Source organism: Saccopteryx leptura, chromosome 6, assembly GCF_036850995.1.
Source record: "Saccopteryx leptura isolate mSacLep1 chromosome 6, mSacLep1_pri_phased_curated, whole genome shotgun sequence".
In the NCBI taxonomy this organism is placed as follows: Eukaryota; Metazoa; Chordata; class Mammalia; order Chiroptera; family Emballonuridae; genus Saccopteryx; species Saccopteryx leptura.
In genome coordinates, this window is record NC_089508.1 from 20,564,633 (window position 1) to 20,625,580 (window position 60,948).

The following is a 60,948-nucleotide window of genomic DNA, read 5'->3' on the forward strand; positions in this document are numbered from 1 at the left end:
ATCTCCACAACAAGGGACCCTCATTGTGGGTAGGCAGCTAGATGTTCACCTAGTCCAGGGGTCTCAAACTCAACTCAGCATGTGGGCCGCAGAGCAAGATCACAGCCGTTCAGCGGGGCCGCACTAGGTCTACAAAAGGCAACTGTTACGCAACACTTTTCTCACTGCAGTTGAAAACAAAAAAAAATCAGTACAACAAGCACAATCGTACAAGCAGTTTACTCAGTGTCACAAAACGACCAGAAACTGTAGTTCGCATCACAACTGCTGTTAACTAAGCTAATATCTAGCTAGGATGCTAGAGAAATGAAAAATACAAGTAGGCCCCTAGGCTTACTTAATTTTATCCAAAATATTTTGAACTTTGTGGATTAGTCTGCGGGCCGCACAGAATTGTTCGGCAGGCCGCATGCAGCCCGTGGGCCGCGAGTTTGAGACCCCTGACCTAGTCTGTGACTGCAATGTGTTTGAGATCGCTTTGCTGAAGTGGATGCCCCTTTGGAATAGATGCTAGCTTTGAAGAGGATACTTCAGCAATCAGAGCTTATATCAGACACTTGCATTACAAAACGGAAAGCCCACAGTCAGGGTTTGCACTACAATTACTCGTGTGTGTAAACAAACCTACTGTGCTGTCAGTCCTACAAAAGTACAAGTATAGTAGTAGCCTGTACCATCTAGGTTTGTGTGAGTGCATTCTATGATGTGCATGCGCACAACAACGAAGTCGCCTAACGACCCATTTCTCAGCACAGGTCCCTGCCTTTAAGCTGCGCATGACTGTATAATGTTCCTAACCCAAGCTTCACTCGTTAAATACATCACCATGTGCTAGGAGTTAAGTATTTGAATTCAGATAGGAGCTCCAAGCAGTTTATTTCCACCTGTTAAAGTTCATATAATCAAATTCTTGTTGGAATTTAGTTGTTTTTTAATTAGTTTAATCTAGACTCTCTCCAGAACCAGTAGTAAACAAGTCTATGAAAAAATTAAGCCAAAAGATGCCTGTCCATTTATTCAGGGTATAAAGGTATCCTGGTTTTTCCCTTACGTGCTATGAGTCAACACTGCTCAGAAGGAATACATGTCTCCAAAGTAAATGTCACTTCAGGATGAAAGTTGGTTAAGAGGAGCCTGAAAACACACACACCCACTTCATTCATTCTCTCAGCTTGAAAACTTAGGCATTTTGAATGAACTGCTCTACAATCTGGGTTCTATACCCTGACCTTTATGACACTTGATAAGCACAGAAGGTGACATGAACATTTAAAGCTTATTTATTTTTATTACTAAGTATGTATCCATTTATTTATTCAAGGAGCTCAGAATGGCCTGACTAGGCAGTGGCACAATGGATAGAGTGTCGGACAGGAATGCTGAGGACCCAGGTTCGAAACCCCAAGGTCACCAGCTTGAGTGTGGGCTCACCAGCTTGAGCGCAGGGTCACAGGCTTGAGTGTGGGATCATATCATGACTTCATGGTCGCTGGCTTGAGCCCAAAGGTCACTGGCTTGAAGCCCAAGGTTGCTGACTTGAGCAAGGGGTTACTTGCTCTGCTGTAGCCCTCTGGTCAAGGCACATATGAGAAAGCAATCAATGAATAACTAAGATGCCACAACAAAGAATTGATGCTTCTCATCTCTCTCCCTTCCTGTCTATCTCCCCCCACCCAGCCAGCCTCTCTCTCTCTCTTGCTAAAAAAAAAAAACAAAAAAAAAAACAAAACTCAGAATGTACATGAGGAGATGCCAGGTTCTATCTCATGATATGATGCAGAGTTTTATACTTTTTATACTTTCATTTATCCATGAAAAAGAAACAAAAATAATGACTTTAGTTCATCTCATATATCAAAGAAAGTATATTCTTCTTCAAGCTCTGAGGGAAAAATATTTTGCTCCTTGCCTCTCCCTAATCCTACCCTGTCAGATATGTTGATACAAGCCCTGGCAGCCTACCCACACTGCCAACTCAAATAGATCCCCAAGAATAGCATAGGGAAGGATCTAGTGGACTAGAGGACTAGAGTTAGTGACAATCAGTCAATTCTCAGGAATAGTCTCTCAGCACTGTCTCACCATCCTTATGTGAAGAGCAAGCTGGATTTATGTCCTCACACTTTTAGGAGGGTCTCATTATTTACCGATTGCTTAATTGATTTCAGTGGAATAAGGTCACATCAGTGCCATCTGCTTAAAAAAGCATTTATTATCTACCTTCATTGGGCCTTATGCTGTGTTGTAATGCAGAGAGAACAGGTTTTCTGCAACGTGGTAATCTATGACAATGACTCAGAACACTGATATGGACTAGTTAAACAGAGTACAGACAGCTGAGCAAATACTAAAGAAGCCTATGAATGAGTAAATAATATTATATTCTGTACCAGTAGAGTGAATACATAACTTTAACTGAAAACGTTGACAGGAAACGTTGAGGAGTGTATGCTCAGACTAGATAAAGGCTATGGAGAATTCACAGCCTTTTCACAAATTAATCATCCTGCAATGTAGCAAGCTGATAAAATAAATCTAACTTTCCCACAATGTATTCTAGACCTGCTTTGGAGACTTGAAATTTCCTCCAGAAGTCAAGGTCCTATGAGCATTCTCAGAATATGTGTATTACTCATTGCTGGCTAAAACCAATAGCTTTAGAAGCTCTAAATCCTTTTCAAATTAAAGGAATAAAACTGACATTATTGTTCTTTTATTTTAAATTAAATTTAATGGGGTGATATTGATTAATAAGAGTACATAGGTTTCAGGTAAACATTTCTGTAGCATTTGAACTGTTGATTATGTTGTGTACCCATCACCCTAAGTCAAATCATTTTCCGTCACCGTATATTTGTCCCTCTTTTCTCCCCTCCCCCACAATCCCCACATTATTGTTCTTAAAAAAACTTTTTAGTTTGCTTTGTTCCTTTGCTTCAACCAGGTAAAGAATAAGAAATAATACTCGTACAACATTCTATAATGAACAAAGAACTGTTCCTGCATACAGTATCTCTACTGAACCTCACAAGAGACCTGTAGTATTAATATACCCACTTTACAGATGAGTGACATAGATTTTCTGTATAATTGGGGCAAAAATGCTCCTCAATATTTCCCTGTAAGACATTTTAAGATTAAACTTATAGTGAATAACAAGTACTTTAAAAATCTTATGAAAACCCTTTATAGGTAAGGCGTATCTATCCATCAATAAATAATTATCTAGTCCTAGTAGGCGGCTGTCTACCTATCCAATGCTATATACCTGTACACAGAATAATATAATTGTCTCTGGGTTCAGCTAGCATAAATCCCATTTAAAAAGCAAGTCTGTGAGTGTTCTGCAGGCACTTAGAACAATGAAGATTCATGAGGACTGGCCTGGTTAGAGAAGGCTCAGCCAAGATTAAATGCAAGAGAACCTGGGAAGATGCCAACGTTGTGACTAAGAAGTAGCAAGGGCAGTGGGGAAAGGGTAGGGGAGCCCCTGGGAAGGCAAGAGTGTGTTAGCTGTGGATATCTGGGGAAGGGAAGCTGAGTTTGCCACCCCAACGTATGCCTTCTTGGAATAGTGATTATTTTAAGCTGGCTGTTTTTAAGAAACAAAAGGTCTCAGAAAGGACCTTTGACCTCCCCATTTACTTGCCTACTGAAACTCAGAAACACCGGCTTACAGGAAAGGAGTGATCACCCTGACATCATAATCCGACCGAAGTGCGGCAGACAGGGAGAAGCCAAGCCAAGTCTGTTTGTTAGATTGCCCTCTGTGTCCAATCATTTCTGGGTAGCCAGCAAGACTTCATCTAATTTTTGCTCTTTCTCACTTACCTGTGGATTACCTACTTTCCCTTTGAAATCCAGACCCCTTCCTCCCTTTCGGTAGTCCAGAATGGCGTATAACTTTCAATTATCTAATGTTCCCTGGGGTCCCTCATTCCTAGGGAACCCTCATATGTACAAATGTAATAAATTTAGTAATTTTCTCTGTTCTTCTATTTCATGTTAGATTATTAGGCCAGCCAAACCTAGAAGGTAAGAAAATTCTTCTTCTCCTACACTAGAAAATAGAATAGACTTGGAAAATTTGCCCACACAGCATCTCACGTGGGGCCTTAAATATAAGAAGCACTCACTTAAGAAAAGGATGAAAAAAAAGTTGGGTCTTAACTAAGCAGTGAACGTTCCCTAATCTTATTTATCAGGTAGTTGCTGCTTCTCCTGGGGAAGGCGGAAATTACTTCCCTAAGAAAGTAAATCTGTCAGCATAAACTCTTATTTTGTCAGGAGAGATTCTACATTTTATATAACAAAGGCAGCTAGTCACAAATTGAATAGAAATATAAAAGCACTGGTTAAGGAATATTAATCTGGCCATGGTACGTGGTATAGGCTAGAATAAAGAGAATAAGGTTGGTGAACATGCCTAGAACTCAGGTGCACCAGGCAGGTAAGAGAAAATGAAGGCTAACAGGAGAGTTTTTCAGTGAGAAAGAAAAATGGCTGCCTTAAGGAATAATTGCACAGGGTAGGGCAAAAGTAGGTTTACAGTTGTTCATCTGGTGAATAATACAATAATAAATAATGATACGCAAATACACTGTTTCATGTACTTAAAACTGTGAACCTACTTTTGTTCCACCCTCTAAGGTTCATTTTCTAGAAATCAATGGTCAGTGGGACGAACAAGAGAGGAAAATATACTAGATTTTTCTCTATGATTTAAACTCAGAGGAACTCTGAGGAAACATTATTAGTGACAGATACACAGACAAGAGGTGGCACTGGAAGTGGGACCCTGGGCAAGGTCAGGTTCTGTGGTCACAAAGAGAAGCAAGGGAAGGCTCATCCTGTCCGTTCTCTGCCATTCAGGGCATAGGCAGAAGAGCTACGCCTGTTTTAACCAGGTGGTGGCTGCACTGCCAACTCCAATTGTTGACATCATTTTGATGTGCATCTATATGGCCAGTAGTCGCTGCCGTCGTGGCCATGCGCATGCAGGTTCTCACTGAATTCGGGCAGATAGTAAAGAAACAGTGGAGCCAAAAAGCGGTGGGCCATTCCTTTATTAAAGTCTTGCACCGGCCGACAACAAACACACAGGACTCCCAAAGCCACTGATGCATTCTCCGGTTCCACAAGCAGGAGAATCTTCTCCAGTTCCTCCTAGAATCAAAGGCCCCACCAGTCTTAGCGGAGCTCACAAAGCCCCTCAGCTCTGGTTCCCCATATGGACACCTTCTCTCTCTCTGCCAAAATGGCTTCTCCTTCAGCACTCTGCATTCTCTCTGCTCTTCTCTGCAAACATGGCTTCTTTCTTCTCTCTCTTTTCAAAACTATCTGGCCCAAAAACCTCTCCTCCAGCAAACATTAGCAAAGCAATGCCCCCCCCCCCCCCACCTAAGCAGGAAGGTAATTTGCAGTTTCACAGAGCACATATACCTGGCGCTGCCCAGCACCATTTTGTAACAATAAAAGTGAGCATACTCAAAAAACACAAGTTTTACAAACTCATTTGCCCAACAGCATCTCTTTGTCAAAGCCAAGACACAAACACAATACCAGTTTTGGAGGTTGATCATTCCAATTTCAAGTACGTTTTTCAAAAGCCTTTGGGAACAAGGAACTACCATCCAACCACTGCCAGGAGTACCCGTGTAACAAAAATGATGGTACTAGTTTATCAGGGAAAACAGTTCTGCCAGTTGACCCTATGGTTGGCAGCATCATAGGACCTTTTTCTCTAAATCAGTAACAGGAGGGCTTCATTCATTCCCTGTTGCTGTGTATTCTTTATTTCCTTTGCTGCTGCATTTCAAAAGCTTTATATTTCCCAACTGGATCCTGCTGGGAAAGACTAAAACTAGCTTGAGCAGCTTAGATAAGAGAGCCTCAGAAACTTTGAAGACCAGTCCTATTAGTGAAGAAGGACTCTCTATCAAAGAAAATGGAAGATAAATGCCCAGAGGCATCAAGATATGTCACAAGGGTGACTTTACCAGAAGCCTGAACTCAGACTAAGTTCCTGGCCTAAAAGCTGTAGCAGGATCCTAGGAAAAGCGAAATGATACAACCTGATGAGGGGCAGGAACGCAAGCCATTGCCCTGCTACCCAGTGGGAGCATGCCTGGAGTTGTTACTTAATACACGAGGTTACTTCCATTTCTGCAGTGCACTGTCACCCTTATTTCCAAAAACATCCACCTAGCTCTCTACCCCTAGGCAATGAAGAAGAGAACCATGTAACTTACAGAGAGAGATGAGAACAAGTGTTTGAAAGGGTTTTGCAAAGGCTGTTGGTATATTTTTTTTAGATGATTATCTAATGGCCCTGGCAAAAATGAAAACCGGCATTGAAATTAAGTTACCAGAACAATCTGGGATTAGTCTTGTCTGTCAGCCTCTTTTGCCAATTTCATGAGAGACATCGACCAAATAGTTATGAGAGTCTTTAATTCAAATTGCAGCAACTTGATAAAGCAAGGGACTCCTGTCCAAAAGAACTGCCTTAACCCTCTCCTGGTGCTGCTGATTTTTATAGGGTTCAGGGGGTGTTGGTAAGGGGCAAAAAAAAAGTACGTGCAGTTAGTCACGTAACAATATGCAGCAAGTGGGGGTTCCGTTGCAGGAATGTCTCCTCTGCAAGTTCTTCTGATAAAACACAGGCCCAATTTGCATGGTCCTATCTGGTGTCCTTGGTAAATCTTGAAGACAGCCGGGGTCAGGTGTCTCCCAGGAACAGCTGGGACCTGACGTCTCTGGGACCACCTGCTCTGGGAATTGTCTGTGAGAAGACTCCCTGTTTTCTTAGGAGACAAAGTAAAGATTTAAGATTGGTAAACTAAATTTCCAATTAATTTATAGGCTTTAACTTTTCACAGTAAATCATGTGGCTAGGCTTTTACAAACAACTATTGTGATTTTAAACTCCCCTAATTGTCAGGTCCTTTCCCAGTGTAAACTTTTCCTGACATTCCTACAAAGGTAAACTTTTGCCTACATTTCAAAGTAAAAGCCAGGGAGCCATTAAGAGAGAATAGTAAGCAAATTAACTATTTCCTAACCCTTACACATCTCCTATTCATTACAACTAAAAAGCTACTATTACCAAAGGCAAATTTCTCATTTTGAAATTCCCCTACAAAAATGATCTGCACGGGGTGAGGTTTATTTCCTTTTATTTTGTTGGGAAAAGGAGAGAAAGTGGTGCGTTCTGTCCTTATTTCTATATACATGGTACTGTTTAAGTAAAAAATAATAATACTTGGAATTCAGTCTGCCTGTTGTGTTTTTATCCTCAGTGCTGATACCACTATTCCAATTCAGATTTTCTAAATAAAGAGCTTAACACATTAAAAGCTCTTAATCTTATAATGAGTGTTTCTTGATATTTATTTTAGCTAAAAATAAAAAATAAATAAATCCTTGAGGTTATAGGTCGTGAGGTAGTGTCCAGCTCAAGTGTTAGGTAAATCCTCTTACATTCAATAGTCACCTGCACTTTGAAAGACTACCCCTCCGACGGACTATGCTTCCCAAGAGCACACAACAGAAAGCAGTCCATAAAGTGCATTGTGGGACTTGTAGTCTTTGGTGACTTCCCAGCCCTGGAATCACACTCTGATTCTGGGATGGTTGAACTCAGGAGCTACCAATTAACTGGGCCCATGTCGGTGACGCCGTGGTCCAACCAGAAAAGCCGATGTGGAAGTCTCGCATAATGATTGGCGTATGCATGACCCTGTGGGCGGGGCAGCGAGGTAGGCGGGAAGACCGCGACGATTGGGCGAAGAGACCGCAAGGGCAGGCGGGGATTGGCTGCACGCTGGGGCAGGCCTAGGAAGGGGCGGAGGAAGGAGACCAGAGCAGGAAGAGCAGCGGCGAGGCGGCGGCGGCGGCTGAGTTGGTGGCAGCCGAGGCGAAGGCGACAGCTCCAGGGGGCGGCAGGGCCCCGAGAACAGGATGCGGGGCCGGGTCGGACTGACGCTGCTGCTCTGTGCTGTGCTTCTAGGCACAGCCTCGGCGTCCTCGGGTTAGTACCCGCCCCCTCGGACTGGAGGCCGGGAACCACCGCCTCCCCCGCCCCGGCCTCCATCCCGGGGCAGGGCCTTGGGGGCTCCCCCTGGAGATGCACTCTCTCGGGTCACACCTCGCACCTGCCTGTCACTCGCTGTCATTCCTGGGTTTTCGGGTGATCTGAGCTAGAGGGGGTGTTTAGGAAGCTGGAGAGGGGAGGGCAGGGGAAGGAAGGCGCGGTCACCGGGTCCACACCTCTTCTCACCGAACAAACTTTGCACGACTTCTGGTCACGAATGAGGAATGGACTCCGTGGGGGTGAATTCCGCAGCTGATGAGACCCACGGTGACCCGGGGCGCCGACCGGAGCTTCCCGGCCCGTGCGGGCTCTGTGCCCCGTCGGGTCTGAGGCTCCGGCTGTGGGATTTGCAGGTTAGGGAATGGACACTCCTGGGGCTGTCACTGGGCAGAGCCAGGTCCGCCGGGACCGGGATGTTGACGGTGGTTTGCTGAGCACCGGAGACGGTCCCGGGTCTCTCTGGCTTTTTAAGAATGGAAACCTTTGATCTAATTGTGTCCCTTCCCTCCCCCTTTTGAAGAAGCATTCCTTAAAAAGTGGTTTTTAACTCTTGCCACAGTGTTTCTGAGTTGCCCCATGTTTGTTGACAGTAGTTTTATGATTTGTGAGAAAATCATGTTCCTAACTCTTGCCACAGTGTTTCTGAGTTGCCCCATGTTTGTTGACAGTAGTTTTATGATTTGTGAGAAAATCATGGTTCCTATATACATACTTAAAAAGAATAGCAGCTAGTTTTTAACTTTATGGAGATACAGAAATCTGTGTGCTGTTGAATTGATCTTTTAATTAGCTGATTTATACGCAGGCCCTAAAAATAATTATTTTTCTTTTTTTTTAATACTTAAAAAAAAAGACTCAGATTAGTCTCCCTACATCTGAGAACTCCTGTTTCTGAGAGTTTGGGGTAAGAAGCCCTCAGTGTTTGTAAGTATTGGTAAAGAAACAGTGCAAAAAAGCTTTGGAATTTTAACCAGTTTTCATGAACAAGACAGCTGTTCTGTGACTTTAATTTTTTTTTGTTTTTTTAGAACAGGGCAGAGTATAAATATCATCTCTCATTTTTCCCCAACGGAAAATTTCCCAGATGGTTATTTGAATCCCCAAATTATCTGTCCTAGTTGTAAGTCAACGTCATAACGTCATTCTGCTTCTAAAATAAGAGGTCTAAGCCTAAAATTCTATCCGTGATGTGGCTTGATATACCATTTCAAAAGCAACAAGCATATGCTAGTTACCTTACTGAACATCATGCTTTGAGGTTCGACTCCCCGTCCTCCCCTTTTAGAGATAGTTTGCATTCGTGACCAAATCTTTAAAACTTGACATAACTCTTGAAGCAGTGCTAGCAGTCATTTGATCAAAGGAAGTATGAGAAGAAACTGTTGAGTGTACAAGGTAGAGTGCTGAGTGGACCATGGGCCACCTGCATCAGATTAGAATTACTCTTAGAGGTTTGCTTAAAAAGCAGTTTTATGTCTAGAACAGATCAGGGTGTCTAGTTTTAACGGCCTCAGAAGTAATTTTTTACACTCAACTGTGAGAACTACTAGTTAAAGGACATGGTGTAGTCCCTCTGAATTCAGTTTGCAGAATACAAATAAAATTAAAGCATACATTTTCCTGCATCTTCTTCTGACTAGATTTTATATACTTAAAGAGCTTTGTGTCCATTGAAATGATACTTGAAGTCATTTAATCAACAGTTGGGATTCTCAGTGTGTTACCATAGAAGACTGTTAATACTGAAGTGTTAAATCTTTGGGTTGTGTTGATGTAAGCAGAGGACTAGCTTCAAGAAATATCTGCTGTGATTTCCATCATAGTTAAATTGTGCCAAACATTTCTCGGGTAGAGGCAAAAACCTTACTTAGCCAGAACTAAACATCATCGATGTGCATACTGACGGGTAATAAAGGCAGTACTGCGCTCACAGGGAGTACGATTATCGTAAAACATTTATATAAGATCAAGTTTTATAAAATGAGGATGTGGGTTTTCAGTTGATATTTTTTATTCATTAAATTGCATATTTATAGGGTATGTCAGCCTCGTTTTTAGTTTCGATTTTAAAAATCTTGTCTTAGAGGCATATAAAAAATGATAATTTTGTTGGAACTGTTTTCTTTGTGAATAATAAATTTAAAGAAGATCAAAAGATATATCTTAGAATAATATTCTCAAGGTCTATCCATGTTTTTGCAAATGGCAGTATTTCATCCTTTCTATGGCTGAGTAGTATTACTCAGAATTGAGAATATTATACTAAGAAATGAGTCAGTAAAAGCTAAGAGCCACATGATTTCACTCATATGTGGGATATAAAACTGAAATTCATAAACATAACAGGAAGGCGGTTACCAGCGAGAAGGGATGGGGAGAGCTGGTACAGGGTAAAGGTCTGGACAGATGGTGACAGAAGATGATTTGACTCTGGGTGGTGGGCACAGGCTGCAGTATAGAAATCCTGTATCATAAAAATGTAAACATAGTATATATTTCTCCATTTTCTGAAGATAGTAGTGAAAAATACTATGACTTCTCACTTAGAAATACATGTTTTCTTATTTTTGGCAAGAAGAGGCAAATGGTTTACTTTTCTCTTTGTGCCAAACAGTCTTTTGAATTAGGTCCACTGCTAGATATGTCAAGTAGTAGTTCTGTTAATACCATGTAGTCAAAGAGAAGATTTCATATTGCAGAGGATGTTTCATTTCATTGTTCTTTTGTTCCTCAAAACAAGAGTCCAGGCCCTGGCCGGTTGGCTCAGCGGTAGAGCGTCGGCCTAGCGTGCGGAGGACCCGGGTTCGATTCCCGGCCAGGGCACACAGGAGAAGCGCCCATTTGCTTCTCCACCCCTCCGCCGCACTTTCCTCTCTGTCTCTCTCTTCCCCTCCTGCAGCCAAGGCTCCATTGGAGCAAAGATGGCCCGGGCGCTGGGGATGGCTCTGTGGCCTCTGCCCCAGGCGCTAGAGTGGCTCTGGTCGCAATATGGCGACGCCCAGGATGGGCAGAGCATCGTCCCCTGGTGGGCAGAGCGTCGCCCCATGGTGGGCGTGCCGGGTGGATCCCGGTCGGGCACTTGCGGGAGTCTGTCTGACTGTCTCTCCCCGTTTCCAGCTTCAGAAAAATGAAAAAAAAAAACAAAAAACAAGAGTCCACAGGGCAGATGGTATTGTTCCTTTTGGACACTCTGGGGAAAAGAGGCTGAGCAAGGTGCCATATGGAACCACATCACATATCTGTATATAACAATATGTAACGAAACCACATCTTGCATGCAGTTCTCCAAACCTCGGATTTGGAGTCAATAGGAATCACGGGAGTATCCCAGGATCCGCACAGTTTCAATGGCAAAGCAAAAGACAGGATGTCTCTGCACCAGACTCTTAAGACTTTGAAGGTGTAGCAGTGTCATTTACATGACAAGTTGGAAAATGAATGTGTAATAATTAGTTTTCCCTGAAATAGTATCCCTGGTACCTTGCAGTTTTGTTAGCTGATAAAATAAAATCAAAATTGATCTTTTTCAAAGGAAAGGATACAGTTGCTAAAGTAATGCAAACCATTATATTTTGGATGTGATACAGTTGAGTGCAATATCCCTAACTCCTCATTTGAATCCTTTTGCATTTTTCTTGTTGCTTGAAGTCTGTGTTCTGATTAAAGCATTGCTGTTTTCTTTTTATTCGTGCACAACTTCAGTGTCTTTAATCCTTACCTGACTTCTGTGTGTCAGAAGTTTCTAGGTTATAAGGAACTACTTTAAATGTGTTATATGACTAGATGTATTAGTTTGAAAGAGAAATAGCTTATGCTTTAAGACTGTACCATCTGGAGTAACTTCTCCCACTTTAGTAAATGAGAAAGAATTCTCGTATTTACCAGTATCCTTAGTATCTATTCATAGTTTAAGAAAGAAGAGAAAGAGAGAGAAGCATGATGCAATTCACATGAAATAACCCTGGTGTCACAGGTTTCCAGTCTCTTAGAGTTCAGAAACACATTAATGCCTAACAGCTTGTAGTGTCTGAAATGTACATGTTTTAAAGTTTATTTATAAGTATCTATATTATTTACCAATTAGCTACATACATGACCTGTTGTGACAGGTATTAGATTTAGTGAGTTAAGAGTTATAAATAATCTAAAGTTTCAGTTTGGGGGATATACCAGGTATATTTGCATATTTAGCGTCTGCTCTTTATATATTAACTAGTTAATGTTCGGGATTAATTAAATACATTCATGCATACAACTTTGACATATAATAGAAATGAATTTTTTTTCCTTTTATCCAAAGATTTGTTGAGAATAGAATTTGAACCATATGTTTGAACTTGGGCTTTGGGTGATACTGTGAAGAAGTTAGCATGGAGGATGATTATCAGTTAGTTGACATCACTACCTGAATGTATGGGCAGTATGCATTAGTACATGCTGTATCCTTCTCCCCACCCACCAGAAATAAATATATTTGGAAGGTAATCTAAAAGTAGTGAATATGGAAGTAGCTAAAATTCAAGTTTCTTTGAATTGACAGCACTTTTGAATATGACAAAACCTCACTAGTAGACTTTTTTTTAAGAAAAAGAATCGTGTTTTGTACATAATTTTGAGTTGGTTATACTTTTTAAAGTTAGCTAAGTACTGTGATAATGCAAATTTCCAAACATGTTTTTGTTATAAGAATATTACAAGTTATGAATAATATTCAAGATATGACTATAAAGATAAATGGCAACCATAGTACCAAATTTTCTAGTAAAAATCATGTGGTCTTAAAACATTTTACCTAATGGTTAATTTCACATATAACTATGGAGCAGGCAAAACTGTAGCTCTCTCCTAGCTAAAATTGGCTAATTTTGAGAGTAAGAAGGAAACTTAAGAGATCATCTGTTTGTTTCTAAATACCTGAGGAACACAAAGAGCAAACATTTGCATATGGACATTGGGTTTTTTTTAATTGTTTACATAAGAACAGGAAAATAACTAGTGGCCAGAGTAGAAGAGCAGGAAAACACAGAAAGAATAATAGTAGGAAAACTAATGTAATTGGACAAAGCCAAAGCAGCAGATAGGAGTTTGGAAGAAAAGTGTAATTAGTGGCTGAACTCATTGTCTATTTAACATAAGCTATTGATTTCTTAATAACTATATATTTTGTGAATGAATACAAGGTAGTATGATGCTACTTTTTACCTGTATCTGGTTATCTCTTCAGTAAAATAGAATACAGTTCAAATATCTCCGTCTAGCAATTCTTCTTTCAAATAATAATTCTTAGCGTCCATCTTCAGTAGTCTCAGTGAACGATGAAGTGCTAATATAAACTAGTGTAACTCTAGATTCTGAGCAAAGGAAAATAATACAATAGGTTAACTTCTGACCCACCAAACCAGAGATTTTCTTTTGTAAATTTTATAACTCATTCTCACTAGTAGAGTGAGATACCAAGGAATCGGATGGTATCTGAAGTATCTGGTTTTGGTGTTGGTGGTTGTTGGTAAACTACACTCACCTACATAACAGGCAAAGCTCATGTCTTTCCTGGAAAAAGGAAAAACTGCCACCCTAACCCCCTTTCTCCTTTCACTTCGTCTTTTCTGAACAGTTGCTGAATACACCGGTTTTAGATGACTCCTGATTTATCTATCCAGTGTTTGATTATTATTTGTTGTACTTATCAAATGCTTTCTTTTAATACCTTTGATTTCCCAACAAGAAAGATGACTAAATTGTCTTAAAATTGTTTTGCAGATGAAGAAGACAGCCAGGATGAATCTGTAGAGGCTAAGGTATGTGCTAAAATTTGCATTGACTTGTATCTGATGCCTGATTTATTTGTTTGTTTTTACCTAGAGAGGGGGGGGGAGGGAGTGAGGGAGGGAGGGAGATGAGAAGCATCAACTCGTAGTTGCTTCACTTTAGTTGTTCATTGATTGCTTCTCATACGTGCTTTGAGGGGATGGGGGGAAAAGGCTGCAGCCAGACCAGTGACCCCTTGCTCAAGTCAGCGACCATGGAATCATGTCAGTGATGCCACACTCAAGCTGGTGAGCCTGCACTCAAGCCAGCGACCTTGGGCTTCAAGCCAGCAACCTTTGTCTCAAGCCAGCAACCATGGGGTCATGTCTATGATCCCATACTCAAACCAGCAACCTTGGGGTTTTGAACTTGGGTCCTTAATGTCCCAGGTCAATGCTCTATCCACTGCACCACCACCAGTCAGGCTTAATGCCTGATTTAAAACAAAGGATGTGAAATCTACATCTTTTGAGCAACAGAATTGGATTTAAAAAAAGAAAAGATATGGCTCAGTGGATAAAGGATAGGCCTGGCATATGAATGTTTGGACGTCCAGGGTTCAACTCCCAGTCAGGGCACGTAAGAGAAGCGACCGTATGCTTCTCTGTCCCTTCTTCTCCCCCTCCTGCAACTGGTGGCTCAATTGGAACATCGTCCTGAGCGCTGAGGATGTGGGTTGGTCTCAGCACATCAGCCTCAGGTGCTAAAAACAGCTTGGTTGACTTGAACATGGGCCCCACTATCTCCCCTCCTCCCCTCCTCGCACTAGAAAAAAAGAAAAGATAGCTGGTATTGATATTAGTTATAGTTCTTCTGGAGGGAAAAAATATCAGTGACCTATGGGAGAGAAAATAATAAATATTTCCATTAAGAGTATTGGTTATTAAGTTTAATTTCAACTTGAATGTTACACATGTGCTCATGTGTATCTGTGTATGTGTAAGAGCCCAAAGGCTCTTCCTGCCTCATGGCAGATTGATTTTATTCCTATTGTTTTAGCTTTTAGGTTTTTGAATTTTGTGTTTGTTTTTTTTAATGTTTTTTTTTTTTAGATTTTATTTATTCATTTTTAGAGAGAGAGGAGAGGGGGGGTGAGGAACAGGAAGCATCAACTCCCATTTGTGCCTTGACCAGGCAAGCCTGGGGTTTTGAACCAGCGACCTCAGCGTTCCAGGTCAACACTTTATCCACTGCACCACCATAGGTCAAGCCAGGTTTTTGAATTTTGAAGACCGAATGTTTGCCATTTATTTTTACTTACATCAATTTTTTTTTTAAATTATTGAGTTTCACACTTAAATTGGTTGATTGACTGGATAAGGCTGATTATTATGTATCCATGGAGACCAATCAGTTGTGAAATGTGCTCTCTGAATTAGAGAGAATATAGATAAGAAACAGGAAGTTATAATACAGGGCTGTCATAAGGGGAAGTATGAGCTATTTGGGAGCATGTAGGGAAAGACTCTAACCCAGACTCCAGGAGTTACACAGGCTTCCTGAGGAAGTAACAGCTAAGGAGAAACTCAAAGGAAGAGGCAAGGCTAGGGAGGTGATGAGGATAAGGTAACCAACACACACACACACACACACAGGAGAAACTCAAAGGAAGAGGCAAGGCTAGGGAGGTGATGAGGACAAGGTAACCAACACACACACACACACACACACACACACACACACACACGAAAGCCTGCAGAGATGAGCATGTAGGGTTCATTCAGGGAGCTGAAGGAGAGCTATCAGGATTATGGAAGTAATGGTCGCATTAGACTGAAGCAAGTTTTGGTGCTGTTAATGACTAAAAATACTTCCTGTTCTCAGACTTCTTTGCCATCAGATGAGTCGGTAAAGGACCACAGCACAGCGGGCAGAGTAGTCGCTGGGCAGATATTTCTTGATTCAGAAGAATCAGAGTTAGAATCACCTATTCAAGAGGAGGAAGACAGCCTCAGTACCCTAGAAGGGGAAGGTGTCACAGAAGAAATCAGCTTTCTCGAATCTTCGAATCCAGAAAACAAGGATTACGAAGAAGCAATGAAAGTACGGAAGCCAGGTATCCGGACGTTTCCTCTGCTTTTGCCTGATTTACAGGAAAGAAACAATTGAAAATTTAGAACTAGTGTACAAAGATGCAGGAGTCTGGTTTTACTGATTATTAACCTCATATAATGTATAGTTTTATAGATTTTAAGAAGCCAAATTTATTTACTTAACCAATTTGACCTATTTGCATAAGGCAAATTCAATAGTCAAAATTGTATTTGTGTTACATTTAATATGCTAACATTTCTTTTTCGACCCCAGTATGCAATCATCTGTCAGAGTGATACTCACAGTAAAAAATAAGGAAGGATTGTCTAACATGCTACTTTGGTAATTTTCAGAATTGTGTTAGGATTTTTATTGCAGTAACCTTTCAGAATTCTGGGTAATTTGATGTGTAGGTGTTTATACCTCTGCATTTGAAGCTTATATAAACTTTCATTCTCTTCTAACTTCCACCTTGACACCTCTATTTTAAAATTTAAAACATGATCTTTCTCTTAATAGAGTGTGCTAAATACCTATTCTTTAAAAAAATAAATTATTAATGTGTCCATTCTCCCTGTCCCACCACCCCGCTGTCATTTATTCAAAGATCACTGCTGTCCCTACTTCTTAGCCCATTGTTAGGCACTTGCAGGACTTGATCAATTTTACCTTTTAAAAATACAATTTTTTTGTTAAAAGTATTCCATACTCATTAATAGAAAAACCAGTTTAAAAAATTTTTAAATACCTTAATCTCATCTACTAGAAGTAACGGCTATTAACATCGGAAAGAATTACTCTTTCAGGTTTTTTTCTAGATGTATGGCTTTAAGACTACATTTGGTCAAAATGTATACACTATTTTACTGCCTTCGTTTTGCACCTAACAGTTTATCTTGACCAGTTTCCCATATCACTTAGTGTCCTTTCACAATGTGATGGTTAAGGCTTCAAAATTTTTTACATGTAAATATACTGTAACTTTGAAATGGATTGTTTATATATATTTTTGTTGTTGTTAGAAGATCATTTTAGGTGTATCTTTGCGCACATCTAGGAAAATTTCCTGAGAATTGGTCTTAAAAGTGAATTTGCTAGACTGAATGTAAAATTTCAAAAGACGTTTGATACATATTGCTAAATTGTTCTTCAGAAAAGTAATTCTGTTCATTTCCTTTGAAACTACCTCTTTTTCCTGTACCTAAGCCAAGTGTGCGTTACCATTTTTAAATTTGGGCCAAGCATTTTAGTTTAATTCGTTGCTTCTTATTTATTATCATTTTTTATTTAAATTTTTAACTTTCAATTACATTTGACATATGATATGATACTAGTTTCAGGTGTACAACCCAGTGATTAAACATTATATAACATACTAAGTGATCATCCTGATAAGCCTTGTACCCTCTGACCCCAGACGTTATTAGAATATTGTGGACTCTATTTCCTGTGTTGGGCTTTATATCTCTGTGACTATTCTGTGACTCCCAGTTTGTACTGCTTGATCCCGTCACCTTTTAACACTCCTCCCACTCCACCCCCAATCTGACAACCATCCAAAACAAACACTGTATTTATGAGTCTGTTTCTGTTCTACTTGTTTGTTTATTTTATTTCTTTTTTTAGATTCGATTGTTGATATGTACTTACTGCCATTTTATGATTCATGGTTTTAATCTTTATTGTTTCGTCTGCCTCTTAAAGAAGACCCTTTAACATTTCATGTAATACTGGTTTGTTGATGATGAACTCCTTTAGTTTTTTCTTGTCTGGGAAGTTCTTTATATGTCCTTCACTTCTAAATGAGAGCTTTGCTGGGCAAAGTAATCTTGGTTATAGGCCGCTGCTTTTCATCACCTTTACTATTTCTTGCCATCCCTTCTGGCCTGCAAAGTTTCTGTTGGGAAATCAGCCAACAGTCTTATGGGAGCTCTCTTGTAGGTAACTAACTGCTTTTCTCTTGCTGCTTTTAAGATTCTGTCTTTGGGCCCTGGCTGGTTGTCTCAGCGGATAGAGTGTTGGCCCAGTGTGTGGATGTTGCAGGTTCGATTCTCAGTCAGGGCACACAGGACAAGCGACCATCTGCTTCTCTCCTCCACCCTCTCCCCTTTCTCTCCCTCTTCTTCTCCCACAGCCAGTGGCTCAATTGGTTTGTGCAATGGCCATAGGCACTGAGGACAGTCTGTGCGCATCAGCGTCAGGCACTAAAAATAGCTTGGTTGATTTGAGCATTAGCCCCAGACAGGGGTTGCTGGGTAGATCCTGGTCATGGTGCATATAGGAGCCTGTCTCAATATTTCCCCTCTTCTCACTTAAAGAAAAAAAGGTTCTCTCTCCGTCTTTAACTTTGGCATTTTAATTATGATGCGTCTTGGTGTGGTCCTCTTACTTCATCTTGTCTGGGACCTTCTGTGCTTCCTGGGCTTATACGTCTATTTTCTTCACAGGTTGGGGAAGTTTTCCATCTTTTTTTTACATAGGTTTTCAATTCCTTGCTCGTTTTCTCTCTTATTCTGGCACCCTGATGATATGAATGTTGGTATGCTTAAAGTTATCCTAGGGCTGTTCCGTTTTATTTTATGTCGGGGATATTTCCAAACATGCACAAAAGTGAGAGTGTAACAACCCCTTGTCCCCACCGTCGCCCAGATTCAGCACACTTGTTCTCTTGTTATCTTTAGCACCCCACACATGTACTCTTTTTGTCTTTCCTAGAGTATTCTGAAGCAAATTCCACAATATTACTTGTACCTATGTGTGCATATCTAACATGAATTTACGTATATATCAACAAAACCGCAATAGTATTATAATACCCACAGAAGTCTCCTAGTACGCACGTTCCATTCAGTTTTCCTCGTTGTTTCAAATGTCTTTTTAGAATTGGTTCATTTGAATCAGTGTCCATGAGTAGAGCTTAGGTTTCTCTTCATCTGTAACAATTCTCCCTCGTTCTTAAGTGTCATTTTATTTGTTAAAGAAACAATATGCTATGAATTTCCCACATTATGGGTCTTCTAGCTGGTCATATTCTTGGAATATCATTTAAGTTCTAGTCTGTAAACTAGAAATTAACTCTAGAAGTCTGGGTAGATTCAGTTCCATTTTTTTTTTTTTATTCATTTTAGTGGGGGGGAGGGAGGGAGAGAGAGAGAGAGAGAGAGGTGTGAAGAGATGAGCAGTAAACATCAACTCCCATATGTCCCATGACCAGGCAAGCCCAGGGTTTCGAATCAGTGTTCCAGGTTGACACTTTATCCACTGCGCCACCACAGGTCAGGCTCAGTTCTGTTTTTTTATTGAAACTATTTCATAGATAGTGGTTTATATTTTCTAGTGTACTGCTTTGGGAGGCATATAGTGTCTGACTGTCCCACTTCTAGAGACTGATCAATGAGGTTGGCTGATGTCAGCTTGATCCAGCCATTCACATGTTCCTCACTGACTTTTCACCTAAGGTTTCGGCACCTATACTGTTGTCTAGACCCATTACTTCATTAGGAGTTGTAAAGTGATAACTTTCTAATTTATTACATCTCCTGCCTTTGTCACCTGAGATTCTTTAATAAAGAAGTTTCCTTCATCAACTGTTTGGTTACTCTGAAAAGTAGTTCATGAGGGAAAGCAGGATAATGCTTGATTCTTTTCTTTGAAATATTTTCAGATTATACCTTGGCGGCAAAGCAACCTCCAAATGAGCTGAGTGAGTGTGGTTTGTTTCGGTTTGTTCTGCTTTGCTCCACTTTGGAGCATCATGACAGATCCAAGGGTTCTATATAGTTACACTTCTTTCTAGTGCATTCCTTCTTTTCTGTGCTCACATGATCCCGTTGGGGCCACTGAGAGTCCCTTCAAGTTCATTCTTTTGTCCTTTTGACTAATCTTAAGTAACTTTTAAACTTTTTTCTTTTTAGGCAGGACAAGATGTCCCAAATTCATCTTATACATTTCCTAACCCAGAAATGAATGCCAGCCATTTCTCCAAGGAACCCAGAGTCCTTTTAGTGAGAGAGTGTATTTTAGATCCTACAGTGTAGGCACTAGGGATATGCATTGTAGCTGAGCTGGCATTACTAATAGGTCTTTTAGGTGGGTGGGGTTAGGAAATGTATCATTCTTACTGATTCTTCTAGTTCAAATTAAATATTACAGGTGAGATGGCACAAAGGGATTGGCAACATAGGAATCAGTCATACCCACTATCAAACCTGACTGATATTTTCAAAGCCACGGTTATCACAACATACAGTCCAGAGCTGCTCCCAGATCCTGCTCAAATAGGAGGCACTATGGCCCAGATTTCAACATCTGAGGCTTCTTACTGATGGTACGGAGTGTGACTTCAACCAAAGGGAGCTGTTTCGGTTATGAAACAGATCCAGCTCATTCTCTAGTAACTGCATGGCTTGTGTGAAATTTTCTTGGAAGTCATGCCTCATAAATTCGTACACCTAAGGCAGGGGTCCCCAAACTACAGCCTGCGGGCCGCATGCGGGCCCCTGAGGCCATTTATCCGACCCCCGCCGCACTTCTGGAAGGGGCACCTCTTTCATTGGTGGTCAGTGAGAGGAGCATAGTTCCCATTGAAATACTGGTCAGTTTGTTGATTTAAATTTACTTGTTCTTTATTTGAAATATTGTATTTGTTCCCATTTTGTTTTTTTACTTTAAAATAAGAGATGTGCAGTGTGTTTAGGGATTTGTTCATAGTTTTTTAATAGTCCAGCCCTCCAACGGTCTGAGGGACAGTGAACTGGCCTCCTGTGTAAAATGTTTGGGGACCCCTGACCTAAGGTTTGTGATCAGTGAGCAGTCTAGACAGACCAAGTCCATCGGCTAACGGAGGACTTTACTGGTGGTGAACATCACTAGTGTTTGCCAGAAGGTCTCGAGTTAGCAGGTTTCTAAGATGAGCTGATGATTCCACCTCCGTGTTTCTCTGTTTCTTGGGCAGTAAAGGGAGAGAATGGATCGCAGGTCTGCTGCCAGCCCTTTCCAGCCGTGAAGGTTTTTGCTTCTTCCTTTTGTTTGTGTCTTCCTTCCCTGATGCTGAAAATTTTGGTGCCTACCGACACTGTCACTGCTCTATCCTAATATGTATGTATCTGAAACTATGTATATATAATTTAACAGTGGCCACCTTATGACTAACAGTAGGACCACTAAATGTAATTTAAGATTTCTTTATGGTTCTTTTTGGTTTTAGTATATATTTTACTAGATATTTATAATATGGTATTTTAATTCACTTGAATAATTTTCAGTGTGGTTATACCAACAACTTTATAAAAATTTAGATTCACTTTTTTTATTTATTTTAGTTTTTAAATAATTGATTTATTGCTTCCTATTTATTTAGACTTTTTAATTTATTATTAATACAAGAAAAGGCTATGTAACATACATTACATAGACAGGGCTTTGTGTGGGCACAGCCCCGACGATGTTAGAACGGGCTTCTGTGGCGGTGACTTGTAGGTCTGCTTCCTCTGCCAGCCTCCCTGCCGTGCCACTGCCCTGTTGAGTCTCCTGCAGAAGTTCTGCTTCCTGTCTGGTGTCCCTGCTGTCAGCCCCCCCTCCCCCACTGTCTGATCTTCTTGTTCAAAGCCGGCTGTCACGTGCAGAATAAAATCCCACGCCTGAGCTTTACTGAAGGGGCCTCCCGTGATTGAGCCCCTCCCGTCTCCCCGACTTCATCTTCTGACACTCTTCTTTACTCACAGGAGTGCTCGACTCCAGCCACACCTGCCGCCTTTCTGTGTCTTCACAGCTGACATTTATTCCCAGTGTGTCAGGGTCCCCCCGGACCAGACCCCCAGGGTCAGTGGTTCTCCAGAAAGACTCACAGGACTCACTCAGCATATAGTCCTATTTACAGCTGTGGTTTATTACAGCAGAGCATACAGAGTAAATCAGCCCAGGGAGAGGCGCATGGGCTGAAGGCGACGGAAGCCGGCTGTCCGCTTCCAGGGGGCTGGAGGCGAGGGAAGCCAGCTGTCAGCTTCCAGGGGGCCTCCCAGGGAAGTCACCCCGTGCATGCTCGTTTCCCTGCAGCCAGTTGTGACAACACATGGGAAATGTGGTCTAGCAGGAAAGCTCGCTAGAGCCGAGTGCCTGGAGTTTTGACTGAGGGCTGGTCACACAGGCGCTCTCTGTCTAGCACGGAGCAGTTGCCACCCCCCAGAAGGAAAGCAGGCGTTCAGCATAGACCGTATTGTTTATGTGGTTGCAGTGAAATACTCTTCAACCGCTAGGCTAGCTGGCACCCCTCGGAAGTCGGCGTTCCCAGACACCGGACACGGGCGCTCCTTGTAAGCAGGCCTCTTCAGGGATGGAGGTTTAGTCCTGCTGTGCCAACTCTTTATTTCGAGTTTACTTACCCTCCTTGCAGCACCGTCAGCGTTGCAGTGTTAACATCGCAGCTGCCAGAGAGAGGAAGCTGGAGCGCAGGGGAACGTGGGGCTGAGGGCAGCTCCGGCAGAGCCGCGAGGGGGGGATGCGGCTGTTACTGCCCTTCCTCTCTCCTTGGGTTCTGTACAGCTTTGCTCCAGCCAGGGACCTGACTGAACTCCCTTCCCCTCGCCACTCTCCCCCACCCCACCGGGAGGAAAGAGCAGATCAGGGTTTTAACATCCTGACCCATTCACCTTTGAGGACTTGAGGGTCCTTTCTCCTCCCATCCAGAGGAGAAAACAAACCCCAAAGACGGCATCACTTGAGCCAGCATGGCCCCAAGCAGCCGGGGAAGCCAGCAAGCCGCTCTCCTGGACAAAGCCCTGTCCTCAGATTCCACAGCTAATGTGCACCTCTCACTGCAGAATGCAGCTCAGCTGCTGGGCACACCGTGCCGCCATGGGGCTCTGACCACCAGGCCCCGACGGGCCGGGCCATCACACCGTGCCCCGTAGCCTTCCTCTCCCAAACACTGTGTGCACCGTACTTCAGTGAGTCGGCTCATTCTAGCCAGTGCCGCGACCGATGCCAGCCGCTATTGGGGTTCCCCAAGACCATCCCTGGGTTCCATGATTTGTTGGGAGGATGCGGTCTACGGTTGTACTCATAGTTGTGATTTATTATCATGAAAAGATGGAAAACAAAATTAGCATGGGGCAAAGTCCAAAGGAAGCAAGGTGCAAGTTTCCAAAGGGGGTCATACAGGACACACTTAACTCCTTTAGCTCATGTGACAACACTTGTGAGATGTTATCTTCCAGGGAAGCTCATTAGAGAGCCAATGTTTGGGGTTTTTAAGGGAGACTAATCATGCAATCACTCTGCCTCGCGTATACCAAAATTACAGACTCCCAGAAGGAAAACATGTTGAACATGAACCACATTGTTTTTACAAACATTTTAGACATAGTGACTCACTTCTCTTACTTAGGTTGATGGGAACCTTGTGTCTTTGTAAGGACAACCTTCTCCTCACTTTCTGAAACCTAATACCTGGGAGCCTCCCTTGCCTTCTCCCCGCCCCTCCCCTCCCCTCCCTCCCCTCCCTGCAACCGGTCAGTCAGTAAAGTGTACCATGTCTACTTCCTTAGCGTCACTTTAGTATTTTCACCATGACCGTCTCCAGGCTGCCATGACCTCTCCATAGACCGCTGTCCACAACCTTTAGACTGGCTACCTTGCCAGCCTTGCCTCCTCCCATTCCATCGTCCACTCAATAAAATAGGAGTCGAAGCATGCCATTCCTACTCAAAACTCTTAAGGGAGTTCCATTGTTCTCAGGATAAAGTTTGAACTCTTTAACAAGGTTTATCAGGACCGCCCTGGTCTAGCTTCTTCATGCCTCCTTAGCCCCTTCTCTTACCCACTTTGGCACTCAACCTGCATGTTCCAACTTCCGGAATTCTTTTCATTTTGTCTAAGGTACCATGCTTGCTTGCTTGAATTCTTAACACACCTGTTCCCTTTGTCTATAATACTCCTCCACTCCCCACCCTGCAGCCTTTCAGCTGCTGCTTGCTCTTGCACATCCGTGAGGGTCAGTGTAAACTTCAGTTCCTGACACGAGAGACTATCCTTCCCATAACATCAGTCCCACTTTGTTTAATGTCCTCTTCCTTGCTAGGCAGTAAGTTCTGTATAGCAGAGACCTCTGCCCCACCTCATTCCCAGCACCTGGCATCATTCTCAACACCTACCAGATACTCAGAGAACTTATAGAATAAATTGGAAACGTGGCCTCTCTACCTTTAACAAGCTCAGTAGGGGGAGCTAGAGTATGGTCAAGAAAGAACCTCAGTGCGTGTGATGAGTGCTCTAGTGAAACGCTGTGGGATCACAGAGGATCACGGAGAAGTCCGTGAGGGATGAACTTGGCCGGCACGGGGGGTGGGTGGGGTGTGTGTATTTTCCCTGTATAACTTTATATTACTGAAGAAATTGACTACAGCATTAAGATAAAAAAGAAGAGAGTTGCACCAAGCAGTTGAATGTGTTCAGTTGCATTGCCTTATGTTTTGCTCACTAGTTGGACAGAAATTGTATAGTAGACAGCATTCTATGGTTACTGTATCTCAAGACCTTCAGAAATCCTAAGCTAGACGCAGAGCTGGGTTGTCAACTAGCCGTACTTACTAAGTTGACCCACCTTCGGGTCATCCCTCCACAGAACTGGGGCTGGCCTTCTTATGTCCTCCATTACAAATCATGTATCTCCGTCTCTGAATTCTGATGGTTGAAATTGAGTTAAATCCCTGAATACCACAGGTGCTGTTCATGTTTAGACTTTTTTCTTACCTTTCCAGCTTTGACTGCCATTGAAGGCACAGCACATGGGGAGCCCTGCCACTTCCCTTTCCTCTTCCTGGAGAAGGAATATGATGAGTGCACGTCAGACGGGAGGGAAGATGGCAGGCTGTGGTGTGCTACCACCTATGACTACAAGGCAGATGAGAAGTGGGGCTTTTGTGAGAGTAAGTACTGATCTGTAGCAGTTCCATCCACATTGCTTTGGGTGTCTCAGATGACATCTCTAAGGCCTTTTTCTAGCCATCTTCTTTCCACCCCGTCAGAAAATGGTCAGCGTTGATGATATGTCATAGCCATTAAGAATGAACTTTAGCACAGGAAGTGGGGTGTGTACTCAGGGAGCTAATTACTATGTGTCTTATTTAGAGATGGTTTTCCATTGGTGTGCATGAGTTCTGAAAACCCTCAGGCAGGCTACTAAATTTAATAAATGTAGAACATCTTTGACAGTAAAGGAAACATTGTGGAGAAGGTTAATGGTGGCTAGAAGAAAAATACCTTTTATTTTTGTTTGCTTTTGTATTTTTCTGAAGTTGGAAACAGGGAGACAGTCAGACAGACTCCTGCATGCACCCGACCAGGATCCACCCCGCATGCCCACCAGAGGGTGATGCTCTGCCCATCTGGGGCATCGCTCTGTTGCAACCAGAGCCATTCTAGCGCCTGAGGCAGAGGCCCAGAGCCATCCTCAATGCCCGGGCTAACTTTGCTCCAATGGAGCCTTGGCTGCGGGAAGGGAAGAGAGAGACAGAGAGGAAGGAGAGGGGGAGGGGTGGAGAAGCAGATGGGCGCTTCTCCTGTGTGCTCTGGCCAGGAATCGAACCCGGGACTCCTGCACACCAGGCTGATGCTCTACCATTGAGCCAACCGGCCAAGGCCAGAAAAATACCTTTTAAAAAACACTTTGAGTAAGATGTGCTGTGCTTAGGTAATTTGAGAACATATGTATATTTAACCTTCCTGCATATTAATGTCAGTTAAAGGGGTATTTTTTTTTTTCAGGAAAAACTTTGTAAGTAATAAAGAACAACAAAACCCTGAACATAACTTCCTTTGTTTCCAAATAACACTTTCAAAATGGTGGCTCTGATAGATAATTAGGCACTCCTAGACTAGAACATCAACTACAGCCCATCCTTGGCTGCAGGCCAGTAAAATTAGGTCCTTCAGTGTAACAGTCAGATATTTTTATATACAAGAGCTCCGTTCTGCTTCTGTAAATATTGATCCCAATAAAATAGTCAAATGTCTCTTAATGAGTTCTAGATTTCTGATACAATACTATGTATGTTACAACAGCAAAATAATTTTTCAGAATTCTGTAACAATTTTATAATTTTCAGTGTTGTATCAGTACATAGGGAAAAAAAGTTGAACATTAATCATAATCTATATCTAATAAAAATCCATTTTTTACAGATTTCTATTATGTAATTAATCAAATACTTTCTCTTTATAAAGATATATAGCATTTCAGGTGAGGTCAAAGTTTCTTTTGTCTAAAATGATATCTTTATGACTATTGTTTTTTAATATTCTTCTGTTCTTCTAATTTCAGCTGACCTTGGCATATTATAATAAGCTGCTACTGAAATTTTAGTTAAAAAGTACCCTTCAAAAGCAGGTTGACAGGGTGACCCTAGAATCTATGTAAACAATTAATTAAATAAAAAATTTTTAAAAAGCAGGTTGATAATGCTTTCTCTAAAAGAAAGTAATTTAAATGAGTTTTGTTTGTTTTTTAAAGTCTTCTGTCAGGTAAGGGCCACACTTAAAGGCTGAGTCTTTGGAGTTAACTTTGTAAAGAGTGAAAGGTTGTGTTTGTGTACCTGGAAGAATACATGCTGGTGTTTGATAAATTATTGGTGGAGAATTAAAATGCATTTAAGTGCATCTGACACTTCGTTTTTAGCTGAAGAAGAAGCTACTAAAAGGCGGCAGATGCAGGAAGCAGAAGTGATGTACCAGACTGCGATGAAAATCCTCAACAGAAGCACTAAAAAAATCCATAAAAGAGAGTAGGTAGCCCTGCCTCGTCCATGCCTCCCCTGAGATAAGCCATCACAGAGATAAATAGCTAAGTACTTTTTCAAAAGTGTTTTGCCAAAAACAGGATTTCTTACATTGCATTACAAGAAGTTTAGTATGATATATGGATGCCGGTGGTGTTGCTTTTATCACACTTTAGCTTGTTGAGATAACAGGTTATAAATACCACAAGAATGAATGAACAGCGAGCGAATGGAAACGGTTGGTTCAGGCTATAGTTTTTAAGAACCAAGAATACATATGCTATTCAGTATTTAAAGTGACATAAAACAATAGGAATTGTCAGGTGTTTTGCTTTTTGTTTTTACTTTGTGATTTTCTTGCAGAGAAGAGTAGAATTTAGGCATTTACACTTGGAAAGAATGTAAAACAAGTGACTGTCTTCTAATATTTTATATCCCTTTAACTTCAACTGACTTCTGTTATAGTCTGTGCAAAGATTTAAAAATAAAATTGCAATGGTTATTATTGGATTATTTACTGGACACCACATTATTACAGCTCTGTCTACATTGGGAATGTAGTTAATGTTTTTAATAGAAGTTTTGAGAATTATTACTGTAATTAGACTATTCCAAGATATTAGGATGACAGAGAGAACTGGTACTTTATATAAAAACAAAGTAGCCAAAATGCTTTTTATATACACAAGTAACATCACTATAGAATAAGGAAATGATGTTGCATTTCAGTAGACCTTAAAAAAAATTAATGAAAGTTCTAAAATATTGCTAATGTTGTTTTTTAATTATTTGTATTTGAAGAGCTTATCGGTATCTTCAGAAAGCAGCAAGCATGAACCACACCAAGGCCCTGGAGAGGGTGTCATACGCTCTTTTGTTCGGCGATTTCCTGACACAGAACGTCCAGGCGGCTAAGGAGATGTTTGAGAGGTTGACGGAGGAAGGCTCTCCCAAGGGACAGACCGTAAGTCTGCTCTCGTTGCAGAATCTCTTCGCACACAGCACTGTGTGTTTTAACAGCAGTTTACCCTTTATGCCCTGACTTCTTTTGACAAATAAGAATGACAGGTAAAATATCTTTAAATGTTCATTTTGTGGCAGGTCATTTTACCAATCTTACACAATCTTTCCTTCATCTGAGAACATGTGTGGTCACATAAGGCGTTTGCTATTGCATCTTGCCACAAATTGTGTTTGTAGTTTTTCAGATTAGCTGTACAGAATGAAACATCATTGAAGGTAATTGGCTTTTATCTGAATTACTCATCATTGCATTTCTTTCCAAAGTTCAGGGGCTCTAGCTTTTATTTTATTAATTTTGGTGTTTCTTTTAAAATATGTATATTACAGGCCCTGGCCGATTGGCTCAGCGGTAGAGTGTCGGCCCAGTGTGTGGAAGTCCCGGGTTCGATTCCCGGCCAGGGTACATAGGAGAAGCACCCTTCTGCTTCTCCACCCTTCCTCCTCTCTTTCCTCTGTGTCTCTCTTTCCCTCCTGCAGCCAAGACTCCATTGGAGCAAAGTAGGCCCGGGTGCTGAGGATGGCTCTGTGGCCTCCCTCTCAGGTGCTAGAATGGCTCTGGTTGCAATGAAGTAACACCCTAGATGAGCAGAGCATCGCCCCCTAGTGGACATGCCTAATGGCTCCCGGTTGGGTACATGCAGGAATCTTTCTCTCTGCCTCCCCGCTTCTAACTTTGGAAAAATACAAAATATATATATATATATGTTACAGAAGCAGTACATGCCCACTATAAGAAACTAGAAATACAAACTAAAAATGCTAAGAAAGTAAATGTCACATATTTACCAACTAGACCTGAGCATTGGTAATATGTTAGTGCATGCAAACCCTCTAGACCTTGCTCTGTGTATATAGATACATGTGGATCCTTTATTGAATAAGACGTCACTGTCTGCTATTCCACAACGTGCTCTTCGTTCAGCAGCCTTCAGCTTTCTGTTCTATGCTCTTTGCATCATATGACACCCATACCGTATTCAGACAGTGTTGAACAAAACATTTCCTTTACGCCTGTTTTGTGCAAACCAGTATCCAGTCCAGGACTGTGTCTTATATTTGGTTGTTATTTCTAGCATAGCCACTCTCTTTCTTTCTGTGTGTTAGAAATGAGCCATTTTTTCTTCAGAACGTCCTACGTTCATTTATTTAGCTGTTCTTCATGGTGTCCTTTGTTTGTTTCCTCACCGTCTGTATTTCCGGTAAACTGTATGTCACAGCTAACGGCCGATGAACTCGGGTAAATGGCTTTAGGCTAGACTGCGTTATAGGGATGCTCCGTACTCCGGATTACGTCACACCATGTGAAACATTATTTGTTTGACTCCCCATCTGCGGTAGTAAAGTTGACACCTGGAATTAGGAGGCCACCGCATTTATTTAATATGCCTTCAGTAATTCAGGTTTATTGAAGGTGTTGGATTTGCTTAAAGATAAAATTTCTTGTTCTAGTTAAAGGAAATATGTTTTTAAACTATTTCAACATTAACAGGAATTGTGACCATAGTATTGGACTGAATACCAGCCAGGCCACAACTCTAATGTAGTCTTAGTTTTAGTTTATAAATAGCTTATATCTTAATTGTTCCCTTTGTTTTCAAAGCTTTTTTCTCTTCTTTGTATAAATCATTTTATGTAACAATCACATATATTCTTTAACCTCAGACACATTTTGCTCTAAAGAATAGTTTAATACTTTTAAGATATTGTTTTCCTCTAATAATAGAACCTTACAAGGCCACAGTGCTTTATACACTGCAAAACATTCTCTGCATATCATTAATTCTAGCTGATGAGACAAAGCACCAGAATCACAGTGTCTTTTAATTTTTTTTATTGATTGATTTTAGAGAGACAGGAAGGGAGACAGAGAGGGAAGCATTCATTTGCTATTCCACTTAGTTGTGCATTCACTGGTCGCTTTGTATGTACTCTGACCAGGGATCAGACCCACAACCTTGGTGTTTCGGGACGACGCTTTAACCGACTGAGCTACCTGACCGGGGCCCAGAATCACAGTGTCTTAACACTGCAAGTTATTTCTTCTCATGCCAGGTTTCATGCAGCTGTCCTGCCTGCATCCCTCTCTTCCAAAAGGTCGCCCGGGGTCAAGGGCTGCTTCTGTCATGTCGCTACTCCATTTAGAACATGGGGCTTCTAAGCCACGGGAAGAGGGCTAGAGGTTTCTCTGGGATCCTTTCAAAAGCCAGGTCTAAAAATGGTTTATATTCCTTCCGGCCACATGCAGGGCAGATGGCCCTACCTAACTGCAAGGGAGGCCAGGAATATGCACAGTGTATCGCTTATCCCTTGATGTTACCAAGGAAGATCCTCAGAAGGCAAAAGTTAGGACTTGACCAGTGCATTGTTCGGTTGAGTATTTGTAGAAAATTGTGTGCTCTAGCATTGTAAAGTGACCTTTCTTCCTTGACCACTTCCCCTTGACCCCTTGCTGCATCTTTGTGCTCCTGGTGTAGTGTATCTTGGCAATCTTTAATCCATTTTCATCGTGTATGCCCCTGTGCCTTGATGTAATACTATAGGAGTTGTTCTATTCTCATAAAAGCTGTTCATCAAGATCAAGTAAAAAGCCATGTTTGGGTTCAGCCTTATTTTCCTAGTTAATAATTTCTTAAATTATCTTTAACCTTCAAGCTAAACACTTTGACTTGTTTAAAGTTATATCTTATTGCATAATTTGTAAAGCCCTGAATGCATATCTGAGGCTTTTTAATTCCAGGTTGTACATACTTGCAACAATTCAAATTGTTTAGCATTGAGAGATTCTTTTGTCATTTTATAGGTCATAAAACTATGTCTGTCTTATATAAACTTCCACCAAAGGAAGAATTCTTACTCTTATCATTTTATTTCAGGCTCTTGGCTTTCTCTATGCCTCTGGACTTGGTGTTAATTCAAGTCAGGCAAAGGTAATGCTGTTAAAACTTTATATGTTAAAAAATTTTTTTTCAATTTTCCATTGATTTGGGGTGGGTGAGTGGGGGAGAGAAGCATGAATTCGTGGTTTCACTTAGTTCCATTTAGTTGTGCACACACTGATTACTTCTCACACATGCCTTGACTGGGGATTGAACCCATGACGTCTGGCACACCAGGTCAGTGTTTTATGCGCTGAGCCACCTGGCCAGGGCTTAATACTTTATTATAGACAACAATAGGAATTAAGTATCTATATGTGCCTATGTTCAATTAAGCATCTTTTTGTTCCTTCACAGGCCCTTGTATATTATACTTTTGGATCTCTTGGGGGCAACCTAATAGCCCACATGATTTTGGTAAGTAAGACTTAAATGGAAGGATAAATTTTGGTTAACAAATGGCCACGACTTTTCTGACTTTCAAGATTGAGATTTACATGTATTCACTAAGACCAAATACTTCTTAACTAATGAATATAATGAATCTACATGTGAATGAAAGTTGGTAGAATTCACAATTTTTTATGAAAATGGCTAGTTTGACTGATTACCCTTAAAATAACTATGATGAATGGCTTTTTTTCTTGTAAGTCTTGTTTTTGGGTTTTTTGTTTGTTTGTTTGTTTGTTTTTAGAGAAGGGAGGAAGGGAGAGAAATGAGAAGCATCAACTCGTAGTTGTGTCACTTTAGTTGTTCTTTGCTTTCTCATACGTACCTTGAACGGGGGGGGGGGGGGCTCAATTCAAAGCAGTGACCCCTTGTTCAAGCCAGCGACCTTGGACTTTAAGCCAGTGACCTTTGGGCTCAAGCCACTGACCCTGCACTCAACTTGGTGAGCCTGTGCTCAAGCCAGATGAGCTCGTGCTCAGGCTGGAGGCCTCGGGGTTTTGAACCTGGGACCTCAGCGTCCCAGGTCAATGCTCTATTCACTGTGCCACCACTGGTCAGGCTACTTTATTAAGTTTGAATTATTTGTCAGAGTCATTGTTTAGAGTGGTGTCATAGTCACTGAAATTGAAGTAGGACTACTATATACAGAACCAGTGGTCCTATAAAGTTCATTACAGAGCACCTCTGTGTGTTGTCTGATAACATTGATCATTTAAATGGCTTAGTGGTAAAATACAGTCTTTTCACTAAATTCTTTTTGCTGGGGTGTTTAATCTGCCTTTTACTTCATGAACTGACTAAGTCACATGACCTCTAACCCATGTTACTGTGTTTCAAATGGAAGGGTAAAGTCATTCTTTTAGGAATATATGGGGTAGACTGAGCAGAAAGGAGACTGAAAGCAGAACACCCAGTCCAGGTTCTGGAGAAGGACCTGGAGGCGTGGTCATTGATGAGATACGAGACTTTAAAAAAAGGAAAAACTGCTTTTCTGGCCAGCTAGGTGGATCCTCGCTAATTTTACACATATATTCCAAAACTACGTATTGAGTACACGCAGAGATGAATAAGATATAGTATTGGCCTGAGGAACGGGAGGCCCAAGTGAGGGGACCGTTAGAGTACAGCAGGAGAATATCAAGGACCCACCTAGAAAGTCCTCTGACCCGCACTGGCATCGGGAGGAAGGGAATTTAAGGAGCTGCTTCTAAGGAAAGAAGCAACTGACATGCTTCCTGGGTAATACGTGGTGGTGAGTGAATGTGAGAAGCAGAGGGGTCGCGGCAGTGGGGGCAGTGCACGGATGCAGAGGGACAGCAGAGGGGGGGCGGTGTTTGCAAGGAAATCCAAGCATTCTGGCCGGGGCGTGGAATGCCAGCTAGTTCCCGAGTGGGGCAGGTAGATAGGAATCACGTAAACAGCTGTGCTTAAGGCCGAGGAGCTGGGACTTTGTCCTGTTTACAGGGCAGACTGCTGAGGGAGTTCAAGTGAAAAATAGGGGATTGATCTCATTTTCTCTTTACTGACTTACCAGTCTTCCTCAGTCGTGGCTACAGAGTAAGAACGTTAAGTAATAGACATGCCATTTTACAGTAATGCCCTAGGATTGTTAGTGTCTGTGAAGTGACTCCAGAGAGCTCTGCCTTCTCTTTGTAATTAGCTGCCCCCCACTTGGAAGTCATTCGTTGCTGGTCTGCTCCTAGCAGGCTCTTGACTTCCACGTGTTGCTCATTTGTTGCTGCTTTTCTAGTCTGGAAGATTAACCCTTTCTTTGCTAAAATTGTGTCTAAAATAAGAATAAAATCTGTTCTAAGCAAGAGCTCAAGTTATTTTCTTTAGCAGGTAAAATGCGCACCCCACATACATAAAGTTCGTGGCACCTGTTTTGATTGCTCTGGGAAATGTATTTCTTGTTTTCTGGTTCTTAGCTCGAGTTTGATAGTTGAAGTGGCTAAATAAATGACGTCCTAACATAAAACTCAGGATAAATGAGGGGATAGTGTACTTGGACCCCAGAGGACAGCAGAGTCACATTTTGAGTATGGTCAGCTTTATATGTTCCGATGAGAACGCCACCGAAGCGCGTGGAACTGGGTCTCACCTGAGGCTGTCTTCCAGGGCTACCGCTACTGGGCCGGCATCGGAGTGCTCCAGAGCTGTGAATCCGCGCTCACTCACTACCGCCTCGTGGCCAATCACGGTACCTGTTCTCTGCCTCTCACCTACAAAACGGGAAACAAAACCGGAGGAACAATTGAGTTAGAATACATTTATTTTTATTGTACTACTTTAAATGTCATGGATGGCTCTTTCAGATGGAATTGTCTTGACTTTAGTTGATTGGAAGTACATAGTTTAAAAAAAATTTTGCTATGGACTCCACTTCTTAAATATTTTGTAGGAAAAACTGAATTTCCTATAGTACTCTGTAGACTGTTGTTCTGTGCTCTATTGACTACCATAGGAACAGTTTCCTGTAACATAGTGTCTGTCACTCAACATTTGGCAGCTGGAACTGTACTCTTTTTTTTTTTTCATTTTTCTGAAGCTGGAAACAGGGAGAGACAGTCAGACAGACTCCCGCATGCGCCCGACCAGGATCCACCCGGCACGCCCACCAGGGGGCGATGCTCTGCCCATCCTGGGCATCGCCATATTGCGACCAGAGCCACTCTAGCGCCTGGGGCAGAGGCCGAGGAGCCATCCCCAGCGCCCGGGCCATCTTTGCTCCAATGGAGCCTTGGCTGCGGGAGGGGAAGAGAGAGACAGAGAGGAAAGCGCGGCGGAGGGGTGGAGAAGCAAATGGGCGCTTCTCCTGTGTGCCCTGGCCGGGAATCGAACCCGGGTCCTCCGCACGCTAGGCCGACGCTCTACCGCTGAGCCAACCGGCCAGGGCCTGGAACTGTACTCTTTAGGGCAGTGGTCCCCAACCTTTTTTGGGCTACGGACCGGTTTAATGTCAGAAAATATTTTCACAGACCGGCCTTTAGGGTGGGACAAATAAATGTATCACGTGACCAAGACAAGCGTCAAGAGTGAGTCTTAGATGGATGTAACAGAGGGAATCTGGTCATTTTTTAAAAATAAAACATTGTTCAGACTTAAATATAAATAAAACGGAAATAATGTAAGTTACTTATTCTTTCTCTGCGGACTGGTACCAACTGGCCCATGGACCAGTACCAGTCTGCGGCCCGGGGGTTGAGGACCACTGCTTTAGGGGACAGTCCTGACTTTCATCCACATCACTGCTTTGTCCCCGTTTCAGTCGCTAGTGATATCTCGCTGACGGGAGGCTCAGTCGTGCAGAGAATACGGCTGCCTGACGAGGTGGAAAATCCAGGAATGAACAGTGGAATGCTAGAAGAAGATTTGATTCAGTATTACCAGTTCCTGGCTGAAAAGGGTGATGTACAAGCACAGGTATGTGGTTAAGCATCTCGTGGACTATCTTAACGCATTCATGCTGGTCTCTGGGGGCAGGCGCGTATCTCTGCTCCACATGCTCATTAGCTACATGCTAGTCCCACGCTCTCCACACATTCCACTTGGATCCATCTGGGACGTGGCCCAGGCATTCACGGTCCCTGCACGGAGGCCGGTGACTCCTGTGCGGCACAGTTGAAAACTGCTGCTGGGGGGGGAGCAGCTTGACAGCGATGATGAGGCTTTTCATGAAGTCACCACAGACAAAACTGTCACTTTCTCTAAACAGAAAGTCTCTGGACCTTTTGGAGTTTCAGATGCTCTTCAGAACTATTTATTATTCATGTTTCCTTTGCTCATCTTAGATCATAATTTTCTCAAGGTCAAGGACACAAAGAAATAGGTGTGTTTAATGTGAATGTATGATACCCATCAAAGTAGCATGTATAATTTGTTGTTTTGTGCCTTATTTTGACATTATAATAAAAAGAACTTCAACATGTTTTTTTTCTATTAAGTTTTAAGAACAATTCATTTTAAGACTAACAGAAAGGGAGTCAAGTAAAAAATAAACTAAAAAAAAACCATAAAAACTACAATGCAGTAAGAGATCCAAATCTCAGCACATGGAAACTTTAATAAAGTTCAGTGAAACATCTTTCATTTGCATTAGAGACAATTAAAATTTAAAACAATCTAGCCTGACCAGTGATGGTGCAATGGTTGGAGCATCAGCCTGGGACACGGAGGTCCCAGGTTCAAAACCCGAGGTCGCCAGCTTGAGCACTGGCTCACCAGCTTGAACGTGGTGTCACCAGCATGGTGTGGGATCATCAACATGATTCCATGGTCACTGGCTTGAAGTCCAAGGTTGCTGGCTTGAGCCCAAGGTCGCTGGCTTGACCGGAGGGGCGCCCCCCCCCCCCATCAAAAATAGAGTTTATTCTTTTACCACTATTAATTATTGCATTATTTTCTACATGAACAACTTTAAACCTACTTTTGATCCACCCTGTGTTTTAGGCCATGTTGAGTGCATGTGTACTTAGTATTGCTGTCTTTCTGTTGAACCAACTTTTCTATCATTTATTTGTAGAAATGTTTTTTACCTTAAACTGCACTTTGCCTTACATTGACATAGCAACACTACTTTCTTTTAGTTACTACTTACATGGAATACCTTTTCTACCCTGTACTTTCAACCTTCTTAAGTTTAAGATATGTCTTTTATAAGTATCATCTGACTAGTATTGTTTATTTTTTATTCATTCTGACAGCCTTAATTGGAGTAATTAGTGATATAGTTGGATTTAAATTTTCTATCATCTTTTTTTATTTCACTTTTCCATGTTTCTTTTTCTTTCCTTTCTTGCCTTTTGGTTTGAGTGTGTATGTGTTTTAATTCTACATATTTTTGAACCGCACAAGGTACTACTTATTTTATACAATCCATATAATTTAGACTTTTTCACAAAGTTGCCTTTCCATCATTCTGTATTTATTACTGCAGCCTCAAGCTTCCCAGGATAATTTTTCATCTTCCTAACATCTTTTAGTATCTCCTTTAGAGTAGATTCATTGGTGGCAAATTCAGTTTGGGGTGTCTGAAAATGCTTTTATTTCCCTCCGTTTCAGAAAGATAACCTTAAATTAAAAACACATTTTTAGTTTTTAAAAAATGTAGGTTAAAGAAGTATAATATCTTTAGGAGTTAAGGGTAAATTTTTCACTTCTTGAGTTAGAAACCTTTTTATGACTAAGTGGTTTCTTGTTGGTCTAGTTGGGTCACACTCCAATTCTCCCGTTGACTTTTGCCTCGTTTTTGTCCATCTCAGGTCGGTCTGGGACAGCTGCATCTGCACGGCGGGCGTGGTGTGGAGCAGAACCATCAGGTAACTCCTGTTCCGAGGGCTTTGCCCTTCCTGCTGTGCAAAACTGATTCTGTCCATGTATTTCTTACTGAGTCACTGACGGTATTCAACTTAGGTTGCTAAGACAGACACTCAAATGAACTTTTGAGATCTAACCCCTGAGGAAGCTGAAGAACAAAAATGTGATTATATCTCATAGGAGTAGAAGAGGTTTTATTAATCCTTAAACCTAGCTCTCAGTACTGCCGAAAGTACATACACAATGTCTTTTTTTCTATAGGTATATGATTGAAGTATGTCTTAAAATTCCCATTGGAAAATATTTTATAGAACTAAGGGAAATAGTTATGAGAAATTAGGAGTATACCCCTGGCCTGTTGGCCCAGTTGTAAAGGATCTCCCGGTGTGTGGATGTCCCAGGTTTGAGTTGTGGTTAGGGCACACAGGAGAGGTACCCATCTGCTTCTCCATCCCTCCCCTTCTTGCTTCTCTCTCTCACACTCTCTCTTCCCCTCCCGCAGCCATGGCTCAATTGGAGCAAGTTGGCCCCGGGGCACTAAGGATGGCTCCATGGCCTTCACCTCAGGCACTTAAAATAATGGCTCCAATTGTAACGGAGCAAGGGGGGCCCAGATGGGCAGAGCATCGCCCCCTAGTGGGCTTTCCAGGTGAATCCTGGTCAGGGCGCATGCAGGAGTCTGTCTCTGCCTCCCCTCTTCTCACTGAATTAAAAAAAAGAAAGAAAGAAAGAAATTAGAATCAAACTATAGTAGTGAGATCTATATCCAGTCATCAACTTTTGTCTTCTTCATGTCCTAAATATCACCATCTCTTCCCCTTTTCCCATCAGTACACGTACCACTTGTGTGAATTATCTGTGATTGAACTTCCTAAGCAGTAGCCTATCTTTGTAAACCATACATCTGATCATACGGTTTCCTTGCTAAATTCTCGAGTGGTCCACAGTTTCTAGTAGCTTAAAAGACTGGAACTTTAACATGACCTCCAAGGCCCTGTACCTGTTTACCTCACCAGCCCTCAGCTTTCTCAGTCACAGGCACGTGGAGCTCTCCTCAGGGCTTTGAAAATATCAAGAACCTCTCCATTTCAGGCCTTCCAGAATGCTAGTCCATCACCTGGAGTAAATATCACCCCATCTGGTTCTTCACGTAGCTAATTCCTAGTCGTGCTCCAGAATTCAACAGCAGTATCTCCTCATATCCTCTGACCCCAACTCCACTCCAGGAATAGGTCGTGTACCACAGGCAGTATTTCTGAAAATCTGCATTCCTGTGGCTCTGTCCATTGTAAATTAGTTAATTAAATGTTTCTCTGCTGGAACGTAGGGTCTGAATGAGCATGGCTGTGTCTGCCACTTTCATTCCCAGCACCTGACAGAGCCTTGCACTTAGTCACTCCTCAGTGAATGCTTGTCAGACTCATAAAACTCTTGTTTTCTACCATGCCAGTAAAGTGTTCTAACTAGGGTTATTTCATATACCATATCCCAACAACTTTAGGAATTAGATCATAACAAAATACACTTATCAACAAAACTATGCTGAATATCTATGTTTTTAAAAAATTCAGATGGCACCTGACCAGGCAATGGCACAGTAGATAGAGTGACGACCTGGGATGCTGAGGACCCAGGTTCAAAACCCTGAGGTCACTGGCCTGAGTGCGAGCTCATCTGGCTTGACGCAGGGTCACCAGCTGAGCATGGGATTGCAGGCTTGAGTATGGGATCATAGACATGACCCCATGGTCGCGGGCTTGAGCCCAAAGGTCACTGGCTTGAGAGTGAAGTTGCTGCCTTGAGCATGGGATCATAGATATGACCCTATGGTCACTGGCTTGAAGCCTAAGGTTGCTGGCTTGAGCAAGGAGTCACTGGCTTGGCTGGAGCCCCCCAGTCAAGGCACATATGAGAAAACAATCAGTTAACAACTAAAGTGACACAATGATGAGTTGATGCTTCTCATCTCTCTCTCTTCCTGTCTTATCTGTCCCGCTTTCTCTCTCCCTCAAAAAAAAACCAAACCACTTCAGATAGCATTTTGACAACTTTTATTGTTTTTAGGTCATTAACATGTATGTCATTAGGGCAGTGAAGTATCAGACAAACTGGTTAACAAAAATCTCAGATGAGAGAACAGAATTCTGGGTAAATTTGCTGCTTACCTTTTACAACAGGTTTTGAAGCGCTCTTGGTGTAGTGTTTGCTGCCTTCCTGTGAAGCAGCCCCACAATGATAATTATTTCACATGCTCAGAGAAGGAAGGAAGGGACGTCCCAGTGCATAACTACACTAATTCAACAAATCTTTTGGTGTTTACTATGTGCCATTGACTGTTAGGCACTGCAGATACAGTGCTGGACAGAATACCTTCAGTCCTTGAGTTTTTTTGTTTGTTTGTTTGTTTTTTTACATAGGCAGAGATAGACAGGGACAGACAGACAGAAATGGAGAGAGAGATGAGAAGCATCAATCATTAGTTTTTCGTTGCGCGTTGCGACTTCTTAGTTGTTCATTGATTGCTTTCTCGTATGTGCCTTGACCACGGGCCTTCAGCAGACCGAGTAACCCCTTGCTGGAGCCAGTGACCTTGGGTCCAAGCTGGTGAGCTTTTTTTTGCTCAAGCCAGATGAGCCCACGCTCAAGCTGGTGACCTCGGGGTCTTGAACCTGGGTCCTTCCGCATCCCAGTCCGACGCTCTATCCACTGTGCCACCACCTGGTCAGGCTCAGTCCTTGAGTTTTTACAGAGCTTCAAGTTTTTTAAATGATCACACCAAAAAATATGTCAAAGATTGTGACTGTTACTAAGGAGAATTAAAGGGTCCAATAATAGATCATTGAGTGGGAGGTGGCAGTTGTCTCTGAGGAGAAATGGATGACAGTTATGTTGAAGCTGGAGGTAAAAATCATTCCAGGTCAAAAAGGACAGTATGTGCGTAGGTCCTGAGGCAGGAAGGAACAAAGCTGGTCTACCCAGAGTGCAGAGAGCAACAGGAAGCAGTACTGAGAGAAATAGTGCCTGATCACATCAGTATATTCCCTACAACACTTCAGGGGTTGTAAGGACCAGCATGTTGACATGTAAGAACAGACGCTTTCAATGACCCCAATAATAAAAAGCAGAGAGATCAGGGAGGGGAGGGCAGTATTTTAGAAGTACAGGCGAGAGATAGATACGTAGCTTAGACTGGAGTTGTGGGAGTGGAGGATGGTAGATGGATTCAGGAAATACTTGGTGGTGACAGGACTTAGTGATGACCGAGATACGGGTGGGGTCTGCCTTGCAGCAAACAGTAGATATCACGTTGCCATTTACTTCAACTGTGATACCGCAATGTAGCAAGATTTTTTAAATGTTCCTGAAATAATTATTTTGGGTTAAAAGCCAAGGGCAGATTTTTACCAAAAACTAATTATTTTAATAAATTCTTTCCTCACAGAGAGCATTTGACTACTTCAATTTAGCAGCGAACGCTGGCAATTCACATGCCATGGCCTTCTTGGGAAAGGTACCGTGCCTCCGGTGAATGTATTATGTAATAGCAAAAGGTGTTTGCAGAGTTAGTACATTTGCATTCAAGACGTACAATTTACCAAAACGAAATGGGAAATAAAATTTCCAGTGCAGGGTGCCGGGTCTTGTCTTAAGGCATTGCCATTGTAAGGCATTATCTTAGGTGGCTGAAACATAACGTAGCGTTTATCAGTGTGTTACTTCTCCATGGAAATGACCTAATACTGTCTGAGCTCCTACTTTTATGAATCATACATAATAATGAGGAATGTATGCCGTGCGGTTTTTTGCTAGTCTGTCATAACTGCCTGTTCTCTTCCGTGCTGAATAGAGGCAGCCAGTTTCTGTTGCAGTTGTCTGCAGACCTTTTCATTGTCTTACATGAAATAGCCCAGCACCCACCTGTCGGAGCGGTCCTCTCCTCCAGAGAGCAGTTAAGTCTAGAGACTTAAGGAAACAATTCCATATGTCATGGCACAATCTCCTGACTTCCTTTTTCATTATTTTGAAAGCTATTATAGTGTAAGCCAATCAGTATTTTCATCTGTAACCAAATCCTAAGATTAGGAATCTCAGAGAGAATGTATCTCAAAGGTTTTTACAAATAGAAAAATCTCATCAGTCTTTGCTACATGGTGACAGTTAATTGGGGCCTGAGAACTTGACACTTAGGCATTAGACAATAGTGGTGTTCCTCACGATTCTTGTTAAGCGTTTAAGAACTTTTCATTTGAGCCCTTTTAATTTTTGCTTTAATTACTAACTAGCCCTACCTCAAATGATGTCCTTTGTCATTAATGTGTGCGTGGATATTTATATTAGTCATTCTGTTCTTTCTCTTTGTCCTTTATGATGTTCCATACCTGATACTCTATTTGGTGCTTCAAACCTTTTAAAGTAATTACGTAGTTTTGTTTTTGTTTTTTTCCCTGAGCTCTGACTACCGTTTATCTGAGCCTGGGGAAAGCAGTGGGGGAGGGAGAAGGACGCGCCGCTGACCGCTCTCCTCCTCCTGAAATCACTGGTCCCAAGCAGTTTGGCGGCCCCTGTGACTACCCTGGGGTAGAGTGGGGGGAAGGAGTCATCTTGGGCTTTAAGATTTCCTCTTCTTAAATTGATCTATAAACTGACCTTATATATTTGTTTATAGATAAGTCATAAATTTGATATGACATAGAATGTATAATAATATAAAAAATATCTACTTTTGAGGCTTTGCTTTTAATTCTAAAATATCCTGTGGGGAATTTTTAATTTTGTTAAAAGATTTCATGATATCTGACAAAAAGCAGAATGAGATGAGATTAAAGAAAAATGTCATTAGAGAGAAGATTATAGTTCTTAATAAACCTGGGGTCTGTTTTCCAGATGTATTCAGAAGGAAGTGACATTGTGCCTCAGAGTAATGAGACAGCTCTTCACTACTTTAAGAAAGCTGCTGACATGGTAAGACCTCATGATTCAGTGCACTGAAATGTGTACCACATTGTTACTATTTTAATAAAAAAGTTTACTAAAGGGTTAATTATAACCAAGTCATGCCAACATATCATTGAAAGCATTTATGTAAATATGATTCATATAAACAAATTGACTAGAAAAAAAATCTTCCCAATTAGAGGTTCAGATTATTTTTTATGAAGTCTTTCTTGAAATTTCATTGGGAAATTTCCTGATTAGGGAAATACTGATTTTAGTGATGGAATTGAGAGGGTTTACTCTCTTTTTTTTTTTTTTTGTATTTTTCTGAAGTGAGAAGAGAGACTCCCAAATGTGTCCGAGCTGGATCCACCCGGCATGCCCACCAGGGGGCGATGCTCTGCCCATCTGGGGCGTTGCTCCGTTGCAACCAAAGCCATTCTAGCACCTGAGGCAGAGGCCATGGAGCCATCCTCAGCACCTCGGCCAACTTTGCTCCAGTGGAGCCTTGGCTGTGGGAGGGGAAGAGAGAGAGAGAGAGAGAAAGGAGAGGGGAAAGGGTGGAGAAGCAGATGGGTGTGCTTCTCCTGTGTGCCCTGGCCTGGAATCGAACCTGGAATTCCACACTCCAGGCCGATGCTCTACAGCTGAGCCAGCCAGCCAGGGCTCTTTTTTTTTTTTTTAATTGATTTTAGCAAGAGGAAGGACGAAAGAGACAGGAACATCAGTCTGTTCCTGTATGAGCCCTGACCAGGGATCAAACCAAGAACCTCTGTGCTTCGTGACAATGCTCTAACCAGCTGAGCTATCCGGCCAGGGCTGGAATTGAGAGTTATATAATTGACCTTATCTGTGTTGCAACTTGAGGTTTAAAAGTTACATAACTGGGTACTTTTTTGATAATTACAGTACATAATTTAGGCTTTCTCTGCCACAGAGGAAGTGGCATATGAATACTTAAGACCCGAGATGCCTGCAGTGTGTACACGTGTCTCTTTGCCAGTACTCTATTTCCTAAAGAAATGTTGGGTCACTTTTTTGAAGATGTCCTCTGTTCCTCTGAGTTTGGATGAATTCTAGATTTTTCTCTTAAGTCTCAAACAATGATTATATTTGGTTTGTAACACTTCAGTAATCTTAAGCATACCTTTGCCACCTCACCCCAGTATTGCTGTTACTACATAGTTGTTGACTACCCCATGCTGTCTTCCTTCATTATTGGGGAGGGGGTTACTAATAAAATCTACCAATAAAAGTGACTAAAAAGTCCTTAAAAGATGAAATATGTTAGTTATGTTTTATACCTTAAATTCATGGAACAGATGGTCATAAAGTGTGAGTCACCAAATTTTAATATTAAGTGAATTCACTACTCTTTTTGAGAAAATTATTGAAAGCCTAAAATAAGCCCCCAAATATCTAGAAATCAGTGTTATGTTTAGCATGATGGGAAAGAGAAAATTTTGTTTTGAACTGAAAAGTGCTTAGAAATGTTTTGATTGTGCTTGTAAATTCTTTCTTTGGCAGGGCAACCCAGTTGGACAGAGTGGGCTTGGGATGGCTTACCTCTACGGGAGAGGAGTTCAAGTTGTAAGTTTCCCGTCTGACATTCTGATCTTAACAAGTAGTCGGTTGGTGAGGTGGGGAAGTATTCCTTAACTGGCTTCTAGTCAGGCTAGGTACGCCACTTCATTATAACCAAAGCTAAACCTTTTCCTGTTGCCTCTGAGTCTGGCTGCCCAACACCCCTCACCCTGGACCCACCATACCAACCACCTTGTTAGAATTACTGATGCTGTCTATCCTGCCTCGTCTTCCATCTCTCCAAGACTGAACGTCTCCTTGTACTTCACTGAAGCCTAAGAAAATGTGCAGGTCTCCCATTTAAGAGGAGGAAAGCTTCCTGGTCAGCCCTTGGCCCTTCTAGCCATCACTTCTCTTCTCTGTGGCCCTTCTAGCCACCACCTCTCTTCTCTGTGGCCCTTCTAGCCACCACCTCTCTTCTCTGTGGCCCTTCTAGCCACCACCTCTCTTCTCTGTGGCCCTTCTAGTCACCACCTCTCTTCTCTGTGGCCCTTCTAGCCACCACCTCTCTTCTCTGTGGCCCTTCTAGCCACCACCTCTCTTCTCTGTGGCCCTTCTAGCCACCACCTCTCTTTTCTGTGGCCCTTCACTGCATAACCAAGTTTGCCAAAGAATCACCTATGCGAGCTGCCTCCATTCACTCTTTAGCAAAGCAGTCAGGCTTCTGCCTCATGTCACTGCTCTGCACAGGTCACCAGAAACCTCCTAAATGTCACCTCCAGCTGGCATTTTTGGTTCTCTCTCGCCTGAACTCTTTCTTCCCTGGAGTTCTGTGACTGTGAGCTCTCTTGATTTTCCTGGGCCATTGTCCTTCTTCTGTGCTACTCGTGTGCGACACGCTGGGCTCTCCTTGCTCTCCCCTGTCTTCTCTGTAGGACATTTCTCAGCAACTTGTTCTTTTTATTTGGGCCTGAAACTAAGAGATTATAGGCAATCCCTAGCACAAGAGACAGTATGTGGCCTCATTTTGATTCCTTCTTGTCATTTTGGGTACTAAAACTCAGTAGTAATCTTTGTTTCAATTTTTCTCTGTGGATACATATGATAATTTGAAATTCAGTAATCATATAGTGTTCACTGTGAACACAGGGAAGGAACAGATAAAGAGAATAATTATCCCTACTTAATATTGGAAAAATTGAGATTTAAAAAGGATTAGTTTGTTAATAGAAAAGATACGACTACTTCTTTTTTTTCTTTTTTTTTTTTGTATTTTTCCGAAGCTAGAAACAGGGAGAGACAGTCAGACAGACTCCCGCATGCGCCCGACCAGGATCCACCCGGCACGCCCACCAGGGGGCGACGCTCTGCCCCTCCGGGGTGTCGCTGCCGTGACCAGAGCCACTCTAGCGCCTGGGGCAGAGGCCATAGAGCCATCCCCAGCACCCGGGCCATCTTTGCTCCAATGGAGCCTCGGCTGCAGGAGGGGAAGAGAGAGACAGAGAGGAAGGAGAGGGGGAGGGGTGGAGAAGCAGATGGGCGCTTCTCCTGTGTGCCCTGGCCGGGAATCGAACCCGGGACTTCCGCACGCCAGGCCGACGCTCTACCACTGAGCCAACCGGCCAGGGCAATATGACTACTTCTTAAATCCTGTCCTGTGGTTCACTGCTGGTGTTTTGCTTTCTGAGAGCGAACATGCAGATTATTTCACAAAAACTCAATTTGCTTTTTTTCAGAGTCTTAAATATTAACCCTCCTATGACTTCCAGTATATTATTAGCTGTATTGTCTATATTAGCTATGTATTCTTTTAATGGCTCTTTGAGACAATTTTGTGTGCTTTGTTAATTCGTGTTAATTGCATCTCCTAATTTTTGAGTATGTCAGCCATTTGGGCTTTCTCATCCTGTGATCGTGTGATGAGATGATCATTTTTTTGCAGAATTATGATCTGGCCCTGAAGTATTTCCAGAAAGCTGCTGAACAAGGCTGGGTGGACGGGCAGCTGCAGCTTGGCTCTATGTACTACAGTAAGTAACGGCGGGGCTCTATGTACTACAGTAAGTAACGGCGGGGCTCTGTGTACTACAGTAAGTAACGGCGGGGCTCTGTGTACTACAGTAAGTAACGGCGGGGCTCTATGTACTACAGTAAGTAACGGCGGGGCTCTCTGTACTACAGTAAGTAACGGCGGGCTCTGTGTACTACAGTAAGTAACGGCGGGGCTCTATGTACTACAGTAAGTAACGGCGGGGCTCTGTGTACTACAGTAAGTAACGGCGGGGCTCTATGTACTACAGTAAGTAACGGCGGGGCTCTATGTACTACAGTAAGTAACGGCGGGGCTCTCTGTACTACAGTAAGTAACGGCGGGCTCTATGTACTACAGTAAGTAACGGCGGGGCTCTATGTACTACAGTAAGTAACGGCGGGGCTCTATGTACTACAGTAAGTAACGGCGGGGCTCTATGTACTACAGTAAGTAACGGCGGGGCTCTATGTACTACAGTAAGTAACGGCGGGCTCTATGTACTACAGTAAGTAACGGCGGGCTCTATGTACTACAGTAAGTAACGGCGGGCTCTATGTACTACAGTAAGTAACGGCGGGGCTCTATGTACTACAGTAAGTAACGGCGGGGCTCTGTGTACTACAGTAAGTAACGGCGGGGCTCTGTGTACTACAGTAAGTAACGGCGGGGCTCTGTGTACTACAGTAAGTAACGGCGGGGCTCTGTGTACTACAGTAAGTAACGGCGGGGCTCTGTGTACTACAGTAAGTAACGGCGGGGCTCTGTGTACTACAGTAAGTAACGGCGGGGCTCTGTGTACTACAGTAAGTAACGGCGGGGCTCTGTGTACTACAGTAAGTAACGGCGGGGCTCTGTGTACTACAGTAAGTAACGGCGGGATTAGTGATGAACGCACCGGGGTCTGAGTTACGCGTTCCCACTAGATGTCAGTGATAGGGCCACGAGAGCCGTTGAATACTGGCTGATTAATGTTCTCCTAATTCACGATTTGTGAATCGTGGTTTTTATTGTGAATTATATTAATAGGTATTAAGATACAGATCTGTATTAATAGGATTTACATTTTTCCTGAGTAAGAATTCGGAATTTTACTTCGTTTTACTCCTTTACTTCTCTGATGCTTTGGCTGAATCTCTTGGAGCCTACTCCTGACCTTTCATGTGGTTTTCCTTCCAGATGGCATCGGAGTCAAGAGGGACTATAAACAAGCCCTGAAGTATTTTAACTTAGCTTCCCAGGGAGGCCACATCCTGGCTTTCTATAACCTGGCGCAGATGCATGCCAGCGGCACAGGTGTGATGCGCTCGTGTCACAACGCAGTGGAGGTAAGGGCGTCTCTGCCAACGCCGACCAGGAAGTTAATTTGCCCGGTAGAGAAGCCTGCCGTTTTAATTCTTTGTGTGATTCTCTTTGTGTGACTTCTTCTGGAGCAGAAACACACTCAGCCCACTAGCACTGGTACACGGAGAGAAGACTCCGGATCTGTGTGCTGTTGTCACACTCATTTATTTCATTTGTCCCGCCCTACAAGAGCCAGTGCTGATAAGAGCAGATGTTGTCTGCTGGCTCTCCAGCACAGAGAGCATATCTGAGAAACAGCGTCAGAAAGCGTGTTCTGGTATACTAAATGAATATTGCAAGGGGGCCAGTATCTCCTAGTTGGAACTTTGCGTCCTTAGCTCCCCCATAACTGACACTTCAGAGTAACACTGATGAGTGCTTTGCAGAGTTTCTAAACCTCTCTACAGTTCATTTTTCTCACGTGTAAAATGGGGTTTGTAGTAGGACTCGCCTCAGAGAGTGCTCCCTCTTTCCACTTCATGGGAGGGTTGGGTTAATATACTTGCTCTGCATAAATCACTTGAACAGGGTCTGGCCAGCATAAATGGTCTATAGTTGTTTGCTTTTATTTGTATAAACCTATTCTAAAGACTAAGTGAAAACTTGAAATATATATCCCAGACTTTAATATATATTTTATAAAATTGCCTGACATTCAAAGAGCATGTTTAACACTCACTTGTAGCCAATGTGAAAAATGATTTCCTGGCATATCTTTCTTATTTTGTTGATTTTTATTTGTTTCCTGTTCTCACAGTTGTTTAAGAATGTATGTGAGCGGGGCCGCTGGTCCGAGAGGCTCATGACCGCCTATAACAGCTACAAAGATGGCGACTACAACGCTGCTGTGATCCAGTACCTCCTGCTGGCCGAACAAGGCTACGAAGTGGCCCAGAGCAACGCAGCCTTCATTCTCGACCAGAGTAAGGTTCATTTGAGTCCTGCTGTGCGTCCAGAATACCAGGGTTCACGTCAGGTTACCTGTTTAAAAAGAAAAGTCACAAAGAAGCTTCTCTATTGTTGTAAACAGAACTTGCCACCTGTGCTTAAATTACTTAACCTCAGATCTCTAAGCCATCCCAGTTAGTTTTACAGGTGGACAGTAAAACTAGGCTTGACGTTCATCATAAAAGTGACTGCTTTCAGCAAGTACGTTTTCAAAATACAGCAGATACAAAGTGTTGTTTTCCATCAGTCCCCAGAAGTGGCTCAGTAGTTGGTCTCAGTGTTGGTTCTGTGGGTAAAACACATTTTAGGACATAATGTGCTAATGCAATGATTTCTTTGAACTCAGTATTTTATTCTAATACTTGTTTAATTCCAGTACAGTATTTTTTCCATTTAATATTTGTTATAGGCCCTGGCCGGCTGGCTCAGTGGTAGAGCATCGGCCTGGCGTGCGGGGGACTTGGGTTCGATTCCCAGCCAGGGCACATAGGAGAAGCGCCCATTTGCTTCTCCACCCCCACCCCCACCCCCTCCTTCCTCTCTGTCTCTCTCTTCCCCTTCTGCAGCCAAGGCTCCATTGGAGCAAAGATGGCCCGGGCGCTGGGGATGGCTCCTTGGCCTCTGCCCCAGGCGCTAGAGTGGCTCTGGTCGCCACAGAGCGACACCCCGGAGGGGCAGAGCATCGCCCCCTGGTGGGCAGAGCGTCGCCCCTGGTGGGCGTGCCGGGTGGATCCCGGTCGGGCGCATGCGGGAGTCTGACTGTCTCTCCCCGTTTCCAGCTTCAGAAAAATACAAAAAAATATATATATATATTTGTTATATCTGTTCTTATTTAAGTTATGCTCCACATATTCACCCCAGTTTGCAAAGCAGACCTCTGAGTCTAGTGCGTGTCCTTAAATGCCCGATGTGTATTGCATCTCCCTGCAGGAGAAGCCACCATCGTGGGTGAGAACGAAACGTACCCCCGAGCTCTGCTGCACTGGAATCGGGCCGCCTCACAAGGTGAGTGCTGGCTTCGTCTGAAAGGATACGAGTTCCACCAAGGGACCTCTCTTTATTTATTATTTCTTTTTAATCTCCTGTAAAGATTAAACCATGTCATTCATTGCCCTAAAATTAAGCAGAGATACTATTGCTTGATTTGTTTGCATCGTGATCGGTATTTATTCTTAAAATGGAAGGTCTGGCCACGGGATTTCTAGATTGAATTGCAAGGTGTGTGTACCGGCTATTTATTTCATGCTTTGATGTGCGCTCTGGTTTCTAGTTTGACCCCAGTATATTGAGTAAAAGAGAATTGAATAGAATGTAGAATAGAATATTAGTAAAACCGAAAATATTTTAACCTTTCTCCACTGTTTTTTGTTTGACAATTTTTTTCTCACACACACTGCCCTCCACATTGTCTGCCTGTCTCTTCTTTGGACACCATTGTTCAGTGGTGCCATCGGACTGTTTTAAAATGTAAATGACATCATAGAGTAGAGCATGATCATTTAAAGAGTCTTACTGGAGACATAGGGGTACTACTCATCTTGTTTTACCTCTCCCTATTATAAAGCCTTCTTCAGAAGAGCAGTACTTGGAATTTAAATTTTTACTGAGTTTATAGCTTAGCTGAAGGCTCTGTTAAGTTTGTATGCTACGAATTAAAAAATTCTATTTTATGTAAGCATGTTAATAGGAAGAGAAATAACAGTATGATCTGCTTTAAAAAGTGTACTTACTGGCAGTTTTGCACTTCACTTTGTTTAAGGCTACACTGTGGCTAGGATTAAGCTGGGAGACTACCATTTCTATGGCTTTGGCACCGACGTCGACTACGAGACTGCGTTTATTCATTATCGCCTGGCGTCGGAGCAGCAGCACAGCGCGCAGGCTATGTTCAACCTGGGCTACATGCACGAGAAAGGACTAGGCATCAAACAGGTGAGCGTGGCTGCAGAACACATGTTTGAATTGAATAACATAAATTGTGATTTGGGGAGGAAGGTCTGCATTTTTATAGAAATAGGTTTTTTTTGGAATGTGCTCAGATTTTAGATACTAACTCATGAGACAGTCTTGTAATATTTCAAAAAACAACCCTTGCATCTCTCTCATCTTCTAACACACACACACTGCTATCCATGCTGCTGTTTTTAGGATATTAAGCCAGAAACAGATTCATAAAAACAAAGGTGGTGAGACCTATATTGAAAACTCCTTGTTTGAGAAACTGTCCGTCATCCAACCAATTCTGTTTCTCAATTATTTTGAAATGAATTAAGATAATTGCTTATTGATGAACTCATCTCTGATTTTTAAAACCTTTTTCCTTATCAGTTACAGTTTATACTCACTGTTCTTTTGCATTAGGCTCAGATGTACAGCATCATGATTAGACAGTCCTGTACTTTACAAGTGTTCCTCGGCTTCACGCATGGTTATCACAGCGTCACTGCCTCTGTCCCCTGTGCTGCACGGGGCGTCCCGTGACCGTTCTGTGACTTCAGTCAGCACTCTGCAGGCCCTTCACCTTTCTGACCCAACAACTCCCCTTATTTCTGATTTCTTAAACCTTCCTAATGCAGTCTAACAGTCTTTAGACCCATGGTCTTAAGTTTTTGCCTGTGTGCCCTTTTAAGAGTTCTGGGAAACTGTATCATCTTGTGCATTTTTAAGTTGACATTTAAAATTTTGTCATTAAGTTTCAAGAGGTCTAAGTTCTAGCTATTTTGAATGAGAACATTTTTTAATAAAATGGCTAAATTGATCAAAATTGATTTAACTTTAAATTTGATATAAATTACTCTAAATAATTTGGCACACCCATTATTAGTTTTTTTGAAACTATATAGCAAATTCTTTAATTGCATATTGCATCTTTTCCTTTTCTCTCTGAATTTATATTTTCAGTCCACTATTCTCATAGAGTTGTATACTAATATAATGTTTTTAAAGCTTAAATCTTTTACTGCCCACTCTGCTGTATTTACCTGAAATAAATATGTCAATTCAAATTCTGAATTTTATTTCCTATGGTTATAGGCTCTAAGTATCAAGAAAATTTTTTGAGATATTATCAGTAATACTTGATCAATTATTACTATGCTGTTGATTAAATTAAGAGAATGATGTTATAGATTTTGATAAAATTCTTTTTGTGATAATTATTGAAAATATATTTTTAATGAGATGACTGGAGCACTTAAAAACTAGATTAAGTGTCATCGAGTCAGGGTAGCATTAATTCTGTTTTTCATTTGTATAAACATGACTGCAACCATGTTCACATAAGTAAGTGTATGGGAATGGGAAGAACTTTCGTATAGTAAGGTCAGGTAATTCTGTAAACTGCTGTAGAGTTCTTTGCTGTCTTAGTCAGTTTGGGTGCTAGAACAGAGTGCCAGACGCTGGGTGCTTGAACAACAGAAACTGCCTTTTCACAGTTCTGGAGGCTGGGAAGTTGAACTTAAGAAATATGGCAATTCAAAGAAAATTTTCACTTATATGTATTTTTTAAATCAAAGACACTAACCATACTGTTACTGTTATCTAAAGGTGCTCTTTTCAACTCATGACAGACCCTAGGTACGCATATAGTGAATAGCTGAAAGTCATTGCTTGTATTTAAGTATTTGCTTTCTTTAGGTAAGGGAATTGAATGTTTAGCCTTTCCTCCCCATGTTTCATGGAATTCTTTCCTGGGCGTTTGGTATTCAATATTCTTTGACAGTAGTCAGGGCATGGCAGAAGTAAGGATAGTAAATGAGTCACAACTCCCACCATCCCAATCTGAACACTCCAGTTCGGACCAAAACTAACAGTGACCTGTCTCACCCTTCCCAGAACTGTATCTGAGACAGGGAGACAGCGTGTGAGTCCCTAATCACCCTTCCCAGAACTGTATCTGAGACAGGGAGACGGCGTGTGAGTCCCTAATCACCCTTCCCAGAACTGTATCTGAGACAGGGAGACGGCGTGTGAGTCCCTAATCACCCTTCCCAGAACTGTATCTGAGACAGGGAGACGGCGTGTGAGTCCCTAACCGTGTCCATTGGAAACCTTGACTCTGTCTACTCCAGTTCGAAGATCACTGCTCCAAACTGAAAGCAGGATTTGACTGAAGTTTGAATTAGGAAAAAATGAAAGAGTGACTTACAAGGCACCCCTGGAAGTGTCCAGGTGAACAGTGTTATATGTAGGTGGGAGACTGTGCAGTGTTCAGCTCAGCATCTGAAAACGTGGGCAGCCTGTCTGCACAGCGTGGGGATGCCAGATTGGGGGGACTTCAGTCTTAAAATTTTTCAATTTCATTTTTCCAAATTAAGCTGTTAGATTTTTTTTTTTTTTTTAATATTGCCTGATTAAAACTTGGGTATTTTCTTTAGGTAAGTGAATTTAAAAATGAAACTTGGAAGGTAAAATAAATTTTCCTGATACAGAAACTAAAAACTAATTGCTCTTATTTTAACAAGAAATGAATTTTGGTTCATTCCCTGTCTCGTAGGATATTCACCTTGCAAAGCGATTTTACGACATGGCGGCCGAAGCCAGCCCGGACGCGCAGGTGCCAGTCTTCCTGGCGCTCTGCAAGCTGGGCGTCGTGTACTTCCTGCAGTACCTTCGGGAAACCAGTGTAAGTGGGCGTGCCTCTCCCAGGCAGTTAAAACGCAGGTGGTGTCGCCTCAGTCGTGAGGCTTGTACTTGAAACGTGGAGGAGAGAGGAGCCTCCCCCTCTTTCCCGGGGAAGTCCCTGCAGGCCTCAGCAGGCGAGGGTGGCTGGAACCACAGGCAGTTACAGGGGTTGGGGAGCATTTGACAGGTGGCTCCCAGTGCTAAAGTGCTAAAGCAGTTTTCAAAGATGCAGAGCTTTTCTGGTCTGGGGAAAACTGAGACTAACCCATAACAGTTTGAAAGGGTAGTTAACTAAATTCAGTAAACATGAAACCAGATGACTCACTGCCCAGCAGGCGCTCTGACCCCGTTACAGAGATAATTTGGAAGAGGAAGAAGTAGGACCCGAGAACCTGCCCAGGTGCTGTCCTGCAGAGTCTCTGAGAGTGACACGTGGTAACCGCCACCTGTCCTGCAGAGTCTCTGAGAGCGACACGTGGTAACCGCCACCTGTCCTGCAGGGTCTCTGAGAGCGACACGTGGTAACCGCTACCAGAACTATGTAAAGGACCACTAAAAATACCTCGAACTATAGACTGAAATAGCTAAGGGTAGGCCTAGAGAGAAGATGGGCTGGCCATTCTCTCTGAAACTAAAACTTTACGTAGATGCTCTGGGTGCTCCGGTTTCCATTCTGTTTCCAGCCCTGGGAGTTCCTCAGAAGAGGTTAACAGCACAGCGTTGGACTCTGAAAGGCTTACAGTGTAGACAGAAACAGGGCTGTTGCACTTGACTCATTTCGGACCAGAAAAGGATGAGGTTGCAACCTTTATCCACGTCTCAGAACCGGTGGGTGCCCCCTCAGCACTGATCCAGGGTGGGCTCCCTTGCATTGCACGGGTGCAGAGGAGTCCAGGCTGCTCCAGCGTCTACACAGAGAAATCTGACATGCCCCTCCTGCAGCCCTCGCCCTGCTGTGAGGGCCTCCGTGGACAGGGCTCAGAGGACTGGAGACGGTGGACTCTGTCCTCCTGTTTGCTTATGCGTGTGTAACGCGGGTTCATGAGCCCCGATAGCATGAGCCGGGTGTGCTGTAACCTCTGCTGAGTGACAGGATCTTTATTCCTTCGATGAAAAGAGCTAGCAGCGTGGCAGTGTGCTGCTTCTCCATCAGGACTACTCCGGACCCTTGTCTCCGAGTGTTTAAGACTAATAAACTGTTGATTACAGTCTAGGATTTGATTGTGCAATACGACATACTAACTACATTATATCTGTATTGTTTATTAATACAGAAACCTAGAGACAGTAAAATGCCCTTAGTCCTAACACATAGATATTCTACCTTAAAAAAAAAAAAGTCTTAAGTATTAATGACAAGAAAGTCAAATAGAGAAACACGAACTCTATCACCATTCCCTCCCCAGGAAACATAGTTAATAGTTTCTTATAACTTATTCCTAGAAAAATGTAGTGCCTGTACCTACAAATACATATTAGAGTGACCTTTTACATGTAATTTTGCTTAAACAAAAGGATTACACCCCATGATGACTCTGAGTGCCAGGCAGAAAATAATGGGAATCACTTTTCTTAAGTGACACGAGAACGATTAAAATACCGTAGATTAAGAACATCACGTCTAAGTTCAAGTTCAGGTGTTATTCAGTTAAGCCCTAACTGAAATGCATTATTCATTCCGCTAGCAAGCATTTGAATTCTGCCATGTTCAGTTACCTGAGAGGAATGCGAGAGCCCTCTGTCGCTGGGCGGAGCTGTCTAGCTGGGGCACTGTCATTTGTGTGAGTGCTCAGCACCCTGACCTGGGGCCAGAGGATGGACTAAGAGGGAGACATGAGAAAACAATGTTACAGAACCCGGGGTGGGGTGCCAAGATCATAGGTGTACTGCCCCGGAGGTACAGGGGTGCCACGATACTGATTTCTCTCCTCCCCTGTCCCTCCATTGTCCCCAGAGAAATATTGTTCAAATATTTTCTCTGAACAAATGGCTGGGAGTTAGTGCACTGGATTACTGACGAAGAAAACCCTGCCAGGTTGTTGACATGGTGGACTGCTGTGGAGCTCAGTCCCTGAGACACGTTGTTTTCTTGCTTTTAAACCCTTTACTTAAAATTGAAAAATGTTTCTAAAACCAATTATTAAAATAAGTTCTGTACTGATCTCTAATTTGTGATGTCATTTTCCTGATTTTTTCTCTGATGTGTTAGTGATTATAATGACTTTTCTATTATTTCCATTAAGATTCGAGATATATTCACCCAACTTGATATGGACCAGCTTTTGGGGCCGGAGTGGGACCTCTACCTCATGACGATCATCGCGTTGCTGCTGGGAACAGTGATAGCGTACAGGCAGAGGCAGCACCAGGACATGCCTGTGCCCAGGCCGCCGGGGCCCCGGCCAGCCCCGCCGCCGCAGGAGGGGCCGCCGGAGCAGCCGCTGCTGCAGTGATGCCGCCGCGGCCCGTGACGGCAAGGACATCGTTTGCAGGACACCTGCACATGGTTTGGACTTTGGATCAGTGGCCACCTCCTGGAAGAGGCACAAGGAAGCATTGAATTCCTAAAGCTGCTTAGAATCTGATGCCTTTATTTTCAGGGATAAGTAACTCTTACCTAACTGAGTTGAATGTTTCAGTGCCGTTTGGAATAACAACTCTCAGTGGCTTTTTTTTTTTTTTTTCCTGGAGACATATGTGAGACACTCAAAGTAATGTCTACTGTATCCAGTTATCTTTTTGGGGTCCTTTTGTTCATTCTCTCAATGTGCATAAGTTCTTCGATCAACCATCTTTAAAAAGGTCTTGTGCATTGACACTAAAAACTGATCTATGTGAAAAGGAAAACCCAGTTAGGTTCAAGTTTAACCTTAACATGTTGCAAAGTCTGAAAACAGAACTTGCCTTTTAAGTAAAAAAAGAAAAAAAAACTCTTCGAAGTGTTTCAGAATGACCATAACAGAAACTATTACCAGTCAGTCCACATGCAGGTAACCATATTCAGCACATTTGTTATTTTAAAATGGAAGGAAGGGAGATTTCTGAGTGCTGGTCATTATCATACTTTACACCTTACTTCTCTCCTTCAGAGACTGAAAGGTATTGTTCAAGAGTGGTCTGTGAACCTCATTTCTTGGGAATGAAACATAGATATAACATTGTGAACTGACGCCTTGCGCTACCCTGTGCATTTGCCCCACCTACTTAATGTCATTTGCTTGTTTGTTTTGAGTGCTCAGAGCCTTGACCTGGAAGCCAGAGGATGGACTAAGAGGGAGGAGCGAGAAAACAATATTACAGGACTGGTGTGGGGTACCGAGATCATAGGTGTACTGCCCGAGAGTTGAAGCATTTGTTCCCAGGACTCATTTAGTTCGCATTTCTTACTGCAAAGGGACACATCACCCCCCCCCCCCAGACTCTTTACGTATGAAATATTATTGCCAAGACACAACATACAGTGACCACCATTGTAATACTAAAGCTGAGACGGAGAATCTAAGATGCATGAAATTCAGTGGTTGAGGAAAGCCAAAGCCTGTTTGTGTTAGGGCAGATGTATTTCCACAAGTGTCTCTTACAGTAGAGAGCCAGCCGTGGCCTAGCTGTCGCATTCGCCACCCTCCTGCTGTGAACACTAGGAAAGTCAAGCCTATTTCCACTTGATGTTGTATGGGAAACAACGAAGAAAACTTGAGAACTTCACGTATCGGACAAGTGAAAGCATTAAATGGAATTTGTATTTCTTCTCATTGCCGGATGGCGGTGGTCACCAGCCTGTACGTAGTCCGAGACTACATTTGCATCTGAGCAGGCTTGCTAGGCCTCCTGACCTCAGTCTGTTTATTAGCCTTCATACTCTCCACAGCCCCTCATCTGCCAGAAAACTTGAAGCATTTATTACCTGTAGACTTGTATGACTTTGGTCCTTGAAGTTGGGATTGCATTTAGAACTAGGTTTAATTAGTCCATAATGAACATGAAGGCTTAAATATGAAGTTGTGTGCTCTTTGTGTGTGTTTAGAGTATTATGAGAAACCCAGTGAGCAAACTTTCCTCCCAGATAATTGCTTCCACGTTTGAAGAGGTGGTCACAGCGAGAACCCTGTGTCTAAAAGCATATCTGAAAAGGTAGGAAAAGTTACCCTCGGAAAGTAGGGTGCCATTTTGGGCAGCTCTTGTAAATACGACGTCTTGTTTGATCCTTGCCCTTGGAGACTCGCGTGCAGGGGATTAGACGTGGGGGGGTCCTGCCCTGCCTCTGTGCCCCGCCCTTCCGATCAGTCTCCTTGGCAGCAGTCACGCTTTATTTCAAAGGAACTGTTTTAATTGATTTAAAGTTTGCAAACCTCTAAGATGACTAAACTTCCATCTTTTCCCTCTACCATCCATTGATTCCTTCCTCAGCAGCACTTGCGTCCCCGTCCTGAGCCTCCTCCGGGAACACAGAGCAGTGTGCACGGAACTGCGAGCTGGCGGGAACGGCAGTCCTGTTCACGCAATAACAAACTTCCTCTCCGTTCGCCACGTGCCGTGGCCTTTGGATTAATATCTCCGATAGCCCTTTCTTGGCTCTTTGCCACTTCCTGTTTCACCCTGGGTCTTTTGCTACTGGAGATCTGAACAGTATATTTAAAATAACTTCGTTCCTATGGCTTTATGACGTCAGTCCTTGTGACTGTCTCAAAATACTCTGATCCCGTTTCACGATACCTAGCAAATAGGAACTAACTGGGTTTGGTGTTTCTCCTAAAATAATGTCAATACTTAACCTAATCAAATGGCATCCATTTGAATAAAATGACAATAACTAAGGGTAGTTAATGTCAGTGACATTACACTAACTCCAGGATTCAGGAGTTTTACTGTTAGCATTTAGAGTTGGCAGAGTGCGGCTTCCTTTCTCCGTGGTAGCCCGTCTTTCTGTCCCCTTTTCTAGCCTGTCTTCCTGCCTGCAAAGGCGGGGGCAGTCGGAGCTCTGCTTAGCTGGTACTCATGCATTTGGTGGTGGTTCCGTCGGCTGTTTCAGAGTCTTGATACTATCCATTTTGCTTTCATTTTATGTTGCAAAAGTAGCATTGATGTTTGGTTGGGGTGTTTTTCTTTCTGTGTTTGAAGTTTTTTTGTTTCTGTTTTCTACATGAAGCTTACCATATTTTGGTTAATATTCAAGGGCACAGAAAAAGTGATTCAAATTCCCTTTTTCAGAGTTCATTATTTAACGCTTTAAATGAGGTTACTTGTATTAATCTTAATACTCTTGATGATGTGTTACCTTTGTGCACATGAGGTTAATTTGTGAGATTTACTGCTGAGCTCTTTGTCTCTGTACCATTGGGAAGTTTTAGAAACTCTTACTCGTGATCTGGCAGTGATCTGATGCTTTATTTAATTAAAGAGCTGCTGTTGCCTCCAGGAAACTAAAGGATTTCTTTTTTCCTTTATCGCTTTGTTTTTCCTTCCTTTTGCTGCCCATGTTTGTTCTTCAAACCCGTGTTTTGGAAGTCTGCATGCAAGCCTGTAAGTGAAGACGCAGCTCTTCGTGTGTAGCATGTGTGTTATTGTCGGGCCACAGCTGCAAAACACTTCCTTTACAGAGGTTTGGATTAACTTTCCCATGCACATTTCAAGACAAAATGCTTCAGGTGAAACAGACCCTGTCCCCACCAAGAAGAGTGACACAGGCTACATCTGCCCCGGTGACATCTAGTATTTGTTTTGAAACTGAATTTAATATATGTTGCCCAATATTATGACTAGAGGTGTGCAAGGAATAATCAAAGCAAAAGAAACTTCTGTTTTCATGGAGATATTTTTTATCAGTCATTGCTCTCAAATATAAATGAAAATAGAAAATTTCTGAATACCGTATTGTTTGAGGCAGTACCTGATATTCCGTGTGTAGCAGTCATTGAAAGGAAGCTGAATTTCTCCTTCCACTTGATATTTCAAGAAAATTTAAACTAGCCCAAGTAAAAAAGATTTGTTCTTTAAACTGACTCTTTACACAAGTGAAAATTCTATTTTGTGTGCATGAGAAGGAAATCTTGGTTGTGTGCTAGGAGTCATCTCACATGCATTGTTTTTTTCTATTTGGAACAACAAGCAAGCTGACACTTTTATTTATTAACAAAAAGAAATCAATGTTGACACAAAGTATAACCACTATCAATATTTAGGAGAAGTTCTAAAAAGACCGTAAGCTGTCGTTAGAAGGAACACCACAGTAGACCTTTTTGTAAATTTATTTTGTATTTAATGAAACAGAGTAAAAAGGCTGGTAAAGTGTAATATAATTGTGTAAACAAATCCTGTTAATAGAGAGATGTACAGATTCGTTTTGTACTGTATCTTGAAACTTGTGAAATAAAGACCCCACCTCTGGTTACCCTGTATGCCGTGCTGTACCGTGACCACGCGCCCTCCCAGTCAGACCGGGTTTTAAACATGAGCGATTTGACTTGTAATGAACCTTTATGGAAACATTTATTTGGCGTACTGTAAATCCATCTTTACTTTTAACTCCTGAAATTCAGGTTTCTATAAGTTGAGTCTTCCCCTAGGGAGAATATGAATTTGCTATAAGAAATGTTATGATACATAGTGAGCATGATCCACTTTAATCCTGAAGACAGTAAAATGTATCTAAAATTTGTTTACACATTATCCTGTCCCAGAAAGTTTTAAGAGGGCTTACAGAGCTGCATATAATACAAGGATAAAATTTATGTAGAATGAGTCATCTGCTCTAAGTAAAGGGAAAATGAGAAAGAAAGCAACATTAAAGCAGGAGTGAACTTGGCACACATGAGGCACGTTAGAAGTAGGCTTATAAGTCTGGCCCTAACGTCCTAGCAGCCAACTCAAAAAGGAGATTGAGTGGAAGTATTGCAGTTTAGAAACGTCAGATTGTAGGATAAAAAGTCTGGTGGTGCGGATTGTGGCAAGTGAGAAATTAGATCTCGGAGTTTCCTCCTGGGAGCACAGCCAGCCACCCACATGTCCCTGACTGACCTTGGCAAAAATAAAAGCCGTGGGGAAGTCAGACGGCAGAGCCTTCACATCATGCAACCTGCAGGTGGGCGCCACGCCTGTCCACCACCTCGAGCACCTTCCTGACAAGTCATTAAAAGTCCTCTGTCCTCATTGGATGCAGCTTGAGGACCAGCCTCTCTCCTTTAACTTTCTATGATACTCATTTTGATTGGTTATAGTAGCCTTGAAATTTGCTTACACTACATTAGAGCAAATATATGGATATATGCAAGCAAAAAGTTAGAATTTCTGTAGTAAGAACTATGGAAAAAAAAAAAAAAAAAGGAAGACTTGCTTTCTGGATATTTACCAAATACTTAAATAGTCAAGTAAAAACGAAAGGAGCTTTAGGGTCTCCCAATTCAACAGTAAGTGCGGCTGCGGCCGGCCTTGTGTGTTTCTTCCCGGGGCGTTTCTGCTGCGAGGCTGGAAGCCAGCAGGTTAGACGGCCTGTGATCGTGATCGGATCCTGAAAACTGTACCAACCTTGTGATTTTTTTGTTGGTACTCCATTTTGAGCAAAACTCTGACTTTCCTAGGGACCAAATAGTTTTTGTCTAGATTAGTCTTTTTTTAAACATGACCTAAAGCTAATGCTGAATTAATTGTATACTAAATCCCACCTAATTCTTCCGTGAGTTGAGTAGAACGTGGTCAGTTGGTGGGCTTCTGGAATTCACACAGACGTTTTCAGTTGTCCAATCCAGTTTCTCTTCCCTTCTCTTCCCCCTCCTATGGAGCGCTCTCCATTTGCCTGTCAGGAGTGAGAAGTTCCCGGTCTTGTAAATATTAGATGTGAGCTTCCAGTATCCTCCACAGGGGTCTTCACTTTGAAAGTAAAGACTGAGTCACTGAGTTTTGCATGATTCCAGATCTGAGTGTGAACAGCAGAAACGGCCAGGTGTGAGAGCACAGGTGTGAGTTTCAGAGCTCGCGCCTCTGCGTTTCCTCACCTTTCCCCCACACTCGTGCCTATCATTTTTTTCTTAGAGAATTTGGGGGGGGGGGGGGGGGTTGCTCTAAATTAAATCTTTTTTTTTTTTAATATACGTGTTTACTGGTCTTTTTAAAGATATTATTTATTCATTTTAAAGATGAGAGAGAGAAAAGGGGGGAAGGAGCAGGAAGCATCAAGTCCCATATGTGCCTTGACCAGGGAAACCCCAGGTTTCAAACCAGCGACCTCAGCGTTCTAGGTGGACGCTTTAACCACTGTGCCACCACAGGTCAGGCAAAATCCTGAAATGAATAAACACTAATACTGGTTGTCCAAAGGAGGAAGGGAGGGAGAAGGAATTATCCAGCTGGTCTTGTTTCCCTTAATACTAGTGAAAAATTTACTTGAGCTTTTCCAGCCTGCACGTCTATGTTATTTTCTTTTGCATACGATTTGGACAAGGTTGTTTGTCTGGTGACATCTTACCCAGTGCTTGGAAATGTCCTGCCAGGACAGAGAGGTGAGAGCCGCACACGATGTTCCTTTTCTACCTGCTTTGACTCTTTGGAAGAAAGGAATTCCGAACGCGGAGCCGTCCACACTGGGGCTGTGAACAGCAGCCTTTAATAGTTCAAAGGGAAAAAGTAATTGAAGAAGACTTCAGTGTGCTTAATTGTGTGTCTCTATTTCATCCCTCATTTGAGACTTAAAAGTAATTAAAACTGTATAACTAGCATAATTGATCCATTGTGTACCCGGGTTGACTGAACCAAAGATGAATCCGTTCTCTCTTACCCAGCACAGTGAAGTTAGTTAGGAGTGGGACATTTTTAGGCCTTAGGCCAGAGAAATAGAAGAAGGGCCTGTGAACTGGGATACAACCTCAAACCTTAACTGCCCGAGTCCCGCTCCAGCTGGTCCAGGGGTTCCCGAAGGAATGGACCGTTCAGCGAGAATTGAGTGAGACGGCCAAGCTCTTCAGTTCAATGCCAGGCATCTCTGCCAATTGCTAGTATAGCTTTATTTTTATACACTAAGTTATAATCACATGCTATGTAGAATACATTGATTAATAGTTATTTTTGCTTTAATATGGATAAATATTCCAGGAAGAGGTTAGGACGTTTCTTTAAGCTATAAATCAAGTGGTATGCCATTCTAAGTACAGTTACACAATAACTTGAGCAGCAACAACAATA

The 60,948-nt window shown here is 42.4% G+C and overlaps 1 protein-coding gene across 1 annotated transcript; it reads left to right on the forward strand.

The window, feature by feature from the left end:
- The first annotated feature begins 7,863 nt into the window (after window positions 1–7,863).
- SEL1L (SEL1L adaptor subunit of SYVN1 ubiquitin ligase) lies at window positions 7,864–58,165 on the forward strand. Its single transcript, XM_066344367.1, has 21 exons — window positions 7,864–8,032; window positions 13,856–13,893; window positions 15,728–15,959; window positions 24,694–24,861; window positions 26,610–26,715; window positions 27,511–27,673; window positions 30,606–30,659; window positions 30,966–31,025; window positions 33,177–33,258; window positions 34,327–34,481; window positions 36,320–36,376; window positions 39,817–39,885; window positions 41,259–41,336; window positions 42,837–42,899; window positions 44,776–44,863; window positions 46,042–46,190; window positions 46,964–47,129; window positions 48,085–48,159; window positions 48,914–49,086; window positions 51,650–51,778; window positions 54,021–58,165. The coding sequence occupies exons 1-21, from the start codon at window positions 7,963–7,965 to the stop codon at window positions 54,228–54,230; spliced, it is 2,385 nt and encodes a 794-aa protein (XP_066200464.1). The 5' UTR covers window positions 7,864–7,962; the 3' UTR covers window positions 54,231–58,165.
- The last annotated feature ends 2,783 nt before the right edge of the window (window positions 58,166–60,948 follow it).

Excerpts from the sequence above, each read along its gene's own strand:
- SEL1L (XM_066344367.1), top strand. The coding sequence starts at position 7,963 with ATGCGGGGCCGGGTCGGACTGACGCTGCTGCTCTGTGCTGTGCTTCTA. Across the intron at positions 24,862-26,609 it reads GAAGTGGGGCTTTTGTGAGA|CTGAAGAAGAAGCTACTAAA; the intron begins GTAAGTACTGAT and ends CTTCGTTTTTAG. Across the intron at positions 44,864-46,041 it reads GCTTGGCTCTATGTACTACA|ATGGCATCGGAGTCAAGAGG; the intron begins GTAAGTAACGGC and ends TTTTCCTTCCAG.